We start from the raw sequence: 72,089 nt of genomic DNA on the forward strand, positions 1-72,089 counted from the left end.
CTATTCAAGAAGCCCTAACTCAAGACAGTCCATTGATGAGGCGTCCGATGATTTCACAAGACTTAACGAAAATAGGATCAAATTCCTGTCTCTTCTGCCTTCCTCGCGTACGTTTGGATTGATCGAGGAGTATGGCTGGAGGCCTTGTCCACGTGGATTCATACATTTGTGGTCTCATCACCTTACAAGGATGTGTGTATCATACAGATGGACAATGCCAACTCCTGAAAGTAAGCTGCGTTGACCTTGGTGTTGGAAAACACTTCGCCGAGTGGCAGCGTTCACTGCCTACATCCCACTGCCACCAGAAATCTCTTGGGGAAAGCTCTTTCTTGCACTGCAGTTCTTATGTTTTGTTTGACGGTAGAAAATTGATGGAACTTTGTTGATCTCAGCTAGGTAGAGTCACCCCTCGTCCAGAGCACACATCCATTTCCACTTGTCCCCTACGAAGTATGTTTCATACGGTTTCAGGAGTTTGTGAACCTCCCTTGGATGTGGCACTCTGTGCCTTTTGAGATATATGAAATGACTGAATTCTTTCTGCTCCATATAACAAAACGTACTAATATTTTAAGCAGATACGATACTTGTAGTGTTTTAGTCTTCTTTCGAGAGTTAATTTATATTATATGCAACACAAATAGTGAACATCAGAAGTGAAGTTGGTTTGTGAGGTGAGTTACGAAACTGGACAGACGAATGTTTGTGCAGCTTTACAAATCTGCTACAGTGACTTATGGCAACACGAAGTTTCTAAAGAGCAAGAAGTGGAAGAAAACCCTCGTGTACGGTGAGGCCTTGAACTTGGAAATCGGATGAGTACGTGGTTCACGTAGTCGACTGACGCTGAGAATGGTCAATAGTTTGTTAAATCTGAACCAGTTTGTTTGTAACCATATGGTTAAGCTCATCGAATATTTATAAATAAAATTTTTAAATTTTAAGTGAACCTCGTATAAAAGCGCTCTCAAGAATATTCTCTCAGTTAACAGACGAATGTGCATATATATGTGTGCGTCCCGTCTGCGACGGAGATCGTAGTGTTCCTCTCGTCTCTCCAAATAAGGAGCTAAAATTCAGCACAGGAAGCAAATGTCGTCTCTAAAAATTCCTGCCTACGGGGTGTCATAGCTATTTTTAACTTTGACATGACCAGACTGCATTGTGAGTCGATCTACTGCGTAGCAACGCGAAGAGACGGGAGAAAAATTAAGTTAGTCTGACAAGTGTTCTGGGTGCAACAACAGCGAGTGATCATGGAAGCTGTGTTGGTGCGACTAAAAACATAACATTTAGTTGAACACAGCACATTAATACGTTAAAAGCACATCCATCATACAAAAATGTAGTCTAAAGACGAAAGCTCGAAATCTCAAATCATTTTTACATGATTGTTAACTTTAAAATCGTTTGGATAATGAGAAGCAACGGAGCAGTGAAAAGCAACCTGCCCATCGCAAAGAAGACGAAAAGGATGGAGAGAGAATGCAACACGTAACCTTTAGGACATTCCCCCTGGAATCACCAAAATGATTTTCCTTCAGCACCGAAGTGAGTGAACAGTGACAGTGAAATTGTGGAAACCAACAATGTAACGAAATACAACAGGTAACCCGCGACAACCGCGTCTTCCGCGCTTACAATAATAATAATTGGGCCGTGTTAAATTTTATTATTGTATGTAGTTATCCAAATCAAAGTGCCTAAAAGTAATGTAATATATGTTCGTGAAGTTTTAGTGTTGTTAATTAGAGTGAAAAGTGAAATCTTGAGTATCCTTTACAAAATAATTATCATGACATAAATTTACATTTGTTAGTTTTAAGAAATGATCTAACTTATTTTTCTTTTCAGCACATATGACCAGCGCCTATCCAACGTAATAATTTCTACATTATTAAATTGCATCAGCGCTGAGAATATAATTAGAGTTAGCTTTGTGTCGGTTCTCCAGAACGTTCTGACCGAACTCTGAATCGTGTTGTCCAGTGGCTATATGGTCGGCTTTGATGGATGATCCAAATTGTCATTAAAATCTAAAGGAGACGTATAAATCGCAGAGGATCGAATCCCGGACCATTGTAAATGTCCAAGCCCACCTAGGGATCTGTAGTGCACGAACCACATATTGTTATGATAAGGTTTATCGCGATCAGAGGCATACAAGGTTCGAACCTAAGACTGTTATAAAATAGCGCCCGACAGCACAGGAACGGACGAGAATCGAACCCTATCGGGTTATAAAAATGGCTTTCCCGAACAGGGACAAGCAAGCACTCAACTCGGTACTGTCACAAGAAAGGCTTCCCGAACAGAAACGGACTAGGATCCAACCCAGGCGGGTTACATATTGTGCCATCAAATTTTAACACAGGATTTCGTCATAAAGAAAAAAAAAAGTGCACGCCAAATGGTTCTCAAGAATCTCACGTCTCGCAGAAGACTATCGCACATCTTCGGCACAGTTTTGAGACGGAGCCAGAATTCTTCAGTTGCGTATCACAAGTGATGAATCAAATTTTCGAATACTACATCTAGAGAAAAAGCCAAAGCCAGTGACACTAGAAACTTTTCCTGTCCCAAAAGAAAAAGCAGAAGGAACTAATCAAAAATAAAATTGATGCTTTTTTGTTTGTTACAGTAAGATCGTCTACAAGGATTTGTGCCTTCAGAATAAAGCTCTTGCATTTTTTTATCGCGAAGTTGTTGAAAGGTTCAATAAAAGGATGGGACGTGTGAGAACATTCATCGCTTGCACTTGGAAAGCCTCGTATCACTGAAGCAATCTTCATCAATAAAATATAGTCCCCCTCCCCCCCAAAAAAAAGGCATTCATATGGGTTCTCCAACTCTCTATTCCCCGAATTAAAAGGACTTGAAAGGTTACCATTTTGGTACTTTGGATTATATTCATAAAACTATAACTAACGAAGTATTTTCGTACTACGCACATTGAAAATAGCTCAACTGCCCAAGGATACTACTTTGAAAGGGATATACAGTAGGACGTCGATAATCCGAACGCCGTTTGTCATACATATTTTTATTTTCCCTTAGGCCTATACAAGTTAAGTTTTAAGTGCGAGTTACAAGAACAGTGTAATTTAGTGTACGAGCAAGTTCTTCAGAAACACTAAATGTAAGTAGCCTAACGTACGGTATTGTCACTACTGTTTGTATTGTATAACCACTGTACCGATAAAAGAGCATACCGTACAGTATATTTAGGCCTAAATGACATTTTCTTGGTCATTTTCGACAATCCGAACTAGCTGCGGTCCCAATTAGTTCGGATTTTCGACTTCCTACTGTGTATATATATATATATGGGTGATTCCACGAAAAAGGGAAGTTTTCACTTGGAAAATTTTTGTTCCGTTGATGGTCGCCTATTTCGATAAAAATATCACATGCACTTACTACTACTAAGTACATGTTAATTAGGTGTTCAGCAGAGCTGAATCGTTATTGGTGTAGTAAATAAAAAATAATAAACTTTTCAGCATCCACGGAGTTGAGACCATAGGTCACGGAGTTGAGATTAGTTAACACGGAGTTGAAAATTGCTGTGGAGTTGAGAAACGTGATACATCTGGGTGATAAGTTTTGGTTTATAAGTGATTAAGCTTATAATTTACATAAAAATTGAAATAATTTTCCAATAGTTTTTGTAAGTTAGAATTATTCTCCTTATGTTGAATAAAATTCTAACAAACTAGATGACACGTAATTTGTTATACAAAAATACTCCAGAAAATACTGCAAACATATGAAAATATATCTAATGAAGGTTCCAAAATTGAGTATATATATATTGTGTGTGTGTGTGTGTGACGTAAATAAGAAAAAAAGAAATACACATACACTTATCGAATATTGAAAAATTATTGCGCTTTCAATATGTTGACTATCATATGGAGAGGACAAATTTTTCACATAAGCTTACGAAACAGACGAAGTAGTCACTAAACCTGTCTATTGTCTACTTCATTTGTTTTCTGAGCTTATGTAAACCGTCTGTCTTCTCTGTGATCAAGTCAACACGTCGAAAGTGCAATACTTTTTCAACATTTGGTAAGTGTATTTGTATATTTGGTATATATACAAGGTGTTTCAAAACAATACACACATCGTTTGGGAGCTGATTCCTGACACCAAGATAAGACGAACAGTATAGACAACTGGGTGCACAAATGCTTCCTTTCGGAGTTATAGGCTGCCGAAAACATGAAAAAAATGAACTTTAAAGGTCCATAGCTCCAAAACTGAGACCTGCCGTAGTCGGATCACGACTTCACTTAGGAACTAATATGTGCACTATCCAAAAATATGTTTCAGAATCCTGAGGTACTCACGAAGCAATTTTTAAAGAGGGAGTTTGGCTACGGGCGTATAATCTGAAGTACACACCAACTACTTCTATAAAACTTGTGGAAGTACCGCAAGATTCTGAAACATGGCTATTTGGATAGCGCACATACTAATTCCTAAGTGAAGTCTGACCCGACTACGGTAGGTCCCATAGTTTTATGCTATGGACCTTTAAAGTTCAGTTTTTCATGTTTTCGGCAGCCTATAACTCCGAAAGGAAGCATTTGTGCACCCAGATTGGTCTATACTTTTTATCTTATCTTGGTGTTAGGAATCACCTCCCAAACGTTGTCGGTATTGTTTTCAAAGCCCTGTATAATGCACACTAAATGACAGTGTAAGTCACTCATCATTTCTGTTTTCTTTGGATAATTCGATGTTCTGTTAAGTAGCCCTCATTTTCCACTCCAATGAAGGAAATGTCTTGAGGAAACAGGGAAGGACTGTTCTAGTCTACACAGAATGACAACTGCCAACGCTTTTTAAACGTCAGGTTTAGTAGGCCAGGAGAAATTCCTCCCGATCCGCGTCATAAAATTGACTGTCCGTATATTGCCCTCAGACTCTTCGACAATCCCTGAAAAGAAAACAATTAGTTGATCATAAGATTGAGACGTCAATAGGTTAAAAACAGATACCATCCATCTTGACTTGACTGAAGTTTCACCTCCGGCTACCTGACAGCCCCAAATCTGAACTTCCGCGAAACACTCCTTAAATGGGCTAGGACACGTTGAGTGTGAAGCGTGTCGGCTCCTACGACCATTGCGATGGTCTGCGCGATCAGGTTTCAGTACATCTCTACTCAAACGAGTTTTTCAATTGTCTCACTGTGCGAAGTAAACACCATCGATTTTTGAGCTTCCACCGGGAAACAAACCCAGAACCATACACGAAAGGCGAGCATACTAGTCACTAGACCATAAACGAGCTTTATTTCTATCAATATATTGACAGAACAAATATTTGGAAGAGCATGAGCATAACAAACACTATAGGATTATCAACTCCGTGAACTTGTCTCAACACCGTGGATTCCTTAGTTTTCAGATGGACATGGAGTTGAGAAAATCGAATATAATTTATCTTTACCGGCCCATTTTTAAACCAGTACATGTGAGTAATTGTGTACGAATTTTCTACGTTAAGGCGTAGGTTCCTCAAGGGAAAGAAGGTATATACCATACAAATACATTCAGTAATAAATAACATGGTATTGAGTATCAATTAATATACGCACCTGCTTTCCACACACAAAAATATTTTTCCTATAGCTTTTAACATGCACACAACTTTTTCTGTTCTTCAGTCAAACATGTCTGCCTTGTCTTCTTGTGGGTGTTGCCAATGTGGACGACCATGCTATCTGTTGAGAGCAATGATAATTTTTTCTATTGCCATGGAGTTGACACGAAATAGAGGTGACAGAAACGAAGCATACTCAAGCTTTCAAAAATAATCGTTATAAAGGTTTACTTACCACAAAACCGAAACATTGAAGTGTTCTCTTCCATTTAATTACCATTAAATGATGTTTGATTTGCGACTTCAGTTGTAATTTATTGATTAAAATCAGTCAACTGTAGTCTGTGACAGCCCACGGTGTTGAGAAATTGGGTAATAATTTTTTACGTATGTTTCGTGTTATATTTGCAAACTGTTACACATGGCATACCTACTTTGTGACGGTTACTACGAAACAAAATAAAAATGAGGTGATTCTTTCTAGTAGTAGTTTGAAGAAATGCCCGTGACAGAAAATTTCCCTTTTTCGTGGAATCACCCATATATATATATATATATTCTAAAATATCTTCTTATTTCTCCTAAACCTCATATGTTCCAGAAGAGGACAACCCGCCAAACATATCTTTGCAGTTATTAATGCTCGAAGATTTCTTGTCTGTAAATGAGACACAGGTGAACCTGCCAAGATAATCTTTGTAAATAATCACACCCGCTTCATTGAGAAATGAACATTTTTATTGAAATATTGATTATAGACTGTATTAATACTAATAACCCATGCGTTGAGTTCCTGTCTTTCTCTTTCACACCGTCTTATACTGTAAGCAGATCAGAACATGAACTTTTTGGAAATAATAATAATATAATGTAGAACTAGCGTGTAGAAGAGCATATTGAAAACTGCAGAAGTCAACACTCACATAGAGTAAGTCAATATAAAACGTCCCACAAAGGGGATTACACTGTTTGAACTTTAATAACTGAAACCAAAGTAAGCGATTTTTTTCCCTACAAAATGTTTAAAACAATACTGCTGATTTTCTAATGTGAAATATGTTCAAAATGTCCTCCACTGGTAGCAATATATCATCAGAAACGCTGTGAAACAGACTGATAAACATGTGATATGTGGAATGAATTCTCAGACAATCTCAATCGCTTCTCTCATGACATCCATCGTACGTGGATTTGTGGCGTAGACAGTATTCTTCAGAGTTCCCCACATAAAGAAGTCTTAACGGCGTTAGGTCAGGAGATCTGCATGGATACTCGACACTTCCTCGTCAACTTATTCACCTCTCCACAAATGTTTCATTCTCGCATTTCTCGGTGGTAGTGTGGCGGTGCGCCGTCTTGTTGAAAAATATCTTCATCTGGGTACACTTGATGAACAGCATGGACAATTTTTTCTTACATGTTAAGGTACTCCATATCTGTCACTGTTTCTTCACAAAAGAATGTACCTACAAGTCCTCTGACAGACATAACACACTACATTGATAACTCAGGATTTGATAGCTCGTTTTTCCATAAAATGGGGATTATCTTTTGCCCAGTACACACAGTTGTGGCGATTGATGGTTCCATTCAATTTTAAAAGTCACCTCATCAGACCAAACAATATCAATCAACCGTTCGCTGTCGTAAATGCATTCACAAAATTGGAGGTACCTATCAGGATTGTCTTCATTGATTGCGTGAAGCAACCTGGGGATGCAGGGCTTCCACTTTGCTTACACATGACTCATGCGAAGCTTGCCGTATGGAGTTTTGATGGGATCTTGTGGAAGTCTGTAACACTGTTTCCACCCTTCTTTAGTCCACTACTGATTTCTTCCTGCCACATTATCCCTTCTTCAGGTCTCACACAGTCCCTTCCCTTTCAACTTTGTCGCGTAAAATTTCGTAATTGTTGCACGTGACAGTTTCTCAGTACCAAATTCTGCCCGCTATTGTCTCGCCATTTTTTCTTGTTCTCACATTTCCAAAAATACTTTAAAATCCACTTTCGTTGCTGCAAGTGAAAGTTCCCAGACATCTTGTCAATTACTTGTCGTTGCTGGTAACTGAATTTAAAAAAATACATATGAGTGGGAAAGAAAAGAAAGACAAATCAATGGCTACACACACACACACACACACACACACACTAGTCATAAGAACGCCAAATAATGGTAGTCTTTAATACATTCTCTGTTATTAATATCCAAACAGTGTAAACCCCTTTGTGGGACACACTGTATTTAAAGATTGTTTGGTTTATATTTTTATACCTTTCTTTTTCTGTATTATGGGAAAGAGCTCATATGTGATGCGAAGGAGTCCTGGTTCTACCCCAGGCAATGTGAAACAATGAGATCTTTTAATTTAATGTCCCTTAGTTATCCATTTACGCTTAATGAAATGGGTGATTACTGAAAATGAATTACTATGACAGTATGTGGAAAGAAACGGAATAATAATTTTAAAAAATCCGATACTATGTTGTCCATCACAAACTCACATGGCCAGGGATGGAACCAAGAACCTTTTACCAGAGGTGAACCGCTGTTTCGGTTTTCTACACCTGATTACTTTCAACTTAATGAGCTCGGGGAAACATCCGGAAAATTCGACCCAATCCAGAACATATTTCGAAACAAGGATCAAAACAGAAATAATAACCAAGGAGGACTTTATTCATACTTTTTTAATACAGCTTCTTTGATTCTTCTTTGAAACAAACATACGAAGTACGGTAAATACTTCTACGAACAAAGAAAGACATGAAATGAAAGTTCTATGGAATATAGTACCTCTTATTATTAAAGTGAATTTTGTGACAAAATACAAGAAAGAAAAAAGAAAGTAAAATATATATGGTATTTTACACAACCATATCCAATGTTTCGCGCTAAAGTTTCTTTTTGGTTGAAGAAATATTTATATTTTTTATTATACATAAGCTGCTCGTTATTCCGTTTACATTATACGACAAAGCAGCTCTCCAGTGAATATTATATACATCTATCGTTAAAACAACTCACAACATATTCAATTTAGTACATAGTTTACATACGGAAATATTGATCACTTTTCTCTCTCTCTCAAAGTTGAAAATTACAGAACTGGCAAAACTTCAAACAAAATTTAACTGATTTTTTGTGTTTATCTATTATTTATTAATACTTTCCCAGAAATTAAAGACGTGAAAATTTGGTATTTATACAACAATGACGTTGTATTAAATATACAGTATTAATAGTGGTAATAAAAACTACTAAAATTATAACTTCTCCGTAAAATGGTCTTTACACAATGGTTGAGCATTACACCTCTCATTCTGGTTAAGAGTTTGCAAAAATTAAAACTTTAGTCAAACAAAATATTGAATGCCTTCAAAATAAGGTTTATTTTGTTGTCAGCATCTTAATATACGATGCTGGAGTAACACCCTATGTATAACATGTGTTTTAAGTACAAATATAAAAGTTAAACTAGACTATGTATATTTCATTGTTAGGAAAATATACTGTGATTTACTGATTAAGGATTTTTAATGGATAGTATTACGATCATGTAATGTATGTTTCTTCAGCTGAACTTTCTCAACAACTGAACTTGAGTTAACGTACATATGCAAAAGATCAATGAAGAAAACAAAACAAACAAACAAACAAACAAAAAATTACAATTGGGCACTTACCATTGTCAAAACAACCGAAGATGAATAAAAAGGGTCCCTCAGAAAGACATGTATATTGTATACCTTCCTGAAAACATGCGTAAATTAACATTAGGGAGGGGGTGTTCGATAACTTTTTTTTTTTTTTTTTCGTAATATAAACTTGACTTACCCACTTAACTGATTCTAGCTATAGGATAAATATTGAATAACTTCAAGATGCAATACCTAACTCTGTATTTGAAGAACAAACATTCTCAATTGTTTCAATCCTCTCTGACACCTTTATCGATTATTCCAACTGTGCTGCTAAACTAGTAACACGTGAGTAGGTTCCCAATCTTTTTGTGGAAACCTCTTCTTTTTAGTGAAATACGCAAATTAAATTCTCACTTCACAAAACTGTTTTTAAACATGAGCTCTTTGTGTGTTTTCTAAATTAATTTGTGCAAGTTTCCGCAGAAGGCACACAATATACATTCATTTCAGTGGCTCGTATGTTATTCAACAAACTTCCAGCTTTTTTGATAATACTAACCCGCATATAATGATTTAAACTTTTTTTTCTGCGTATTTACGTTTAACTGATATTTGAAGAACTTTACAAATATACATTTAATTATGTATTACATAATAATGAAAACTTTTAGGGAGCCCTCTTGATCAGCAAATCATGTTTTCTAATCACTGAAATATGCTAAATATTGACATGAATTAAACTAAATGTGACTTTATACGAAGCTGTAAAAAGGGGAAAATAAGACTCGACTTCGTAAATTTTATTTCGTTAAAGAAACTGAAATATCAGATATATTTAAAGTCATCTTTGGTAAAGAATAACAATCTCACGTTGAGAAAGAAAATAAACAAACAAAAAAAAGGTAAGTTTTATCTTCATTTTGCTATTTATTTTTCATGTTTATCTTTCCCTACAATCTACTGCTCCACAGTATCTTTCCTCATATTTGCTATTCCTTTTACGTTGTGATATAAACGACTACAAGAACATGCTTCGAGTTTTCTTCAGTTGTCTTGTCATATCTTCATTTTTCTTTCTTTAATGTTGCACTAAGAACGGTCAGTATCTAATCATATTGTTGAGTCTCACTGACATATATATATATATATATATGTGTGTGTGTGTGTGTGTGTGTGTCAGATTTGAACTAACTGATGATGGACTGGAATTACACATAATAAACTTCGCAGTATAATATAACTAATAAAATATTATAACTCGTACCTATGTACATATTTTAACACTGATCTTCTGTTAGTGCTCTTACGATGCTATTTATTAAAGTAAGAAACTTGTTTCTTACTTTAATAAACAGCACCACATCACATTCCCAGTAAGGACCTTTCATAGATATCCCATTTGTTCCAAACAATACTTAGCAACTTTAGCTTTGGCTTCTTTCTTGTTTTTGTACGTTTTTGGAGTGATGTAGTCTTTACCTCGTACTGTAACCTGTTGAATAAAATCGAAAAGTCACTTTATTAACATTTTAAAGCTCAATAATTAACCAATAAGTTTAAAATCCAAAATAAACGATGCATTATAAAGGTGTCATATATCTTGCAATATTTCCACGACTCAAACAGCAGACGCGCGTATACGCCATGATCGACCGTAAGTATAAGAGTCCAAGATGTAGTGTGGCAAGCGTCTTATTTAACACGGACGCCGCCACTCCGTCAATTTTTAATGGGAGTAGCGATGAGTGCTCACGTCTAATATGTGAACTGTTACTGTAAGAACTTGAACTGGGGCAAAACGCTGCGGTACCAACCCAAAACGTTTGTCTTGCGAAAGGGAAGATGCAAGGAAACAGCACAGCACTCGTTCGTTAGTTCCAAAAATTTTGTTCAGGTTATACAAAAATGTCGAAGATCTGCAAAGGCTCGGTCACCCTAGGATAAATTTTGAGGTCATACGACACGCCATTCAGGAAAATCATCCCCAGTGCAGATGATTTCAAAACAGCTCGGCAGAGCCACTTCCAGAACCAGTTCTCAAACATGGCCGTTTCGAGCATGAAGTCATGCTCTGAGTGCGGAGGAACTATGACGAGGTAATTCACTTTGACTTTGTTCCTAACGGCCGTACCATCAATGTCGATCTTTGTTCCGAACAGTTGGAGCGGATATAGGCTGCACTATGCCAAAAATATCCTGCACTGGTCAGCCGAAGGCGCGCCCTGTTGCAACAGGATAACGCAAAACCACATGGCTTGAAAATCGCAACAATTCAAAAACCTGATAGCATCGAACTGATGATACAATCGGCATATAGTCCTGACTTTGCCTCTTCTAAGTACTCCCTATTTTGGTCCATAGCGTACTTTCTGAAATCACGATGCTTCACCAGGAGGTGGAAACAGCAGCGACTGACTTCTTTGCCTCTAAGGACAAGAAGTGGTATTGAGGAACTGGCAGAAAAGTAGCTCCAGACAGTCCAACCGTTGTGTTTATACTTTGAATGTTAACCTGATTTCATTGTACCATAATAAATATATATAATGTCGTGTACCAGAATATTGCAGGACTCATAACTAACCCGTTTCAGCAAACAATAACTAAAGCAACATACATTATGCTTTGTTGTTTTGACAATTATGCAAATATTCTTTGCAAATTACGCTTTATTTTAAGTTTGATTTTAACGTACAGAATGAAGCGCAAATACATTTTCTGTTTATTTACTAATATGTTATACATACGTCTCTTTCAGATCAATGCACTAAAATCAAATGTTGTTTATCAATATTATAAATTGAAATATTTTGTGACAATGAAGTAAGTTTGACAACTAGTATAGTTATATAAGTAAACGCTATAATAACAAAGCAAAATGACTTGTCATAGCCTCGCTTTCATGGGAAGAGTATAAATTCCATAGTGTAACTTAGCACCATGTATGAAATGCTAGAAATTTGAACAAGCAAAAAATAAATAAATAAATAAATAAATAAAATAAAATTAAATTAAATTAAAAGAAAAAAAACCTTGGTTTTTAGAAATAGCTAAATGAGGGCAGTCAGACAACCATATTCGAAATGTTGAGTGGAAATCTCTATTTGTACGATTAGTTCCATAACTTAAAGAGTAAAACAAAATCAAACGATAAGGAGCTTTTACAGTTAAAGAATGAAATAGCAAGTTACAAAAAGTTTTTATTAATAAAAAGTAAAATTTATAGGGAAAGCTGAGAGGCTGCGTTCGCGACTCGCTGCCAGACAACGCCGTTTCGGCTTCATTTATTATATTAGTAAGCTTATATCTTTTGTCCCTCACTTAGTCTAGACCCGCCTTTAGCCGAAGTTCTCCTACAACAAATTCTTGGTAGCACCATTCATTGATATATCATGATACTGAAAACGACCGGAGTATCGTTAGCTACTTCATATTATGCGTTCAGTTTCTGGCGCTGCCTAACAGTACTCTTTACTTTCACTAAATTTAATTAAATAATACTAAACTATACCTAGTTTATTTCATAAATACTGTCAAAGATTTTGACCGTTGTTTGACCTTACTGAGTATGACTGAGTTATGCCATTTGGGTATCGTGGGCGAAGTGGGTTCCTGAGCTATTTATTCCACGGTAAGACGTGTGGCAGTGGCAACATGTAACGATGGAGTGGGGCGACTACGACAATTGTGTTGCAGTCATAGTGATATACAAGGTGAGCAAGAAACCACCACGTCTTCACCACCTTGAAACGGTTGTAAATCAGTGAACGATATGTCTACAGCATCATCGTGTTGTAATAAAATGGAACGTATCAATGACCGGTAACGAAGTGTCAGACCGCGCACAGTGAGGAAACCACAGGCAGTTAAAGCCTTAGCTGCAAGCATTCAGCGAAATCCCGTCAGGACTCAATCAGTGATGTCCCGAGAGATGTTTATTTCCAGATCAACTACGTCACAAGTGCTCAATGCCTAAACGGACTCAGAGCCTAAACACAACGTACGGTAATGACTGATGCGTTACGCTGGCAGAAAGAAAGCCAAACTTTTCCTCAAGCGTTAGCAGGAAATAGTCACAGGACAATTCCCTTTTCCGACGAGTTGTTCACAGTTGAGCAGTTCTTTAATGTCAAAGCGACCGTGTATACGCATCATCATCAGTGTGAACTGCTGAACGTGTTTCCAGAGTACAAAAGTCCCGTCACCTAGCATCAGTCATGATGTGGTGGAGAGTACGCTTCAACGACACAACACGGCTCCATTTTTCTGAAGAAGGAGGTGAAGACATGGGCCACAGTGTACCAAACCACAGTGCTGGAGCCCGCTGTGAAACCACTGAGCACCACCATGTTCTCCAACAAACAGTGTATCTTGTAACAGGATTCTGCTCCTGTGCACAAGGCACAGTCAACACAGGAGTGGCTACGTTCCAGACTTCATCTCCAAATCGGACTGACCCTCTAGTAGTGCGGATTTGAATCTCTTTGACTACAAACTGTGGTCAGTGCTTTGATCAATGGCTTGGAAGAAGAGATACTCTACTGTGGACTTCCTGAAGCGCGCCCTTGTCAAGAGAGACCACCACTTCTCTATCGACACTATTTGTAATTCCATTGACAAGTGGTCTGGCAAACTCCAGCCTGCATCCAGGCTCAAAGTAGAGACTGAAAACTAATTGGTGCTTTTCATGTTCCACACTTCCATGTATCATCTTGCAAACGGATATCAATGTATCATCAACACTGTCTGTGTTTCATTTTCAGAACTCTTGACAGTATTTATGAAATAAATAGGTATAGAAAATAAATGTTTTTATATACTTTGAGTTAATTGGTGCTTTTATTTCCTTATATTTCACTTCCCACATGGCAGAAGCATTTTCCGTTCTAGATGTAGTGTTAATGAAGAATCACTATTTCTCTTCAGTGTTACTACATTTTTCGTATAAAGGATTGGAAATACATTTTTATAATTGTGTATAGAAAGTGCTTAAGAATTCTGCAATGAATATTGAAAAGCGGTACCCACTAAATACACGGAATAAGATAAAGAAGGCAAACATGTAATTACAACTCGATTTATCTCAAGGGCTAACTTCTCTGAAGATGCTTCTAGCATATAAGAAGTGAAATATACTTACAAATGATATATTTTCTAATAATTGTGTAAACAAGGTAACAACCATAACATTTTAAATTTAAAAAAAAAAAAAAGAAAGAAAGAAAGAAAGATATTAACACCATCTAACCATAAATGTTAATTTCCTTACTTGTGTTCTCGTCTCTTTTCAATTACGATTTCTCCCCCACTCTGTACAGAATTTTCAAGAGTGGAGACACTCTGCTGGTAGAGTCAGTAACTCCGAGTTGCATAACCTTGTGATTACCTAAGGAACCGGCAATATCTATGAACTACATAAAGAAATACGTATTATTTTGTACTAACCTTCATCTGAAATTTTTTATCATGCGGTGGTCCCTCTTCTCTCACTAACTTAAATATTGGATGTTCCCATTTCATTTTTGCACATAACTCATTTAACGCCATGATTGGATGTTTTCCTTTTATATTTAGGGCGGCATTATAAATTTGACCTGAAAAATAATTCTATATTACATATCTACCAAAATAACTACTATTTCATGTTTTATAATACTTCTTGTGATGCATTCCCCACATAAATATACATAATTTTGAATGCATGAGTTTATAAAGGGTTACTCGTATATTAAAAATCTTTAACTTATAATACTTTCAAGAATGTGGACTCAATAAAACATAAGAAAAGAAGAGAAAAAAAAGGATAGTCAAAGGATATCATCACTTTTTTCTTTTAATATTTTCTACTTCAAGAGACTGAAGTAAAAGGTAACATTATCTCATACGAATTTTTTCTAACAAGGAACATTATCATAGTGATCCAAGTTATTTTGATAAAATTTGATAGGTAGATACTAGACATGAAATAAGCAAAAACATGTTTATTTTAACAAAAGAAACAAACACTGACCAAAGCTTAAAACCCACTGTATTTTAAATTATAATAAGTAACGGTTTCGGATATCTAACATATTTTTCTTCAGATACTATCAAACATAAATGAAAATACAGACATATATGTAGTAGTCTTGCTATGTTTATTTTCAGCGGAAAAACGATTCTTGGGAGCAAAAGCAGCCCCAGCTTAAAGATCGACACCAAGAGAGCAGGAAGAAGAGGCCGAAGTGAATGAAATTGCGCACAGATATAGTAGACATACAACAAGAGAATACATGTTTTCTATTTTTCTTGAGAAAACGGTTAGATGAAGCAGACAGTTCTCCATACTTACGACTACGAAACGTCAAAATTGGTAATGAAAGTACCTTACAAGACCTGAGTACATAAAGGAATATAACGGAACTGCGTATAGAGAGGTTACAAACAAAATAAGTGTTATTTTTTTATTTTCTGCGAAAGAAAGCTATTCTTGGGGAACAAAGGTCTTGAATAAAAATGTGTAAATTGATGCGTAAAGAGCATAGGAAGAAGTAGACTGAAATGAATGTTCAGCTATAGTAAACGTAAGATAAAGGACTACGTGTTTCGTATTTTTCTTGACAAAACTGTTATTGGGGAAACGAATCTTTGTCGGACAATTGTAGCAGAGAGCGCGGGCACGAACCATTGCCGGAGAATTCAGATAGCGAGCGCCAATAACGAGAAGAGAAGGAACCGAATAAATGTTCATAGAGAGATGAAAATGAAAAGAAGCAAAGATATGGCTTAGAGTGCATCATACACATCCCGAGAGAGAATTACCTGTCATTACTCAATCTCCTCCATTCCTCTACGTACTTTGGAGCACCGGCAGTCCTAGGGCTTACAAGCAAATTTAATTTAAACTTCTTCCGGTAAGCTGGGCGAACGTTTGCCCCAGTCTAGCTATGCCTCGTCAAGGAAAGTACGACACTCATATTCTTTTATTTTACGTCTATTGTTATCAGTGCACAAAATCATTCGCTTCAATCTACTTCTTGTGCTCGCGGTGCAAATTTTCAAACTTCTGGGCGGAACTTTTGCCCCTCAAAAAGTTTTTCCGCTGAAAATAACTATTATGTATGAGGGTAGTCAAAAAGTAAAGGGACTTCCGCAGAAAATAACTATTATGAATGAGGGCAGTCAAAAAGTAAAGGGACTTTGGCAATTTCTCGCACTAGGATTTGGTAATACTGCTAGTACCCAGGGCTGAATTAGTTTCGTCTGCAACACTTCTATGCAACGTGTCACTCTTATTCCCGCGTTAGTCGCTGGAGTGTAGCAGACCGTTAAACATGGCAGCTCCATTGTCGATCTGCACCAAGGAGGAAATGAGGGCAGTGATTCGTTTTGTTTGCGGTCGCGCGAAGCAAGATCTACGAATGGATGAGGAAAGATCAGGCAGGCCATCTACGTCAACGACTGATGATAATTTGAAATTCGTTGCGGGTATGGTGATAGATAACAGACGACTCAGTGGACGAAATCGCCAACACTTTACATATCAGTCATGGTTCAACGTATTCCATCTTACTTGACAGGAAAGAAGATTTGCAACCGATGCAGGTCATTGATGAGGTGCAAAATTGTTTACAGGTGCAACTGATTTTTTTTTTTTTTTTTTTTTTTTTTTTTTTTTTTTGACGAAATCACAAAACTTGTGAAACGTTGGGAAAAGTGCGTTGAAGTGCAGGAAGATTATGTAGAAAAATAATGTATGTTCCAGTTTTCTATCATTAGAATAAATGTACCTTTTCTCAAAAGCCCCTTTACTTTTTGACTTCATCTCGTATTCGCTTATTTTACACATACTGTATCTGTACGCAGTTTCATAACAATCCTGTGTGTATTTTTAGGTACTTCTGAACTACTTTCATTATCAATTTTGACAGTTCGTGGTCATAAATTTGGAGGAGTCTCTGTCCCACCTAACTGCTGTCAAGAAAAATACAAAACACGTACTCCCTTATTTTACGTCTACTATATCTGTGCACAATTTCATTCGCTTCGGTCTCCTTCTTCCTGCGTTCTTGGTGTAGAATTTCAAATTTGTAGACGAGGGCTTTTGTCCCTAAGAACCGTTTTTCCTCAGAAAATAGAAAAATACGTATTCGTTAATTTCATGTCTAATATCTACTACCTAAATTTGATTGAAATTGGCTTGGATCACTAAGATGATGTTTCCTGTACGTGAAATATAAAATTGAAGTTATAAACATACGTATATGCATAACCTTAAGAAAAACACGCATAACCAAAAATCAACTTTAAAAAATCATGCCACTGATAATCATAGATGCGAATAATTATTTTCTGGAATTTATTGTCAATGTTGTGGCACATAACTAGAACATTATACTGAATTTAAATGCAATCTTTCTTAAAAATACACAAAACAGATTTTGAGTATGATCAGGAAAGATAGGAGCATAGAGCTTAGTTACAGAAAATGCATATGGACATTTTACAAAATTTATTTTTTAATCTGGAAGTCTTGTAGCGGTACGTAGGAGGAATTAGTACTTCTTTTTGTACAGATTTGATAGTTTTGAGGGATTTCTCACATAACTGGAATCTTACTTTACTTACGCGTTAAGAAGAGTGATCCACATCAGACCTATCTCAATGTTAACAGTTTTCCGCTCATTTCTTTGACAGCAAAATTTTGAAAAGAACTAGACAAATGGACGAAGGTCTTAGATTATTATTATTATTATTATTATTTTCATTTTAATGCCCCTTATCAACACCAAGGCCAATACCAAATTAGCTCACTTTAAGGCAAAATAAACAAATAATCATAATAAATATGTTTTTGAGTTTCTTTCAAATCTAAGTTCAATTTCACCCTTATATGGCGAGTTACACCCTTTACTATATAAAGTGTATACATTCAGTACTTTGGAAAAGATTCTGTTTCTTTGAACGTACGTAGACTTATATTGCTTTCCACGAAACATAAAACTGATAGTGAAAAAAAGTCTCGTGACTTTTTTTCCTGTCATAATAGTAGTGTCAGCATCAGCAGGGAACTGAATGTAACAGCCGCCAACGATTCAACATTTCTGGCCAGTATCATCACAAAGGATGACTTATGGGTTTACGGGTATAGCCCCCCCCCCCCCCAAAAAAAAAAGAGTAATAATGTCCCACTGGAAGTAACCTTGACTCCTCGAAACCAAAAAGGCATGACAAGTCCACCCACAGGTAAAAGTGCTATTGACTGTAAAAACTACTGCCGACAGAGTAATAATGTGGGAAAAACATTTACAAGGAAAAAGCAACTCTACAACAAAAGGACTGGGATGGATATGTTCCACTATTAACGTGGCAGTCCAGCAGGGTTGTTGGAATTTTCCCCAGCGTTTTTTTTTCAGGGGGGGTAAAACCCATACTAAAATCCAAAAAGCCCACATCAAAAAAATATACTTCAAAACACGGATCATAATAGTAACGTTAATGTGATCATAATTACCGTCGTTAATTAACTTATTAGTATGTACCTAGTATCAAAACTGGCTTAACATGTGTGTTTGTCACCGGAACAGAGTATCACTGAAAAGTTTCGGAACCATGCATATTGAATTTTGTTTGCACTCGATCAAATTGACTGTTACAGTGTTCAACTGTAATCTACTATATAAAAATGAAAAGAATCTTGTGCTCATATCACGGGGAAACGGTTCAATTATTTGGAATGAATTTTCGGATGTGATTATCACGTATCTCGAACTGGATTTTTCATGTTCTACGAGGGAGCGGGAGTTCATAATCTATGTGAAGAACTTCATATCTCATAATCTTTACAAGTTAGGAAGATAAAACTTTTATATAAACTCCTCATGAAAAATAAGTGGACCCGTTTCCCAACATTGCTGAGAATTTCCATTTAAAGTGGGAAAAGGGAAGTACTTTCTATAATTTGAAAGCGATGTTGCATGTTGTTTCTGATCATATCACGGGGAAATGGTTAAGCAATTTGAAATTAACTTTTGAACATTCAGTAGTTAGTACCTACCCAGATCTGGGTTTTTATAACATTAGTTTGATACAGGGGCGCATCCTAGGGGAAGAGGTTAGAGGAGTTTAAGAATCATGTAGAAAATACAGTATGTTATGAGCCCGCCAAAGCAGGAAGATAAAACTCGGTATATAAACTCCTCATTAAAAATAAAGGGGTATCTCATTTCCTGGTTTTGAAGGAAAGAAAGAAAGCGTTTTCTATATTTTCTTTCTTCATATTTAAAATGACGATGCCTGTTTGTGATCGCGTCACGGGGAAATGACTGAACAGTTTGAAATGAGTTTCTCAACATAGTATCTCAAGCTGGTATTTTATCATGTAACTTTCCTTAAAGAGCGTATCCTAAGAAAGAAAGGGGTTCAAAATTTATGCCAAAAATAGAATATCCTATGGAGTTTTTATTACAACACTTTCATTGATATGCGTACCGTAAGAGAGAGAGAGGAGGGTAACATATTTTCCATGAACCTCATTTTTCCCGTGCAAAAAATGGTCATTTCAGCTAGTATGGAAGTAATGTGACTACATTTCCTTTGTTTTTGTAGTACACGCTTGTGCATTAATATAAACAGATAATGAACTGTCTCCGTGTGTCAATTAATTACAAATCATGAACGTTTCAGTTCAAAAAGGAAATTACTAAAGATGTACCTCTATCTTCTCAACACTAACGGCAACCAGATCGTGAAACTACTAATTCTTCTTACTTATCTGGTGGAGCATGTGAAGCACAGTGTACCTAGTAATTATTGTGTCACAAAAGCCTCTCAATCGTAAAATCTATTGTAAGAAAGCAAATTGGCAACTGAAAATTAGAAAAAAAAAATCCATTTCCAACATTTCAGTTCTTCCAACAACAACAACAACAACAAAAAAAAAACACCTTTTTTTTTATTTCTTTTAGAAAAACAACATCCATTTAATAGAGCCATTTTATCTCTGGCTCCCAGTACTTGAGGTAATATCCCAGTATTTGCCTAGCGTGCTTTCAGGGCAACTAAAAGAATCTTCAGTCAAGACGGCTGGCTCAAGGATTTGAATCCTGAGTGTAAGAGGGATTTTTTTTCCCAATTCTGTAGTACATAAAATTATCCACCACTTTGTTACTCTAGAAAATTGTGATTTCATTCTTTCTAGAAATCGAAATATAGGTGAGTTAATTTCTGGGCTTTTGGCATCTATGGCCATGTTAGCCCGTCACGTATGAGGATGACGTCCCTAGCTGATCCGAGGAAAGGGTAGGAACAAAGGATTGGGGACGTGTTAGGTACAAACCCGGCATTTGCCTGGTGTGAATGACGAAAACCCAGGAAAATCTCACTCAGTATGACTGGCCTGAGAAAGCTTTTACACTTCCAAACGAGTATTCCCACCGGGAAATACAAGCGAGTGCCAGTGGTGCAAACTGTGTCCCACGAAACGCAGTGAGGGCTTCGCGGAAATCCGGGTATTTTTCTTAAGTTTAGAAAGAGTATAGACCAACCTGGCTGCACAAATGCTTCCTTTCGTAGTTATAGGAAACACGAAAACGGAACTTTGAACTTTAAAGATTCATAGCTTCAATACTGTGGGACCTACCCTAGTCGGGTCAAAACTTTACTTAAGAACTAGTATGTGCTCTATCCAAATATTCATGTTTCAGAATTCTGCGATACTTCTGCAACAGTTTTTACAGAGGCAGCTGGTGAGTACTTCAAATTATATGCCTTTGCCAAGCTCCCTCTATAAAAATTGTTGCGTGAGTACCGCAGGATTCTGAAACATGTATTTTTGGATAGGGCATATATTAGTTCCTAAGTGAAATCTAGACCCGAATATGGTAGGTCCCATAGTTTTTGAGCTATTGACCATTGAAGTTCATTTTTTCATGTTTTCGGCAGCCTATAACTCCGAAAGGAAGCATTTGTGCATCCAGGTTGGTCTATACTTTTTGTCCTATCTTGGTGTCAGGAATCAGCTCCCAAACGTTATCGGTGTTGTTTTGAAACACCATATATATATATATATATATATATATATATATATATATATAATTGTGTGTGTGCATTTCATCGCAGTTCGTAAAATTCTTTGTTTAATGCAGTTGCTTTGTAGTTTTTATTGGATCCTGCAACCACTTGTGATGTCTGAAATTATTTCAGTTCACTGCCCATTCATCCAACTCGATAGTTTCTGAGGCCAAGGAAGAAAATCAGTGATGTTTGTACAGTATTCTAATGCAATGGTTCCCAATTGAACGCTCACGACATCGAAACATACAGCAAATTATAGCAGTGTAATGCTATAACTTTCTATGAAGCAGAGGCGTCACTTGGGGCTCCAGGAGAACAAGCATCCACTGAGTTTGAGATTTATATACATTTTAATAATAGGATAATAATATACCAATGAAAAAATTGAAAAATCTACTTACATCGGAGGTCTTACCCCCAAGCAAAATCTGAAGTGACGCTGCTGCTATAAAGTAGTGAATATATAGTATCGATCATTGTTGCTGCAGCTAGAGACGTTACTTGAACAGTCTCTCTCACAAATGATTTTCACTAATTACTAAATGTTTCATGACTTTGAATTCTAAATTTCGCAACACACTCTGTGGACGGAGTGGCACACCGGTGTTTTGCCTCCACCATTACAAATACTCTGTCGTTACTGAAAGGTCACTTTCTGTAAACAGAGAAGCTTCCATGCACAACATTCTCAGCTAACCTCCTTAATATACCGATTATTATGTTTTTTAATACCGTTCTTTTTCTTTTGCGTAGTGTCAGTACTCCACACAAAACATTTTATGAGGTTTTTATTTAAAACACTCACACAACAGACTTTTACGCCGCACTTTATATATTCACTAGTAATACTATCTAACCACCGAAAACCAATCACCTATTCTAATTTTTTCCCCGTACATTTAATACCAACCACTTCGTCCCAATGTCTTGCTAAACGTTTATTTTCATCCTACATTTTTCGCAAATCTTCCTCGTGTCTTCCATCTCCTTTTCTTCCCAGTTTTCGCCCTATCATCTGTAAAACGCATACATCTAACCTTTGTATCTCGTACTGAAATATTGTTTTTCTTATGTAGGCTCTTTACAATCTCTTCAAGATAAATATTATTTTGAGAGGTAACATGTTACCATTGGCTCAGAAACTGAACCTTGAAGAGTATGAGAAAAACAGGACTATTAGCTTCATATCGCTTACAGAAACATTATGTTTTGCACACCGAACAGAAAATTGTACGGAAGGTTAAATGAAGAACATAATGTTCTTACCTTGTATCTCCAGTTAGGTGATTTAATGTCATTTTATTATTTCAATAATTCCAGTGTTCTCTATCACTTTCTTCAGTAAGTTCTTACAATGTCAAACCAAATTTTTCACGGATTTATGTTTCATTAATTCTTCTGGATAGTTCAATATAAGGGAAGATCCTTACAATGGGTTCAGATTAACATTTTAATAAATTACTGAAAAAAGTGGCAGAACACTGAATTTATTTAAATAATAAATAAATCACATAACTGGAGATGATAGGTAGGAACACGTATCCTATAGCATCCACGAATAAAGCACAAATGAAGAAGCAGAGGAGATGTAAAGGCATAACACATGTTATTGGTTTCTAAGAATAAGCGATGAAAAGTTTACAGAAAAACACACGAAACTGTACATAGTGTTTATAGTGATCTAAAAACCTTTTGACCAAATAGCTTGGGAAATGTTATGAATGCTGAAGAAAATGGGGTAGAACGGGAAAAAAAAAAAAAAAAAGGGAGAAACAATAATGTATACCTGAATTAAAAAGTGTTATAGTAAGAAATTAAATATTACATTTTAACGTCCCACTTACACCCTTTAGGCTAAGGTAGACGATTAAAGCAAGTGAATAATGATGAAGAACTGATGGAATGAGAAAGTGGAAGGAAACGGGAGTACACCGAGAAAACTAATAGACACGATATTGTCCACCATAAACTTATTTGGCCAGGGATCGAACCAAGGACCCCACGCACCAGAGATCAGCGTTCTCCACTGAGCTACCATGCCCCCAAATGTTATAGTATAAAAATGAAATGAAATCTTTGAGTTTTACGTCCCACGGTTATGCCGGTTAGGCTAAAGGAGACGGTGATAATGAGAGATGAGTGAAATGGTGGAATGAAGAAAGTGGGAGGAAACGGGAGAACCCCGAGAAAACCTACGAGCACGGTGTTTGTCCACCACAAAGTTCACTTGGCGGGGGCTGGGATCGAACCCGGGACCCCAAGCACCAGAGGTGAACGCTCTACCACTGAGCCACCGCGCCCCCACATGTTATAGTATGAGAATGACTGAAGAAAAGTATGAGGAGGGATATTTCGACACGGAGTTATTCCTCACAATATTATTTAATGTCTAGTTAGAAAGAAAAAAAAAAAGTCGTCTACAAAGGGAAGATGGTATTTCGGTATGAGATACGATTAGGTAAATACGACTTGCTGATATAGCTCTTCGCTAACAGGATATTTAAAAGAAACTTCGCGAAGAATATGAAAAAAAAAATAATAAATAAAAAATAAACATTAAAAGGACAAAAGTAATGTGGTCGCAACAAAACCATCACTCTCAATTACGATAGCAGTCAATAAGTAGAAAGGAAGTAGAAAGAAAATATTAGTTTTCGGTAAGTGATAAGTATTATTAGTAAATCTGTGATGTGTGAATGTGGAAGAATAAAAAGCATTTAGTGAAAGGAAAGGGTACTTGAATAAAGGTAAGCAGTATTGTACTCTACAGAACAAAATAAGAAATTTATACAAAGCAGGGTTGGCAAATACCATGGTTTTTATTGAAACCCCCCCCCAAAAAAAATTTTTTTTTTTGGTTTAAACCCTTTTTTGGGGGGGGGTAAATAATTTGTTCCAAGTATTTATATCAGATATGGACAGGAACAAGTTTGTTTCGCCCTGGTGTTATTATTAAACAATCGGGTTATGCTGGAAGGCTTCACATAAGCCTAAAGCGGAATCCAAACTGCTTCTCGGCTTACATCCGAGAGAAATTGTCCTCCATTTGAACTCGAAGCCAGGACTAATTGGCTACAAATGCGACACGTCTGCCGACTCACTCACGAAGGACTCCTGATAAAAATACATTGTACTAATCTTTACATACTTGCTAATATAATTGTCAAGAGTCATTTCAGAAGGACAAAAAGATAAACAGTTGCAAAAATGAAAGCATTATACAGAATTACTATAGACAATTTCAAAATACTGCAGAGTACGGAAGAACTAATTTAGTCCAAGTTAGTTCACTACGAATTTTGTTAGTCTAAGTTAAAGAAATACAACGACTTAATTTGCATATCAGTAAGAAAAGTGAATAAAGATACGAATTATTTGAGTCCATTTTGGCTCTGACCAATTTATACATAAATAGATACCAAAGATACTTCTGATTTCAATAAATGCCTCTCGTGGGGTTTATATGACCCCCCCTTCAAAAAAAAAAAAAAAAGTACGGCAATTCGATTTTATTAATAGTAAACGTTATTGAAAAAGGAAACAATATTTAGAATTTTCCTTTGATTGCAATTGTATAACAATAATAAACTATAAAAAACACAAAAGAAACATTCATTAACTTATAAAAAAAGTTGTTTTTGTAGTATAATTTCTTTGGATAATGAATAGCGAATTTAGGTCTGAATATAATACGAATAATATACGGGAGTGAAACTGATAACCCATAAATGTGTGTTCATCAAGATTTTACAAACACTTACACTTTTACTAACATTTTTCGTTTTTTAATTTAAACTAGTTTTTTTTTAAAAAAAAACAGCTGGTTTAAACCAGCCAACCCTGATACAAAGCAATGAAAAACTACTATAAAAGGCTTTCGAAATACAGAAGAACGGAGAAAATTAGCTGAATCGAGTAGAAAAGCCAGGTCCTCACCTTGTGTCCAAAAAATAACTGTAGTTATAGATTTCGATTCTCGCTAGAACCTTTATAAGTAACCTTTCTTCTAGTTGCCCTTGTTTCCCTACATATCTAGAAGAGGTTGTCTCTGGAAGATTTAAAGAACACAGGAACACTATTACAGTCGTGGTATCACTTGTTTCTCCCCGCACATACTCACTTATAACACAGGTGGCCAACCTATCGACCGCCACCGCGAGTTAAGAGGTAGTCCGCGATGCTCTGTGGCATTCTGTTCTCATCGATTATTGTTATCAGAGTAAATGAGAGTTATATGTATCGCATAGAAACTATTTTGGAGTATTTGGAAATTGTTTAGGGTGTCTGGATAATCGTCTGTTTCAGCGCTCTTCGTTAAGTCATTCCATTCTCGATTGGAGAATGGATTATTGTTACTCGTTCGATTTCTATTTATTCTGTCATTGTTTTATGATTTCTTCTAGTGGACTAGTGAACAGACGACTCCATCTACAACTGACTTCTAGAGGACTAACTGGCAGTTACCCGCAATCAGCTAATTTACAAATACTCTGGAATGCTTTAGAATAACAACACTGTCGCGTCTCAAAGTTCGCGATCGTGAGATTCTAGATTCGCTGTCACTATATATGCTGGTGGAAAGTGATATGTAGATTAGATTGCCACAAGCAGTCAAACTGACTTCGCGGAGACGCGCCAGGAAAGCATGTCATTAGACTAATGTAAACTACTTATCTTAATATAGCGTACCTATGAAGATAAGTAGACTGCCAGTGATATCTGAAATGAAAAGCAGAACTTATACCTACATAGGTTGGCCAACCTGACTTATGAAATTGTCTATAAATATCGAAATTTCAAATTATGAATATCACTGATTATGTTTAAAAGACTTTTTCTTTATATAGATGGAAGAAAAAAATCTGATCTTCCATCTCAACGTCATATCGCGAATTTTATATATGTTTACTAGCAGCGTTCACCCCGCTTCGCTGCGGTCACCCCGGAACGCAATAAACTTTGTTACTTAGATAATTTTTACTTTTTCGCTTTCAAGTGATATGATAAAAACCATAGAAGATTGCATTAAATGTTAACATTATATCGCCTGTCATTTATGTTAACCCGCCCCGCTTCGCTGCGGTCACCCCGGAAGTTTTCGCTTTCAAGTGATATGATAAAAACCATAGTAGATTGCAGTAAATGTTAACATTATATCGCCTGTCATTTATGTTAACCCGCCGAGTGACACGGTCATGCGGGTTGCATATAAATACGTTTATTTTTACCTATGATGAATAACTAACAAAGGATTTGTACGTTATGGACACTTGAATGGTCAATTATCTCAAGACACTGGTAATTAAAAATTAAAGTGATATGATAAAAACCATCTAGGGTCCAAATCCTAATAACCCCCCAAAAATAAAAGAAATTGGTTCAGCCGTATTAGCGTGATGAGGGAACAAAGGATTTTGTGCGTTCTCTTTTATATATATAAGATAAAGAGTAACTCTTCTTCACATAACTTGTCAACTTAACATTCTTCAACACCTCAAATGTTACCATTGGATATTTCCCTAAGCGAGTGCAGAACTTTATTTGTTTATTGCTGAAACGGTGACGAAGTACCACAACACCAGTCTAAATTTAACCGCATCACGTGTTACATTAGCGACCGACCGAGCTGGAAATATCTGTATGTATTCCAAAGATCACACACACGATTCAGTACTGTGAGGAACTACCGTGCCCAAATTTCGCACGAAAAAAATCAATCTCGTTTACTAATTGCTGTGAGTGACTAATAGCAGGTAAGTAGAACACACACACACAAATAATAATAATAAGAAGAAGAAGAAGAAAGAAAGAAAGAAAAAAGAAAGAAAAAGAAAAAGAAAGAGAAAAAGAAAAAGAAAGAGAAAAAGAAAAAGGAAGAAAAAAGAAAGAAAGAAAGGAAAAAGAAAGAAAAAAAGAAAGAAAGAATAGGAAACAGCTAACTGCTATGCCAACACAAGGAAGTCACAGAAAACGACACAAAATGAAAGCTTCTCAATTTATGGCAACTGATATTCCACTTATACATATTATGATGTGCTCCAAATAGCTAAATAAATATATTCAAGTACGTAGAATTGATCATGCTTAGAAGGTCAACTTTCTTAATTTTTACCACAACGATGTGTTTCAACCACCCATACCAGAAACCACTTTGTCGCAGAAAAAGAAAAAAAAAATACCTGTTTCCTGTAATTCATATCCGATGCTTAGATGCTATAACTGTAAACACAACTGTACTTACAATACAGCAAGAAGATTCCAAGGCGTGGCAGTCCAGATAAAACAATAGCTATCGATTTCGATGTTCAAATACTCAATGTATGTGACTTAGAATTGCGCTTAAATACAAGCAAAACAATACATTAAGTTTAGCGCTATCAATTTCACATCACACTTCATAAAATAATACAAAACACAAAAAAACCTCTAGTAGAATTGGAAACAGGCAAACACAAATTTCATTCTGGAAAAGAGAACTTATAAATATCACTCTGTATAACCTGCAGTAAAAACTCTTTTCTTTCTATATGTATAAAAAGAAAAAAAAGAAATACATCATTAGAAATATCTCAAATTTTGTACACCCATTGCGACAACTTATTGTCGAAAACATGCTTAAAGATAGGTCTAGTGCGTACTGTCTAAAAATTACATTTGCTAAATACAAGAGAAACACATGACGACTATAATTACAGTAGAGTCGTCAATCGTAGATAAATATGAGTACGTGGTGAGGAGTAAAGACTTTGAACACTTATAATGGTGTACATTCTTGTATTCCATGTACTACACGACTGCTTTCGTGAAAATTCGTTTTTTTTTTTTTTTTTTTTTTAAAAAGTATTTTCATTATGTTTGCCTAAGACTACCAGCGTTCTGCAACGATTAAAAAAAAAAAAGCAAGAAAAATATATTATTATTATTATTATTATTATTATCGGGGACGGAAACGCGACATAACTTAAGAACTGAGCAGCCACTTCAAAATCAGTCAAACAACTACGAACACTATCAATTCCACAACTGACTTTAATTTTCGTGCTCTGATATTATTGCCACTAAAATTTATTTGTTGGAAACACTATTTTCCACTGAATACATTTGAACATTGCGCAATTTTTTTGTTATAGAATTCTACATACACTTAACTTGAACAAGTAACACTTTCATAAAATGGGGAGTGGACTGTTAAATTTACAGCGGCAATTAATAGGTGTTATTGAATAACCGAAATTAAACTATGGAATACTCTGTGTAAAATAGTATTTTATGGGAAAAATAAAACCACAAAAAGGAGACCTAAAGGACATGACCTGATAATGCAGTAAAAAACTGGTACTGCAATAATATCCAATTTAAAGAACAAAGTAGGGCGCTGGCGTAGGAGATACAGGTTCAATTCCCGGCGGGAGCTCATGTGGTTCGGATTCCACGTTAATCAGTAGGTCCCGTCTCATATAGCCTCGCTGCCGAAAGGAACGTTAAACTCAAAATCAACTGAACTCAAATTGAGGCACAAGGTACGTCACGTTACTTAAATAAGACTTTAAGTGTTGAAGGTTTTTTTTTCTTAGTAAGAATATAATGAGTCTTGAAGTAAAGTTGAAGATTGATATATTCTTACTTCTCTATCTCTGTCTTGTTCCGTTCCAGCATCCCGCCAGCTCTGGGTATTCTCGAGATTCCTCCATTTTCTATCGTTCCATCACCTCTCATCCTCCACTTGCTGTCACTTCAAATATCTTACTTGTATATCTTTTCCAACTTGGTTCTTCCACATTGTTCTTAATCTTCCTCTTAGTCGTTTCTCTGTCCTTCCTCTTGGTCGTTTGTCTGTCATTTCTAATTCTTCCGTAATAATTCCTATTCAGGTCTGGATTACCCTATTATTTCTCTTACGCTTTCCTCCCCATATTCTTAACATGTTACTTCATTTCTTATCCTAGTCCTCCTTGTCTTTCCTAAAATTGTTTTTAAGAATTTCATCTCCAACGCCTGGAGCCTGCTCCATGTCTTTTTAGTGCATTACCCATGTCTCCACTGGGGATTTTACTATCGGTACAAAACACGTTTTGTGTAGTAGTAATTTTATCTTCCTTGGTATAATAATCACTTCTTATCCCATCATAGTTTTTTCACATGTTGGTAAAATATTCCTCCTTTCCTCAACCTGTTCATAATTTCCTCCTGTTACATTCCACTGAAAAGCTTACTTTTGTCCCAAAATACATTTTAACTGTCTACTCACACCACAATATATCTTCTTATTTCCAAATTTTACAGATTATGTTCACGATTATTTTATTTTCTTCTACGTACTTCTTCAAGCTTCAATAAGTTTCTAATATCAAGAAATACTGTGATTAAAAAGGGAATACGGTATCTGTGAAAGATTGATTTTTGAGAAATGTTGGAAAGATTCCAATTAATGTAGTGCTAATACTTGTCTTACATCAAATACGTTATTAGTGAAGTGAAATAAAGCAGGTGAAACAAGTAAAACTGAAAAGCAGGTTTTTTTTTTTTTTTAATTTTTTTTTTATTTAATGTAACTACATAAGATACCGGTTAGTGGTCATGAAGAATATTTAGGCATAAGGAAATTCTATGGCACCAGTGGAAATACGAAAAGTACTGCTATTAGAAAGAAGAAATCAATATGAGGTAGTTCTACAGACAATGTTAGTTTTCTTACGACATGTGTGCTCAAAATGGCAATAACTTTTTTGCTGAAATGTTGACATTAGATAGTTTTGCGTGCTTTCGGGGGCTAAGCCTTTTCGAAATGAATAAAAATTGGCGTTACATTAATGAAAGGGGGAAACAACCGAATCTTTTTACACACTAGATGCTCTGTACTGCGAATTCAATAACACAAAAGAGAGAGATAGTGAATGACTGGATCGAGTCCTGGTCCAGTCATTTACTTTTTCACTCTCTGTGTGTTAAACATTGGTATTTAGAACATGGCATATTTAGGAATATTTTTGAAACAGCATTATTTTTTCGAATTCGTATTCTACGTAGACGCTGGTTGATAAAATTCTTGTGATTAACTAACTAATATGTTCACTTTACTTGACTTGAAAACCAGCACAAATATCGTGCCAAATTTTTTAAACTTACTTTTTACCAGTATTTCTTTCTATTTTTATTTTATTTTATTATTTTTTTAACTCAACAACTGTGTTCTAGTTGGCAAGTTAGTTACTCACAGTAATTTAATTAATCAAATCAGCATCTACTTAGTATACAACTTCGAAAATAATAAAAAGGAATAAATTAACACTATTCGAAAAATACTGGGAATCTGGGTATACTAGACATAGACATACACTTCTTTAAACTCCGTGACTTTTTGGCAAAATCATGGACTTAGACTTGAATAGCAAGATGGTACTTTTCTACTTACCATAATCGATGTTTGATAACCAAAAATTTCAGTTTAACATACGAATACAACAAACAAGTAGCTGGAACCGAAGAGCCATTCTGTCCACAACCTCCATATTTGTTCTAAGGAGTAATACATTTTCTTTAATTTTTTGAAGTTGTTTCATTCTTTCTCCAGAATGCAATGCTTTTATTATTATTATTATTATTATGGCAATAAAAAAGAAATAGAACAAGTGAGCTGATTCCTGTATCTACAATAGTGCTATGAAGTTTAATGTTCAAAATAATTTCAGGCAGTAAGCAGACCTCTGACAGTTCAACACTGAAGTTCAAAGCAGCATTACAGACACATGAAAAGATTAGAACACGAACCAGGTTAGTATACATTTAACAAACATGTGCCATATTTTACAGGCAATTGTTTCCTTATTTAAAATTCAAATTTGAAAGAAGTATCGAATCTGCCTTTTAAAAAATGTTTAAAAGGCCCAAGAAAATACGCAAAGATAAAATAAAATAAAGTACTTCAAGTTCCAATATCTCGAATCTTACAATGGGAACTATTTGTGAGGAAAAATCACACTATTGAGGCACATTACCACACCATATTACTTACCGAACTCGTATCAAACCCTTGTACTTCCCATATGTACAGATAATAATAATAATAATAATAATAATAATAATAATAATAATAATAATAAACTCGATTTATACCTATAATATCTAAGACTCATTACAGAAGAAGTGATTATCCTAATATTTTTCACAGTAGAAATAAAACGGAAATGCCGAAAAAGGACCTACAATTTGTCACTGGACCTTTCACAAGAAAAGATTTCTGCTACTATCTCCCCTATCGGGATTTCGTAAGTGCCCGAAATATGCATCTTACTTATTCTAAGAAATATGTTTCGCTAAATTGTGGAAAATTATTAACAGTTATCTGGAATTTCGTTATAAGATTACTTACAGAAAAAAGAAACATCCAAGACTCTAAAGTGGTAACAACAGTAACCGTACAAGTATTTTCAAAAGGAACTGAAACACATCTTACTGAAATTTCTGAGGAGTGTCCACAGGAATGGATGAATATTAAAAATGTGTTCAGTTTCGCAATTTTTAGAAGTCACTGAAGAAAGCATTAGAGTTTACTGAAACCGTGTGAGTTTATAATAAAAATTCGAAGTGATTAGCAAGACTGTTGTTATTTGAAATATGTATTATATGCATTATCAGCAAATATACAGCGGCCGTTTCGCGTATATGTGACCATCTTGTTAGAAATCAGGCATTGGATTTCTGGGCTTTCAGCATCTAAGGCCATGTTAGCCCGTCACGTATGAGAAATGACGTCCTTCGGTGATCACATTATCCGAGGAAAGGAAAGGAATCGACCTGGGCCCTGTATATTAGGTACTATCCCGGCATTTGTCTGATGTGGATGAGGAAAACCCAGGAAAACCTCACTTAAGATGGCTGGCCTGAAAAAGCTTTTACACTTTGTCGACCGAGTTCCCCCACCGGGAACCGAAGCCGGGACCGCTTGCAAAAAGGGCGAAAACGTTAGCGACTACCTGTGACTAATTTGTATTTACCAAACAAATATGAAAATCTATAGCTCTAGATGCAGCAGTTCTCAATATTTCCACTGGTGAGTAACAATGGCCCTACAAAGTAATTTTTACTGTAGAAGGCCTTGTTGGAGAATTACGAGAGGGATTTTGTTCCATTTCACAGCTTTCCCGAGTCCATTCACAGTTGTGCCCATTTCAAAAATTCACAAAAGTTCATTGGATTTGCTGAAGACTTTACATATATCATGTTGAAAAGGTATGGCCTTTACTCCAGTAGCCTTCTTCGTATCATGGTAGAATGCGAGACACGATCTTGAGGTGTGTGGTGAAGCTTCATCTTGATGTATGCAGATCATGTTGAGCTCGTTGTCGTACATTTCTGGTAGCTCCTGCTCGTAGATCGGCCTCAGGATCTCCTCCTGGTAATAATGCGAGTTGATTTTGCAGTTCTTTTTACCGCGCGAATCTCTTAGTTTGCCTCAGTGACAGCAGCTGGCAACATGCATGAGCCTTTTGGGTAAATCTTTCATGCTCGGAACCATGCTGTATGTGATAATTCTTGGTTGTAAGGTTGTAAGCCTCACTCAATGTAGCAATCTAACGCCACCATTGGTTTGCCAGATGCCACTCGTACAGCTTCCGAGCGTTACATTCGCATTTCCGAGTTCTCAAAGGTACATTTGGACGACTCGTTAACTTTCGGTCGGAGGACTCTGTTGCATCACTATTCTGCGAAGATTCACCTCCATGGTGGTGGTGGTGGCTTGTGTATGGCTGTGTTCTTGTCTCCTTTGTTGAAGAACCGAACGCTGGCACCACGAAATTCTTTATTTGCCGATCACACTCTTGATTTAGGTCAAGTTAACGTCGCAAACCTTGCTCTTACACTGCTTCCGGACCACTGAAATACTAAAATTTGCGTCATAAAGTGTTACAACATAACCCAACCAAAAGCGATTCTGTTCTGGAAACATTTTCGGACAGTGAGAAAAAAAGAACACTTGGAAAAGTTAAACAACGTACTCTTTCTGAAAGCGGTTCGGTTTGGGCGAGGTTTTCGACATAGCGAGAAAACACGAACACTCGCACAACTCATACACTACACAGACAGACACAGCTGACTAAGGTCGAGCGAGTTCCTTCTATGCGCAACAGAAGGAAACGTATGTGGTCAAACATACGCAGAACATCCTTCCTGTAGTGATGTTTGTTGGTTGATTTTAGCATCTCTTTTCAGATCGAGGCTATATAAGACAGGGACCTACAGTTTTAAGGTGGAATCCGAACCATCGGTAATGGGTTCAAATTTTTAATGCTCTCTCATTGGGAATCAAACCTGGGATCACGTGCCTCAAAGGCGCACGCACTAGCGACTAGACCAGCGGGAAGGGCAGAAATGAGTTATGTTCTTCCTAACTACTAATGGCTTCGGTACAGTGTGGCTAAAATGGTAAAAGGCCACGGTCACTCAAGATGAAGGGGTCCGATTGTGACGCAGTACATTTTATATTTATTTATTTATTTTTAAAGAACGCGTTTTTAACATATTAAATTACATGGTATAAACATGGAATTCATATCTGTAATTATTGTAATGCATGTCATTTTAAAATCTTTAGTTATTACTGTAACGAACGCGGAAGATTTCATTCTTAGGTAAAAGTAATAATAAAATAATAGTAACTCCATAATAATTATATTGGCGGTGTGGTGCAATGGAACTTAGTCTATTAAAGTTTGCGGCTGTGTAATACCATTGTTTTTGATTATGCAACTTGGTGGTAACCACGAGCAGAGAATGAAATAGTGACTGAAATACAAAATGGATATTTCTTCTCTTTAACAGTGGATACCACATTAAGATATAGATCTAAGACAGATCAGCTAATTGAAATATTTCGATAGTGGAGATTAAAAAAAGGATAAGAACGAAATACCAAAAGTACTGAAAACTGAATAATCGTTTCTTTGTTTCCATGTAGTGGAGGACCAGCCTGCATCACACTTAATTAACGAGAACATTAAAGTAACAGAGTGTTTTCTCTGGATAAATGTTCTGCAGATAAAAGACACGAATCCGACGGAACCAGCAACATGAGTGATGTTACAATTATATTCAGAAGAGAATACGAAATACTGAGCCCCATGCAATTTATGTCTTGGGTCGCCCATAATTTATGTCTTACAACGGATGACGTAGTTCGAGAAACTGGAGTAATGACATACTTTTGTGACATCATTCAACGCCCATACATGTTTGTTGGTCAGTATATCAAGCGATGGAATATACTCAGTAATCTTTTCGTCGAGCACAGATTATCAAAACTCTGGAAAAAGTTAATCCAACTAGATTGGCCGGAAGCTATGACGTGGTTTTTGATCCTCTACATGAAGGTGATGACTTCGCAGCAGAAACATACAGTAAAGATATTCTTCTTCAGCATTTTCGCTAGGTTATGTTTACTATAGGTCGGCATTTAGACCGAAATCTCAAAGTGACGACAACAAGTGAACTAGCTTCTCACGTTATGGTGAAATGTGACTTCCTTTCATCCAGTTTTCCTGACGTCTGTACGGTTTTGTTATAGTTTCTTAACACAACTGCGACGATGGAGCGTTCAGTATTGGAATGTTTTAAAAGAGCGTTCCTTTCACTGATAATTTCTATTAAAAAGCAAACTATAGTTTGTACGTCTAATAGATTCTACATGTAACTTTCAGTTCTAAGTAATAACTAAAATCAAACAACTTCACTGTGCGCTGACACCTGTGTCAATGACTTGTAAATCTTGCTAAACTGGACATGTGTGGGAACCTTACTGCCTTTATGTGGAATCTTTTTTTCTTTTTTTTTTTTTAAAAAAAAAACTCACTTCAGAAAATTTTCACTTGCAGGGTTCTAGGCTTCTTAGAAAACATACGATGAATAATTTATGGGCCTATCCAGGCGCGGATCCAAGGGTGGCCATAGCCCCCCCCCCCCTTGACGCTCAGGTATACACTGGATAAAATGGGCTTCAATCCTGCTTTAAACTGGATAAAGCTGCAAACTATGGTTTAACCCCTCCCTGGATCATATCCTGGATCCGCGCCTGGGCCTATTCCTGGTATTAATTAGCTGTCATTCATGGAGTAATATTGGGATGAAATTCGTGGTAACTGTAATTCAAAATAGTTCACGAACTTCATCCCAATCTTACTCTAGGAAAGAGAACTGATTAATATCATTGATAGGAGGTAGGGTTCTAGAACACTGGCCCGCATTTATTGAGTTAGGCTACCGTAAAGGAAGTAATCAACCCGTTACTAACCTGCCTTTACTCGCTATTGCTCACTCGGTATTACTATGTGAACCGAGTACATTTTCTAAAATTCCTAATTCGTTACAGTTTTGAGAAGGGGATCATTCCACTTCTATTAAAAAAACAAATCTACAGGAAGACAGGAAACTTTATACATATGCCCAGATTAGGATTGACATATTCTGAAATTTCACAGCGAAGACACTTGCATTTGTCTAGCTCGCTGTACAAACTTTAATTTTCGACACAAGAATGATAAGTTTTGTATTTTACTATTAACTTTGCTTTTAAAACATTATTAAAAATATAATGATACGTTGAAAAATTATTAAACAAGAATAGGCAAATTTTTACTTTGACTCAAACAGTGACTTCAACCGATTCATCTGATCCGGTTCCCGGAGCAGTTTAGGAATCATTCCTAAACTGCTCCCGGAACCGGATCAGATGAATCGATTACAATTACTAACACAGTGAAAGTAATGTACGATGTTAAGAATTATACTATAAGTACAAGAGCCACAATGTTACTAAACATCAATTCAGGTGAAGCGGTGACTATGAATTTTGAGATCTAAATGGGGGGCTACCGCCCCCCAAACTCCCCGCTCAATTACCATGGAAACATCCAAAATAATAATAAATAATCACACCACTACTATAAAGCTAAGATAAGAAGGGAAAAATAAAAAAACACTCGTCTCTAATCATAAATCAGTGCATGACAAAGAAAAAAAAATTACATCTCAACAAGACAATAGGACAACCAGCAGCAAACCAAATACTTTGCCTAATACTCAAATGCAAAACAAATCAAGAATAAAAATAATATGAATTAAAAAAAGAAAACACTAACCATTTCGCCATAGGAGAACACTCATGAATAATGAACTCATAACTGCTGATTCCACACACGAAAAAATAAGATACCAAGAACACATGCGCAATACTCAACATTACTGAAAAATGTTCCTTTCCGCACACACGTCGTTTTATTAAACCGAGCACACTTGCTATTATTACAAACAAGAAAAACCAATAAACGTCCACTTTTACCATACGTCGAAATTATCTTCAGCTTTAGACCACAACCATGATAGGTTTTCTCTAACTCAATTCAACCAATTCAATTACGCGCTTCCCGCATGCCACAAACAGCAGCACACACATATATGCACACAGAACATGTGACATCACACTAACAAACTACCATATGACTACACAGACACCTAGTGGGAAAAATATGAACTAAGACGTCACACCAAAGGCACGAACAGTTCCAACAAGTGACTCACGCACAAACACTTCCAAGAAGTGACTGAACCTATAAGAACCGATTAAAGTCACAGTTGGAGTCAAAGTAAAGACTTGTCCAAGAATATTCACATAGCATACTGTTGATTTTGCTTATTCATATTTTCAGTACGTCTAATCTTTATTTAGCATCTCCTCCTTTGAATATAAATAGCCAAACGTGAAACGTCTGAAATTGAACTGACAATACATTTGCTCTTAGAAAATACGGACAAATCAGGGCATTCCTGAAAGGACGGAAATTTTTACTGTCAAAATGGGCGAGTATGTCCACAGAAATACTTACGTATGGTAGCCCTAGTCCAGTTTGTCAACGCATACTGAAACTGTTTGATTAAAGTACCATTACTTCGAAATAAAAGGTAAAACTATAGCTATATTTTGAGTTTCATCATGTATCCTATAGCATCTATCAACAAATTATTGTGAACAATGCATTTCATCTGTAAATCGTAGCAAACTCACCACACGAAGTTATTCGTACTCTGTTTGTCTGATAAATTTACACTTATACCTTAGTACAAGGTGATGAAATTCAACCAAGAAACGCTGAAAAATCTTACAAACTAGAACATTCTAGTTCCGAGAAACTTTATAAATATACAGAAAATGACGGTTTACTTTGGAGACACACTACAGTTCGTCTTCATGCGTATTGAAAAGTAAGACTGGTTTAGATACCTTAGGGTGGGAAAGAGCAGAGTAAAGTATGGAAGGGTTAGATTAGAGCAAGTCTGGACTCTAGTGGAAATTAATCTGACAGAGCCACTTCTCGTAGGCACCTACGTAAGGATTACAACTGGAGAGAGGGTTGTAAAAATCACCAGAAAAAGACATTACAATTAATTTTCATTACACGATTGTTTAGGTTTCTTTATTTGTTTATGAAGTTTAGCGTCCCTTTTCAGCATTAAAGCTGTATGAGACATGGACCTACAGTTTAAGGTGGAATCCGAAATATTGTAATACATTCAAGTTCTAATACTCCCTCCCCCCAGGAATCGAACAAAAAACCACGTAAAACAAAGGCGGTTGCGTTAACACCTAAACGAGTGAGGAGGGCAACGGTAATATAGGGTTAATATCAAGCGTATTGCGAAAATCTGTATGATGCCTCCGTCTAAAGCAGGCGTAACAAAATAAAGTTAAACAAATAATGTCCACGTGTTCTTACCTTTGGTGGGTCCTTCCTGATACTCATCGTATTCCTCCTGATCATAGTAATCTTCAACTACTTCATCGTACCTGTAGATTACCTTCGAGTTTGATTCTCCAGAGTCCCGTCGCCGTCTTGATCGTGAAGACGACGACGACGATGATGATGATGATGACGACGACGACGATACACTTCTGCTTCTGTGGTTCTTATGACCGTCATAATGTCTTCGATGTTTATTGCGTGACGAAGACTTGCTTCTACTGTGTCGCCCATCGCTACTTACTGAGGAAGACCTGCTTCTATGCCGGAGCTTTTTCTTCCTACTTCGACTACGCCTATGTTGACTCTCGGACGAGGAACTTCTACGATGTTTTTTCTTCTTCCGTCGTTTCGACTTTCGTCGGTCGCCACTACTTGACGAAACACTTCGATGTTTTCTCTTCTTTTTATTTTCAATAAGGACCATTTCTGTACGCCGTTTTCTACTTCTATGACCTTTTTTTCTCTTACTTCTATCAACATCGGATTCAACCTCATCAAGACTAGGACTATCGAAAACAGTTTCTTCCATATTCACGCTAGACATATTGGGCTGATATACTTGCACCTGGTTGTTTATTTCCACATTTGTACTTGATACTTCACCTTCTTCAGGTTCTATGTCAGCCCTGATCTGCTGACCATCTTGAATAATGGTATCTTTATGTAAAAGTACCCAAGAACCAAATCTTTCATTGAATGTTTTAAAAATTACACATTTATTAGGCTGTAGCAACAGCGATAACTCGGAAGTTTTTCTCACTATCTGATAGAAGCGTTCTCTGATGTCACTCAATTTATTATCGTCTCCGAAGTTAATAACTACATTGCGCCCACAGAATGTAATGAGAGCCTCTTTACTCCGATCTTCATCGTAAATTACTTCACCTTCTTCAAAATTAGAATCATACTCAATATCTAGATTATTCAGAATAGCATCTACTTCGTCACTAATACCATCGATTCTACTAACATCAATATTTATATTACCATCTGAATTGAAGTTTTCCTGCTCAGACATGGTGCTTTAAGCCAGTATAAAAAATATCTTTCAAATGAATGTATTTGGAATGTTCAATGAAAATAATAATAATAGAACCCAGTTTCCCCCAATAAACACTGAAATGCAGAACCACTAACAGTTTATACAATAACACTATAAGGAAGAAAGCACTAAACCCACATCACTTCTCCAAATTTTTCGCCATATTTCAACTGTCAATGTATCCAACTACATAACATTAAAAAAAAAAATTAAATTTTACTTTATGACTGTAGCTTTCAAGCTACGTCGACCATATCACTGAAAAATAATGTATGAAGAAATTGATTAGAAAATGATAACTGATCTAAAATATGTAGTAAAACTGCGAAGGTAAGAAAAATGGATGGCACGGATGACCTAAAATTGTATGATTCCGAATAGTTTATCAATTATAAAATATTGATTAAATACGGAGGGGAGCCGGCACAAAAATGAAATGTTATAAACTCAAGAAATACCGCGTAGTAAGGTATGAGCAGTTTTCTAATATATCTTTTGAATAATTGTCTGAAGTGTATCTAAACGTATGACGGTATCCATAACCTTAGAAATTGTCTGGCCGATTTTGCTTAAACGTTTATTGATTTCAAAAGTATATCTCAAAGAATGTATATGTGGATTGTGATAAGTTAATGACAATTTCTGAATTCTAATTTATTGGCAACTATCAAATTCTTCCACGTGCTATGTAGGCATTATTATTAATCTTTCATATGTAATTCATTTGATCTCGAAATCTCGGAGAAAATCTAATACCTCACATGGGCATCCAGGGCCGGAGTGGCTAGTAATTGGAACCAGTGGCTCACATAGTGTGTTGGCCCGACACCTCCCAGCCAACATCACAACTACCACAATGAAAGCACAAAACAGAATTATAAATTCAGCATTCTAGACAGTACGGTGGAACAAGCCGCAATATTATCCATTACCTTGTCATAATCGAAATGAAAATCTCTTTCTACGTGAAACAAAACGGAAAACATTTTTATATAAATACAAATATGTAATCAGCTAAATTAATATGTGAATTTGTATTCTGTTATGTAATCGTATGCAAAACTGTCCAGTTTATCAAACCAGACATCTTATATATAAGTAAATTAGTAATCAATAGCATACTTTTACCATCTCCGCTTTGGATGGCTGAAATTTATAATTTGTTGATATAGAATTGCGTACAAATGTATTTAAAGTCAGCACTGGCGATTTCAGTATTCATGAACAAGGAATACGATAACTTACAAAACAGCACCCGTTGCACGTGGCCCAAAATATTTTTGGGGGAGATATACCCTCCGGAACAAGCACAATAAAATCTTTTCGTAAGAACATGAATATCAGTAAGACTTGTGGTCCATGAACTATGTCAAGTACCCAGATTGGGTGGATTTATGCAAATCGTGTTCATATACGGGCTTACAGGGTGGTCGTAATGAAATTACCTACTATGGTTGCAACATGATACAAGATCAAGAAACAATTATCAATGGTAAATCGTAATATTGCTACCAGAAAGTAGTGTAGTGAATTTTCGTTTCGATTTACGTAATTTTATTCCAGATTTATGTGTATATCCAGTTCTTACTACAGGGGTGCCCACAAGGGGGGGTTATGACGCACACTGCGTCATTGAAATATTTGGGGGGGTTAAAATCTATATAAATATGTTTGATCAGGGGGGTAAAATTAATCGAAAAGAAGATTTTTTCATGGAAGAACACCTACGGATAGACAATTGGGGGGTGCGTCATGGACATAAGGGGGAGGGGGCACCACTGCTTACTATAATAGCAATTGTAGTTTATGAATGAAGTCTATACAACGAGAACCGTGAAGCCTAATTCAACAACAACCAGATTTATTTAAAAAAAAAAAAAAAAAAAAACCTACGTACAAACAATTTAATAATTTTCCCTTACCAATGCTGTAGATTCAAGAAGTCCGAATTTATAATTCACTCGTTACAATGGCACTAACCTCCGTTCCCACGGTAATTTTCGAAATGGCACTCATAAGCATCGGCGCAAATCTGTCTTCAACATTGGGGGGGACGGGTAAGTACGTTCCCATATTTTATATATATATATATATATATATATATATATATATATATATATATATATATATATATATGTAAGCGATGTTCGAAATATGTATGAAGTTGAAAATCATGCTGTGAAGAATCAGGGGACAGAATTGTCTAGAGTGGCGTATTTAGGAGGCTGTCGAACTCAAGCTCCCCCTGAAATAAATTTGTTAGTTTTTCGCATGCCACGTACAACAATAACCTTTCTAACCATTTCTAAGAATGTCATTGACTTTCCATTTTATTATGCTATTTGTTCAGAAATAATACTGTATTTGCCAAATTTCATTCCATGTAAGAACTGCGTCCTTTTGTTCTTTCTTTCGTCCTTTCTACTTTTCTGCTTCTTTCTCTTGACGTTACTTTCTTTCATTTCGTCTATCATACTTTATCGACCATTGTTAGTTCTGATTCAAGTCGGCCGTCATCAGTAACACCAAAACTAAGAGGAGTTGATAAGCGAAACTGGTGTTCCACACCAACTTGCGCGGATATCAACATGACAGGACTTTAGTTATTATAACAAACGAAAAATTATATTGTTTAGTTATTTTTAAAGGAAGGAAATGTTTGAAATTAAAAAAAAATTAAAACGGGGGAATAATTAGCCCGGGAAATTAGGAAGGCCAAGAGGATGCTTCCTTTTTCTTGTATGAATAGAATAAAGGGTTAGATTCACTCCTAAATTTTTGTATCATATCACATAGGATTTACCGGTCTGCAATTCTTGCCATTATAACCTCAATTTATGCATAAATTAAAATATATTTAATTCTAAAACTCAGATGAGCAATCGCCCACTTCCTTCCTTGTGTTGGGCATAGCCCCTCGAAACAAAATCCTAAATACGCCATTGGTTGTCTTCAACATTGGGAGGTGGGCACATTTGAGGCTTATTCTAGAGAAGGGAGATGAAACTCATATTTAGTGATGTGAGGTGAAAAATTTTCCGCGGAAAATTTTCCATTTCGGAAAATTTTCCGCTATATTTTTCCGGAAATTTTTCCGCTCTAAAAAAAATATCAGTAAAAAAGTAACAATTCCTCAGCAATAATGAAATTGATTGAATTCATGTATAGAAATGTTAAAAAGTGAAAGATCGTTTAAAGAACCTCAAAATTTTCATGGCTCAGACAATTTTCAATACTATGTATGAACAAGTTAAACAATTTTTCCTGAATCCAAATATTTTCTGCCTTATATGGGAAAATTGAAGAACTTTTTATGAGTCGGAAAGTTTTCATCAATTTAAAGCAAAAGTAAAACAACTTCTTTGTGAATCGGAAAGTTTTATTGCTCTGTAGAAACAAGTGAAAGGAATTTTCATAGATCGGATAATTTTTCATCACGGTGTAGAAACAAGTGGAAAACACTTTTCATAGGCCGGACAATTTTGGATATTATGTATAGCGACGTTAGGTAGAAAATTTTCCACTATATTTAACTGCACATAGAGCTGGAAAATTTAATTTCAGTAGAGGAAAGTTAGCAACAAATTATAAAACTTCCAAAGCTTTCGGGAACCGGAAAATTTTCTATTTCAAGTTGGGAAATAAAATTTTACAGTGTTTCTCTCTCTCTCTCTCTCTTGCTCTGCGAGCTATTTCGTTGCTAAGCGGTTAGCATACGGGCCTTTGGCATGGAAAACCTGGCTTCAATTCCCAGCGGGAGCTCATGTAGTTCGGATTCCAATTTAATCAGTTGGTACCGTTTTATATAGTCTCGCTGCTGAAAGGGACGTTAAACTCAATTTTATGAATCCTGACGAATTGTTATTTCATGACTGATATTTGTTAAGAATGGAAAATTTTCCGGAAATATATAGAAGAAAATTTTCCACCTCACATCTCAACTAAACAACGATGTAGGAAGAAGTGGAGTATGTTTTTTATGAATCGGAAAATTTTTCATTGTACAGGACAGACATTTTTTCGATTCATGAAAAATTATTCCACTAGTTTCTACATCGTACTGAAAATTGTTTGAGCCATGAAAATTTTCAGATTCTTTAAACGATCTTTCACTTTTTAACGTTTCTATATATGAATTCAATCAATTTTATGAATACTGACGAAGTTTTACTTCATCACTGATATTTGTTAAGAACGGAAAATTTTCCGGAAAAATATAGAAGAAAATTTTCCACCTCACATCTCGACTAAACAACGATGTAGGAATAAGTAGAATATGTTTTTATGAATCGGAAAAATATAGAAGAAAATTTTCCACCTCAAATCTCGAGTAAACAACGATGTAGGAATAAGTGGAGTATGTTTTTATGAATCGGAAAATTTTCATCACTGCTCATATTACGGTAGATGAATCTGATCAGCTGTTGTAGAGTATATTATACATTAGACGATGTAGATGAAGTAGTAGTACATATCAGTACTACAAATCACTGCCGTGAACACATTCTGAAATCTGAATACATGCATATTTATAATTGGTATGTTTCTAATTAGACATCCACAAAGATCCACGTTAAAATTGTTTTATAATAATATAAATAATGACTTCCCCAAAACTATGAAGAAAAATATTAATTATGTATGGCGCAACGATACTCTTTGAGCAAAATGATGATAATCTCAATCAAGGACGCCGATTTCTCTGTATTTTTTTGGAGGGGGGGGGGGCCTCATAAGAAATGCATAAAACAATACATATAACAAGAGAAAATACATATTAAAATGCATATTCATAAAAATACAGGGAATCCACGCGAGCTTTTTGGGGGGGGGGGCTCCGACTTCCCAGGATCGTCCCCCTTGATCTCAATAACATTAAAGGAATCGTCACAGGAATCTAACGCATGTCATATACTCTTTAGTTAATAGATGTAACCTTAAGATTCTGAAGAAAAATATTCCAGTAATTGAATTCTTTTCTTGCTTATGAAGCATCCTCTCTCAAAAGAAAAATTGGGACACTCGGAAATACGTAGCAATAACCATGGTTCGAACGAACAGAAAAGAGAAAATAAGCAAAATTACGTTGGCTACAAAATCCAAATGAAATAATCACATAAAATTTCGTAGACATCAGGCGGAAAACTTCCAAAACTTTTAGAACAAAGAAACGGAATTTTTTGAAAGCTAAAATTTAAGAACTTGAAGATAATAGTAAAAATAAAAACATTCTGGACATGTATAAAGGGATCAACGAATTTAAGAAAGGCTATCAACCTCGTGCTTATATTAAAGAAAGCTGATGGAACAGTTCTCACTGATACAAATAGCATTTTAAAAAGATGGAAAGATTTCTTTAACGATTTGCTTAACACGCAGCAAAAACTAATGTGGGTGGAGAAAGGGAGATACACACCGCAGAAACGTATATTCCAGAACCCAACCGAATAGAAGTAGAAATCGCTATAAAGAAATTAAAGAAACACAAATATTCGTGTGTAAACGAAATTCCGGCTGAGTTAATTTTAGCTGGAGGCGAAAAAATGTGGAACAAGATACACAAACTCATTCTCCTTATCTAATACAAGAAAGAATTGCCACAAGAGTGGAAAGAATCAATCATTGTTCCAATCCGCAAGAAAGGCGACAAAACTGACTAATAATTATCGAGGCATCTCTCTTCTGTCAACATCCTATAAAATCCTTTCAAACATTCTATTAGCAAGATTGACCCCATACGCAGATGAAATGATTGGAGATTATCAGTGTGGATTTAGACGAAATCGATCAATATCGACCAAATATTTACCATTCGCCAAAAACTCGAAAAGAAGTGGGAATACAATACCCCGGTACATCAACTATTTATTGATTTTAGAAAGGCTTACGACTCGGTTAGGAGAGAAACATTGTACAACGTTCTTACAGAATTTAAAATACCGTAAAAGCTAGGTCTAATTAGATCTATTAAGGCATGTTTAAATGAATCCCAAAGTAAAGCCCGGGTAGGAAAATTTTTGGCCACGAGCTTTCACGTCGAGAATAACAAGGAGATGCGTTGTCGCCATTATTATTTAATTTTGTGCTGGAATACGCTATAAGGAAAATCAAAGATAGCAACCAGGGCCTAGAATTGAACGGTATTCACCAAGTTATGGCATATGCTGAAGTAAATTTAATAGGGGATGACAGGAGAATAATAGAAAGAAATGTACAGATCTTATTAAACGCTTGCAGGGACATGGGTTTAGAAGCAAATGCAGAGAAAACTAAATACATGGAAGTGGGTCGGGATCGTAATACGATAAATTATGGATGCGTTAAAATATTAAATAATTCTTTTGATAAAGTGGATACTTTCAAATATCTAGGATCAATATTAACAGACGAAAATCATATTCACGAAGAAATTAAATGTCGACTAAAAGCAGGGAATTCGTGTTACTATTTGGTTCAAATCTCATGCCGTTGCAAATTCTGTCGAGGAATTTGAAGCCTAAAATATATAAAACGATAATCATACCTGTTGTTCTGTATGGTTGCGAAACATGGTCGCTTACTCTAAAGGAAGAACATAGACTGAAAGTATTTGAGAACAAGATCTTGAGACGAATATTCGGACCCAAGAGGAACGGGAATGGGGAATGGCGGAACTTTATAACGAGGAAGTACATAATTTATACGGTTTACCAAAAATTGTTAGGGTCATCAAGTCTAGGAGGCTTAGGTGGGCAGGTCATGTAGCAGGATGGAAGAAAGTAGGATCGCTTTCAAAGTGTTAGCGGTAAGACTAATCGGAAAACGACCATTAGCAAGACCTAGGCGTAGATGCGAAGACAATATTAAGATGGATCTCACAAAAATAGGAATACAAAGAAACTGGATCCAGTTGGCTAAGGATAGAAGTCAGTGAAGAGCTTTTGTGAACGCGGCATTGAACCTCCGGGTTCCATAGGCTATAGAGTTAGCTTACGAAGCATGAGTAGATGCCTAGGCTGATACTACAAATAGATTGAATTCCCATTTACTGAAAAGATGGGTTCTACTGACATTGGATAGTCTGTATATTCTTCGTGTGCTAGGGCCTAGGGGAGAAAAGGAGAGAAGATTTCATATCAGGTTACGTTACGCACAGTCGCAAGCCTTCATTTTTATTAAAAATGAAAAAGTCGACACACGCCTAAAGATGGCGTCAGGCTCGAAGTCGATGCAAAGTGGTGCTCTTATTGTTTACCTGTTTTTCGTGGTTGTGTGTAGTGTTTATGTGCGTGCTCTACTGTCTTCATGTAGTGTTGGTGCTGTTACTTTCCCAAGTGAAGCATTGCCAATGAAACATGGACTGAAGTGTAGTGGAAGATCATTTCATTTTATTGCTGCTGCCTTCATACCAAGAGGACCGCCATGTGCTCTCTCTGGTACTGCTAACAGTGACGGAGGAACTACAAGTGATTTTGTGCCAAGGTATGAGTCGAAAGCAAAAAAACAGTGCCTCATTCTCGTTTGTTTTCTCCTCCTTTGTGGTGATATTCACGTAAACCCTGGCCCACCCTGTCCATATTACACCAGTGCTTTCAATATATATTATCAAAATGTTCGTAGCATTAAAAACAAATTACTTGAGTGCTCATTGAACCTAGGTGAGATAAGGGAACTGGATTGTTTCGCAGTGACCGAATCGTGGCTGAATGAATCAGTGAACGACAGTGAAATTAGCTTTTCTAATAATTTCACCATTTATCGTAAAGACCGCATAACTCGTGGAGGTGGAGTGATGATTTGTGTAAATAATAAGTGGAAGAGCAAGAGAAGACTGGATCTCGAACGGGATTGTGAACTTATTTGGGTGGAAGTATTTATTCCAAAGCGTCGTTCTGTGTTTATTGGATGCTTCTATAGGCCGCACAAGAACACCCCCAAGCATATCTTAGAAGCTTGCCATGACTCACTGTTACATGCGTTGTCACACGGTGACGTCATCCTATTGGGTGATTTCAACCTTTCCATCACGTGGCAGGACAGCAAGCATGGCGTCGCTAAAGATGGAAACGACAGTTATTTCATGGACAATTTTATTCATGGACTTGGTCTAGGTCAACATAATATGCATAATACCCGCAATAATAGCAATCTTGACTATATTCTCTCTAACTTAGAACCTCGTTGTGTTGTCCCATGCAGAAATCTTTTTCCCTCGGATCATGATTCCTTGGATGTTTCTTTCGATTTCCTCCCCTCCACTACTACAAACCAGCCCCTCAAAAGTAGGTCACAACTTGTTTGGAAGAAAGCCCCCTGGGGTGACATCTGCCGGGCTATTGAACTGTTTCCTTGGTGTTTGTTAGAGGTAGGAACTGTTGACGACGCTGTGGACTTATTTACATATGTTGTCCACTCAGCCATAAAGGACTTTGTGCCGGTGAAAGCATCAAAATCGAACAGGTTTCCGGTCTGGTACGACAATGAACTTCGTGAACTTCTTAAAAACAAAAAGCTTGCCTGGACTCTATGGAAATCACATCCGAGTGACTGCACATACAAAAACTTTGCTAGAATTAGAAGTCTTGCCAAGAAGGTACAGCGGCGTAAATATTTTGAATACATGGAATCAATTGGTGATTTTACTGTAAGTAACCCTAAAGTCTTTTGGTCTGTAATTAAATCTAGAACAAAATCTCCGGGCATACCGGCAACAGTTCAAGATGAAAATACTGAAGCGAGTGATGATCAAAGACCAGACCTCTTCAATAACTACTTCTGCAAAACATTTACTTCCCTTCCCTCTACGACCCATCTCCCCCCTCTCCAACCCATCTGTTCGGACACCTTATCCATTCTCTCTACCACCCCGGGCGAAGTTCTGGCTGTCTTGTTATCGTTATCTCCACATAGATCACTTGGACCTGATAAAATTAGTCCTCTCTTTCTCAACAAAACTGCTTCAGTTATTGCGGTTCCTCTATCTATCTTATTCAATAGATGCTTCAAGGAAGGGTATTATCCCACCAGCTGGAAACTAGCTCACGTGACCCCAATATATAAATCAGGACCTAAAGATCATGTATCCTCCTATAGGCCAATATCTCTTCTTTCTGTAATATCAATTATCTGCGAAAAAATAATCAAAGACAGGCTACTTAAATTCACCTCACCTTACATCCATAGTTCTCAGCACGGCTTTCTACTGAAAAGCTCAAGTCTCTCAAACTTAAGTACTCTTCTTTCCTGTGCAGTCAAATGTATGAATAACAATACTCAATTAGATGTTATCTACTTTGATCTCTCGAAGGCCTTTGATTCTGTCAGTCACATTCATCTTCTTCATAAACTCTCCAATAGATTTAATGTACATGGCAAATTTCTCTCTCTAATCACAAGCTACTTGAAGGACCGTAAACAGAGAGTTGTTCTTTCAGGGGCGACTTCTAACCCCCAACCCGTGATCTCAGGGGTGCCTCAGGGGAGTGTAGTTGGGCCTCTGCTGTTTGTCCTGTATATGGATGATCTCTACACGCACTTATCAGCTCAACCTAGTGGCCTTCTTCTCTTTGCTGACGATTGTAAGTTATACAGAGAAATATCGTGTCTCCATGACACAATTGCTCTACAGGAAGACATAAATTACCTTACAGGCTGGTGTGAAATGTGGCACTTGAAACTCAACAATAAGAAATGTGACAGTATTACTATTACTTTGAAAAAGTCTCCTGTTCCCTCCACATACCATATCAACGATTCCCCTATCACACATTCTGCTAGTCATAACGATCTTGGTGTCATCTTTGATTCAAAACTCACCTTCTCTGACCACATCTCCTCAATACTAAAGAATTCAATGCACATGTTGGGACTTCTTTATCGATTCACCGAACTACGCAATGTTTCTTCATTAGCAACTTTTTATAAGACTTTGATAGCGCCCAAGATCGAATACTGCTCTTCCATATGGGCCATGGCAGCACCTACACATCTCTCCAGACTTGATTCTCTTCTCAATTTCTTCATCGCTATAGTTCGTTTTCGTGTTCCTGCACTTCGAATATTATCTAAGAAGGAGCTCTTGCGACATCTTAATATTCAGACTCCTGAAGTACGCAGAATTATCTCTGACCTGAAATATCTACAGAAAATAGTTAATGGAAGCTTAAGATCGGAAATATTACTTCAGGAACTATCCTTACGTGTCCCTTCCCGCATCACCCGGAATACCCACCTATTCCATCTTTCCCGTCCTAGGTTGGCTGTTATACAGAGGTCTCTTTTTTATAGAATACCAAACTGTTATAATCAAGTAACAACTGATGTGGACATTTTTTCGAGCTACCCAGTGTTTGAAAGAGCAATTAAACGAGCTTTGACGGAATAGTTTTACTTTTACACTCTTTTTTTCTATGTTTTTGTTATTGTTGTCTTGTTTTTTTTTTCTTTCTTTTGTTAGCATGTCCCTGTGTAAAATGGCAAAGTTATGCTGTATCTGGGAATTTGTTCAATAAATAAATAAATAAAAAAGCCAAGAGAAACAAATTTCATCTCACTTTTCTTTGTGGCAATCGGACACAAATCATCACACTTTTCTACAAAAAGCACTTTTCAAATCGGATTATTGGGAGAGCCTCCAGTTCCAATGTTGGGGGGGACATGTATCCCCATTTCCCCGGAATTTGTGCCCGTACCTACAGCTGCCTGAGACAACTTTTCAGCATGAGGAGGGGGTATAACCTCCTCTGGCATCACAGGCATGCGCAACGTGGTGCCATGGGTGCCTTGGCACCCCCATTAGACAAACTTTTCTTTATGTAGAATTATTTCAACTGAGAAGAGATTGCGTGTTAATTATCTCCCGTCTGCATGTGTGCCGTGCTTCGCCGACGCAGCGTTGGATGCAATGATGCTATCTTTTCTTGGGGGAAAGAGGGGAAGAAGACATTCCATATGGTGGTACTTTAGATCTGGCACCAACATTCCCAATGTCCTGCGCACGCTAGTGTCTGGCATTTATTGCAAATTGTGCCCAAGTAGTGGAAGTGGAATTAATACATATTGATGAGACTACTAAACACACTACAGCACGAAGTTCAGTTTGAAATACTACAGATTACGATTCTTTTTTTAAAAAAATGGAAAAGCCAAGAGAAATCAATTTCATCTTACATTCCTTTGTGGCAGTCGGACACAAATCATCAAGCTATCCCAAAAAACACTTTTTAAGTCAAATTATTGGGGGGACTGTCCCCCCAGGTCCAACATTGGGTAGGGAGATGTCCCCCTCGTCCCCCCGGGATTTGCGCCAGTGCTCATAAGGACACACAATACCTCACAGTAACAGCTTTTGAATAACTAACCGCGGCTCGACTTCTGAGCTGATAAAATTGGCAACTACTGAATGATGAAACAAACACTCATAAGTAACTCAACAATGCCAAAACCACGGGATCTTGTAACAGAGGCGACGGCGCGACGCAATGATATTATAAATCACTAGAGTAATCTCAGTTCTCTTTCTGTTGGATTTCAAATTGTTATTTTTCCTGAGCCATGAATCTAAACGCTCAATAATTCAATTATCAGGCCACTATACTTTCAGCTCCTTTTATTCAATGACAGAAGCGTGTGGGATTTCATTATTGTTTTTGCTTACACCGACATGACCAGTGACGACACCAAAGGGGGCAAGAGGGCAAGCGTCCTGGCCCCCTGACTACCTACTCCTACAATCTTAAAACATTCTAAATATGGTATTTTATATGTCAGTATCATAGCCAATCTCATTGTCAGATTGTATTATCTATGCATTTACTATTATGCGGATCACTGTTCAAGCTTTCTTCTCTGAGCGTCTGGGTATGCACGTATATTTCTGTTTTCTAATTTTGCGTTTTCTCCAGTAAATTTTAGTTATAGTTCTTTCTTATGAATTTTAATCTCCAATAGTGAGAGTAAGTAACATTGTTGATCCGATTCAACTGAAAACATAGTTTTCATTGTGTCTATATAGTTGATAAATAACTCGTGTGTATTTATCCAGATTTGAAGTTTTCAGCTATACATTTTGCTTTATTTGAAGGTTCTGTATTTTTTTACTGAAACATTATGCTCGACATTCAATATTCATAGGATGGGTTTATAACAGCTTAATTTGTGAGCACCAGAATTTAATTTTTGGTGGAGCTTAAAAGTGTGCTTTCCCTTACTGCAAATAATAATAATAATAATAATAATAATAATAATAATAATAATAATAATAATAATAATAATAATAATAATAATAATAATAATAATAATAATAATAATAATAATAAATGCATGGAATTAAACTCATTAGTTCCTAATAAAATGTGTTGTCAGAGTGCTGATCTTTCGTTAGTAGTTGGTATGTAGTAGTGCTCCCATTTACTTCAAAGCACTAACGTGACGTCTACCATATTGAGAACAAATGTAGGGGGAGCTGATGAAAAGTTCGTAGCCCAACCTAGGAGTGCACGTGGAATGATGAAATATTACTTATTTTACATTCTCCCTCCGAAGTTCAGTGCTTCCTTGCACGATACTCCAATTTTTGAAGACCAGTTAGAACATCTGGAGACTAATCCTCGCATCGTGTTTGTAGACTTATCAGATCTAAAATTGCGTCCTTTGAAGCGTTATTTGTGATTGTGCAATAAGTAATAGACAAAACAAAATCTTGTGAATAAGGAGGATGATCTAGACATAGAAACCCTAGATCATGCAATATCAGTTGTGTTTCTATTGCTTGATATATAGACTCATTTTTCAGAAGAAACATTTTTTATTGTTGTAGTTTTTCGTTGCATTTACACTTTCAATTTGTCTTCAGTTTTGTGAGTAATACAGAGATTCTGCATTCAATGTCTGATCCTTTGGTAGATAGTCTCTTAGTATGACTCCGCCCTTACTCCAGAAAAATGTTGCGAACACTTTCCCAGACTACTTCTGTCTTTTGAACTTCTTGGGACAATAGGGGAAATGAGTGTTGCTACTTCATTGACAGTTGTTTCGGTTCAGGATAGTAGTGGTACAACATGCTTTGTCCATGGTTACTATTCGTGACAGAAATTGATCGGCTTTGCAGTAAAAATATGAGAAGACTTCCCTTGATGCCGTCACTCTTCCTGAGAGATTTTTGGGAACCCATATGCCGAGAGCTTGCGCATACCCAAGTCATTATGAATAATGTTACCGACGTTTTCCAGAGAAATGCCCACAATCTCTGAAACACGTTTCTGCAAATTTCAAGAATAATGTCATGAATTTCATTTCGAGGACATTCAAGCTGATCAAAATGGACTCACATCATCTTTTGAGAAAGCATCACTTTCAATTGTGTTACTCAGTTCTTCACTACTGCACATGACGGAGGAGAGTCTCTCAGTGTTTTACAGATTTCCTCATGAATTTTCTTCGGTGATTTTCCTTGATGGAACAAAAATTTGGTGACAGCTGTGATTTTGATATCCGTGAAATTCGGTGGTTGGTCACATATGATTACTTCAGAGATTTGAAAAACACAATAAGAATTTCGTTATTAATGTGAAAATTCATATTTTTACATAAAGAGATATGTTCTTCAAAACTGTACAATTCATCATTCTACCTACATTCCTTTTGGGTTGGGCTACGAAATTTTCAGCTGTCCCTCGTAATAAGCATATACATATATATATATATATATATATATATATATATATATATATATATATATATATATATATATATATATATATATATATATATAAGCAGCAGCGATATACGCATGGGATGAGCCCTGGGGGTTCGGACTCCCCGAAATCCGGACTATTTTGTAAATTGAGTCTAATTTTAGGGGCAATTTTACAATTTTTAATATAATTTAGCCTGGAATTGTGTTTGGACTCCTCCCGAAATAAATTCCTGCGTACGTCCCTGACAAGAAGTAACAGTGTAAATCAAGAAATTACAGTACAGAAATTCAATGTTCTGGCAGCTTCAGACAATACTTCGAGCCACTGAAAGACATCTACCAAATCATAGGGTTTCACGGTCTATATCTCAAGAAATCGGATTACTAACGGAAATAAACAAAAACTTTCATTATCTTTAAAACAAAACAGAATAATTTTTGATCCTGTATGTATTGGTTTCTGTTGACATTGAAATCGTCTGTTCACTTTTCTTCCAGTTAATCGGTAAGAAAATCTATACATCGATAATTCCTACACCAATATTCATGAACATTCTCTTTAGAGTAAAATGAAAAGAATTGAATTTCGGAAAAATATTTTAATGCATGTAAGCTGTATTTAAGTGTAATCATTCTATGGGGGGAGATCATCTCCAATATGGCTGAATCTGAACTATGTGATGCTTATCTTATTTCCTCTTGCAGGATTTTTACTTATGGTACTCTAACTAGTACCTTCTGTCCATCCAAAGCTCCCTCTGCTCCGATCACCACTTTCTGCTCTCTTTCCTTCAGTTGCCTCCTTCGCTGGGAAATGTATACTGATTCTTTGGAAGTGATCATTTGCTCTTCATATCCAAGCTCCTTCTCACTCCCCCTTTGCTCCTGTCTTTGGTTTCTGTAAGTTAATCTTTTCTCGCCTTTCCACCTACTTAGACTTGATTCAATATAGCTCTATCCTCCATCATTTGACAATCTCATCACTCTCCCAATCCTCCCATGACCAAGCAATTCATTTCATGATAAAATAGCACTACGAACCCGTTAACCTCGCTTGACCTACCCTGCTTCCTCTCCTACTTCCCCCAGTCGACGCTCTGTTCCTCCACGGTGGACCTCTGAGTGTCAAAAAATTAATAGAACGACGCTATCATACCCAGCAAACCTATCTCCGTACCCGCTCTTCTACTAACTTCCTCCTTTATCAACGAGCACAAGCCCTTGCAGAACGGGCATATCAGCCTCTCCCATCGTTTAGCTTGGGTACGCTTTTCTTCTATCCTCACTCGCGGCATGAAATCGTTTAAACTTTGGGTCTTTTATCGCTTCCTTAATTGTCCGATTCATTCTCTTAATTTTGAGATATATTTTTCCTACCTATTGGTTTTCCAATTTAATGATCAACTAGCCGCAGTACGACTATATTACCTTTTATTTGGTTTCCTCCTTTTTTTCAAGATTCTACTCTCACTGTAGTGGACTCTCTATTTTCTCTAAGTGAATTACCCGTAACTATCTTTAAACTCAAATCTACATCTCGCGGTAAAGCCTAAGTTTCCTATAGCCATCTCCAATCCTTACTACCTCCTCTTTTACCGGATATTCTTCACCTTTACAAAACTGTCTTGACTACTGAGTATATTCCTTCTCTTCTCTTTGCCTCTCAATTCTTTGGAAGGAATTTGTTGCTCTTCTTGTCCTGAAACCTAATAGAACTCAAGGGGTAGCACTCATTACCAATATATTGCTCTTTCTTTCTGCTTTTTATAAGTATTTGAGTTATTTTAGCAAAAGAGACACTGACCAAAGCTTAAAACCCACTTTATTTTAAATTATAATTTGTAACTGTTTCGGATATCTAGCATATCCTTCTTCAGAAGTATTTGAGCATTCACGAAAACTCGTTTTCAACATTATGCAGAACATTATAATGTTCTTTTCCAATATCAGTTTGGTTTTCGTATGGAGAAGCATACTTATGATTGTCTAAGTACCCTGGATTCTGATATTGGGCTGGCCTTCTCTTAACGCAAATTTCTGTTAAGATAGTAGTCTTTGGATTTTGAACAAGAATATGACACTATTTCTTTTTATTACTTTTTACACGAACTTTGGCAACTTTACAACATCCCAAATGTATCCGTATAATCAATAACTTACTTATAAATCGTCCCATCTACATTCGTATCGATCATCACTATACTTCCTTAGTACTCACTTCGCAAGGCCTTCCTCACGTTTCCGTTTTAGCCCTCCTTTTGTTTAATTTATACATGGCTCCTCAAATCCTGCTTGATACAGCAGTACGTGTTTTAAGCTTTGCTGACGATTTTGTTGTCCATACAGTTGCCTCTACCTCTTTCGTGGCTTCCAATCTTCTTACTGCTTCTTTCATTTCCTTTGGACTATGGTGTGATCAGTATGATTTTAAAGTTAACTGGGTTAAAACTCGTGTTGCCGAATACACTCGAAAGTTATTCTTCCCCTTCTGCTTAGTTATCCATGATACCTAAATTTTATCTGTTAAATATCTAAGGATATATATTTTATTCTTTACATTGAGCGTCTGATTCTCGCTTCCTTCGAACAAAAACTGAAAGCTATCTGAGTCTTTTCCGTAAAATCAGTAACACTCGTTGGAGTATAGACATTCGTCATCTACTTACTTTGTTTCGTGAAGTTGATCTACCCCTGCTTACCTATGGTCTTTTTCTCCTTTCCCCGAAATCCGTAAAAAGTATCACTACGTCAGTGGCGTATTTACGATTTTGTTTGGGAAGGGAAGGGGCTTCGCTAACTTTAGTCCTAGAATTGTGAAAATTCTGCAAGATATTTCATTTACTTTAATATGGTAACTAAAATTTTAGGGGCTTAAGCCCGAAATCCCCCCTTAAATACGCCACTGCTACCCTTCAATCTCTTTAATATCGCATCGTTTGTCTTATATTACTCATTGCTATCAGTACTACCTCCACAGCACTTTTTACGGAAGCGCGAGTTCCTCCGATTCTTATTTTTGATTAATTTCTTAATGATAACTTCTGTCTTTATCTATTTTCAAATAAGTCAACTCTTTTCCTTCGCAAACTCCATTTGCTGTCGTCCCTACATACTTCACTTTGTTCTCGTTCTTATGCTGCTTCCCTTCCCTTCCTTTACCATAGTTACACGCATGGGCGGCGATTAGGGGGGGCAAAGGGGGGCAGTTGCCCCCGCACTTTTTTTAAGTAACCAATTGATGTACTTGTATATAGTTTCATTTGGAAATGTAACGATTTTGTATGTGTTACTGATTAATAGGAAAAAATGCTGCCATATAATATTTGCTGTTGCGTGAATACGTATTGGCAGGGTTGAATTCAGGGGGTAGCCCGGGGGGAATCTCCCCCCCGAAGAAAATTCATTCCCCCCCGGAGAAACTCAAAAAATTTCAGTCACAAAATGTACAAATTACTTCATTCAGTTATTTGCTTTCTTTCCGTGCACGTGCAGACGAAATCCGATCTCTCAATATACATATAAATGACGCAGACCCATTCTAAATAAATATTAAACATGTAACATCTAAGATAAAATACTAAATAGTCAATAAAACGTGTATTTCTTAACGCTATGACCGAGTTTGGCAGAACATGAAATTGTTAACTATTGAAGAAAGGCTGTATTTTAGTAGGTACTATACTCTCGCCCTATATTATATGTTAGTGGGTAGCACTAGCACAGATTGAAATAGGAAAGATAGGGAATATCTTTCGATCATTCCATATGATTTCTGATGTCAGCAGACTTCAGTTCTTGAAAATGTACAGTTCTTGCATTATTTGAAATAGAGCGCCTAAATCCTATTTCTCGCATCGGAAGTAACAGACGTAAATGTGTTTTACGATTGTTAAAGTAAACACACCTTTCTTTAATTAAAAATAATTCAGTTAAAAGGTGAGATTCAGAGGGCGTCATTTAGAGGGATCAGGGAGGAACAGTTATCCCTCCTGGGTTAGAGATTTATATAGAATTTATCAATATGATAGTAGTATATAAGTGAAAGATTGTTCTTGAAGGTGATGAAGATCCCGCTCAGTGCCGTGCCATGAGGGAGGGGCAAGCGAGGCGACGGCCCCGGGAGCCGAAGTAAGAGGCGCAAAATTCGGGAGGGAAAAAGAAAAGAAAAGAAAAGAAGGAAAGAAAAACAGAGGAATGAAACACATGTATAAAATGAAAGGAAAAAAGTAATGAAAAGTGCTCAAAATCAAGGAAAAGCAGAGTTTACATTTTAAAATGTTCTCACCTTTCGCGGCTGGTCTGTCGACCTCACTCATATATACGGGGGTGCCGTCGTATACTCTCGCGCCAAGCGCTGAATTTCCACGACACGGCACTAATCTACTGAAGATTACGTAAACTAAACTATTGATGTGTATGCAGTGAAGAAACCAAGGCTAATATGCTTGATTTAGAATCAGAAGTGTGAGAAAGAATGATAACTTTTTGTTAAGATATCCCTATGTATGTTTGTTTTAGGACAAAAAATATTTGAGTTAATTTAAATCTTGTTAAAAACTTCTACATTAGTAACAAACAGTAACTACTGAATATAGGAAATAATAACAAAAATAGCTACTGTAAATAGCAGTTAAAATTTAGTATAAAATATTTTTGCCAGTCTTTATTTAATGTTTTAGATAAAATTAAACATTTTTTTTTTTTGAATTATAATCTCTCATTGAATATTTATCAGCAAGTAGGCTCAATATTAGGTAAGATGTGGATGTGAATGGAATTGTTAAATATGCTGTTTTCTTGCAAAAATACAGAAAAACCACCCTCCCCCCCGAGGAGTTGACATTCCCCCCCGGGTGAAAATGTCTGAATTCAACACTGCGTATTGGTTGTCTTCCCGTGGAGTAAAGAAAGCTACAGTAATTGCGTTTTAATCGCCACAGAAAATAACCCCAAAAAATAACCTATTGGAGCACAATTTCAGCATACTTTCATTTCTTCTTACAAGGGCTCGATATGTTAGTGAGCCGCTTTGAAGCTAATCGAAAGAACATTATGCAAAAAAGTAGGGCCTATTTCACAAGTTATTCTTTAATTGCACAAAAATTGACAGTTCCTAAAATGTCTTTTCTTCTTTCTAAAGTAAGAAATATCGATTAAAAAGAGCGTGATAAGAAACAACTTCTACCTTTTCCATTGTTTTGTAGTGTAATATACGAGTGAAGTGTTGTGTTTAAGGATGTACGAGTGTATATACAATAAAATTTAGTAAATTGAACATAATTCTAGGTTTTAAGTTTATTTTGTATAACTGAAGTGTGGATTGTAAGTATTGTTGTGTTTTGATGCGTTCCAAGAAAGTGAAAACTGCACCTAATGGCAACGAACATATTTCAAGAAGTTGCAAAAGCAAATATTTCTTTAAATGTCGTAGCATATGCTTGTAGTATTTACTGTCTTTCATTTTCTAAGAGTAATAACATACATTTAATAGCATGTGTGGAATTAAATATTAAGTTTTTCATTAATCCTCAGTTTCAATATAACTTTTGCGAAACAAGCATCATTATTCATTACTATGATTAATATTATCCTTTCTATTTATTTGTTTTGCAAATTTATTAAATAATCTAATCACACAATTTTCCAGACAGAATTTTAAGATGTTCATGAGCAAGGAATCAAATCTCTTCTTACAGTTTCGTTGTTTAAGAGTACAGAGGGCTAGTATCTACTTGCGTTGTTCTTCCCAATTTACTTAATAAACTATTATATACGATATACGGTATTTTAACTGAAAATATAGTATCCTATTAGTTATACAACTTTTCGTCAAACAAAATGTTAGAAACAACCAGGAAAACTAACATTTATATACAAATATTCAGATCATGTCTTGCCCCCTCACTTTTAACGTCCAACCGCCGCCACTGGTTACACGCAGTGCCAGATTTACGTATAAGCTAAGCAAGCTATAGCTTAGGGCCCCCACTCTCTTGGGGGCCCACAAAAATTAAAGGGAACAACTGAATATACACTTCCAAAATATAAGAAAAATAATAAACTGCAAGAGTGCTTCGTGTTCTGTAGATTACTGTGATATAAGTAATGAGGCCCCTTGTGCTAGCCTGCTTCCAAAAATATCACTAGTTTCTTCATATCTGTACATAGTGTACCTACATTCATAGGCGCCGACTTGAAGAAAATATTGGGGGGGCCAAAACAATGAATAAATATATAATCATATCCAGCCGTTTTCTACCAACTGCTGGATAAAGGCCCCCTTCCCTCCAGATCTCGGTCTGCTGCATCCGCTCCGCTGCTAAGTTCATGACCTAAGTCAAATTTGTGTGAACGCATTAAAACAAATTCAAGTTCAAATTCTGGGAACTTCACTTCACCACATTGATCTTCACTTCTCATATCAGTGTTACCATAGTTTTGCTTGAAGCTTCAGTGCTCTATTAACCCTTTTAGGATTTTTGGTAACTTTTGTTACCATGGCGTACTATGGTCTTTGACCTCTTATTTAGGTTCTTAGTCAAGTCAAGGATGGACCAAAAAACACCCCAGATGTGTTTTGGAACCAGATGGTCAACTTGGCTGCGTCAAGTGGGTGCGAAAGGGCGTGACTTTTTACTTTTTCTTAAGGCAAGTTTCAAAAATTTTTCACGCTTGTAGTTTTCACGATATCAGATTGGAATTGTATGTACCTTTGGATATTTCTCAAATTTTTCTAAGATCTCCACGTGAAGCCGAGTCCGGGCACGAGGGCCGCAAATGTTCCGCGGGGATGATTTTTTTTTAAAGAAAAAAATTCAGTTTTCCCGATTTTTCCGGTTCAGGAATACGATACGTACATGTGTCTGGCGCCGTTGGAAAGGGCTTGTTATACTAAAGAAAATAACGTTTAAGCCATGACTCTAGCCTAAATAGTAATGACACAGTAAATTTTTATAATAAATATATACGTATGTGTGTGTATAAAGAGAGCCTAAATTCAGACTTTCAACAATTTTTCTGCCATTTGTTTTTAAGATACAAGATTGGAATTTTGCACACGTATTATGTACATAACAATGTATTTTAAGAAAAAAAATCAGATCACTACGTCAAGCTAGGCCTAGGCCAGAGGGGCAAAATGTTTTGGTTGGATTTGCAAAAATACTTCCGAGTTTTCCCCTAATTATCTGGTTTAGGTGTATGATATGGACATGTGAGTGATACCGTTAGAAAAAGCTTATTATACTGAAGAAAATGGCGTTTGAACCATCTAGGCTAAATAGGAATGACGCAGTACATTTTTTTAAATATTTTATACGTACATATATATAGAGGAAGTTCGGGTATTATGGAATACCATTTTTGTTTCGCTTGTAACTCAGTTAATAATTGCACATTGAAACAAAAAGGAAAACAAGTATACGCCTTACATATTTGGCTTTAATTATGTTTATCTTGATAAAGAAGTTTCGTTACAGGGGTGGGTAAAATGTATAATTTGTAAACAACTTTGGAGAGTAATATGAAATAGTCGGGTAATATGGAATACAAATGCTATATAGAAAAGAAAAAAGTTTTCTGTTGAACATACAATGAATATAGTGACAATATATGAAAATTCTGAATGCCAAGCCATAACTGAATGTGATTACTTGCAAAAGTCATAAATATAATACTCTGCTTCAGGATCGGCACAGTCATTGTGTGCTCACATTAAACATGATGAACGCTGGACCCAGGCTCACCCCTTATATCATCAGACAATTTGCCGTAATAAAAAATACACTTAACATTGTTGTTATCATAAATGTATGTTTAATTGCCCAATACCGATAGATATTTTTGTAATCGGAATACCATACGGAATACCATGCTTTTCTTGCGGGTATTCCATATTGCCCTTCACGCCAGCTTGGAAACGAAAGAGCTGTTAAACGGATTCGAAGGCGTATAGGATAAGGGCGCTTATCAAACTACCACTCTGTATATACAACGTCATAGTAAATAAAGAATTGTTGTTCTAACAGTTATTACATTTCAATAGGAAAATACAGGTTATAAACCACTTACTTGTAAAAGTATTCCTGAATAAGAAATCAGATTTTCACGTCTACCAACACAACGAATGTCACAATCACATGGAGACTGACTGTAGGGCATCATGGGGACGTGAGGTAGTAGCTTCTTTCCGCTCCGCTTGGAAGCAACACATCACAGGCGAGCTAATGAGGTATTCCATATTATACGATTATTCCATAATACCCGAACTTCCTCTATTTATATACATATATGAAAAGATGGGTCACCTTCAGACTTCCGAAAATTTCTCCCAACCCCAGTTTTCAAGATACAAGAACGAAATTTTGCGCACGTATTATGTATATAACAAGATTTTTTTTAAAAGATTCAAATCCCTACGTGAACCCAGGCCCGGGCCAGAGGGGCATAAAAATTTCGATTTAAAAAAAAATCTCGTTTTTTTTTTCAATTTTCTTATTTCTGGTGTATAATACGGACAGGAGAGTGGTACCGTTGGAAACTATGATATATCCTGAGAAAAACGAGGCATGAACCACGATCCTACGATAAATAGTTAGGAAGCAGTAGGTGTTTGAGTGAAACTCTAAAATTTACCTCAAAAAGTGGAAATCCTAAAAAGGTTAAACGCCGATTTGAAAACGGTGCTTTTTATCGAATAAGAAGGCTGTTCCTAATATTGAATTAAAGGCACGACTTAATTTACGACAGAAATTCTTGCTCCTCTTTGGTAATTCTTCCTCAACTGGATTATATTGGGGGGGCGAGGACCCCACCTTTAAATATTGGGGGGGCCAAAAGTGCCCTGCCCCCCCAAAGTCGGCGCCTATGCCTACATTCATTTGAAACTTAAAGGGACCCCATTACCTTCAGTAGCTTAGGGCCCCAAGCTGACCAATACAATAGCAATAGTTCGCGTGTTTGTTCGAAGTAGCATAATATGCACTCATTGTTGAAGATGTATTTGGATTTTTTTTTAAATAGTGAAGGAAAATTTAGAAACAATAGAAGCAGGAAGCAAATGAATAAAACAAACATGATATTGGTATCATTGGCGGCGACTGGACGTTAAAAGTGGGGGGCAAGACATGATCTAAATATTTGTATATCAATGTAAATTTTTCTGGTTATTTCTAACACTTTCTTTGACGAAAGGTTATAGGATACTATTTTTCGGTGAAAATACCTTATATCGTATTTCATATTTTATCCCTAAATTGACAAGAGCAAAGCAAGTAGGTATTAGCCCTTTGTACTCTTAAACAACGAAGGTGTAAGAAGAGATTTGATTCCTTGCTCATGAACATCTTAAAATTCTGTCTGGAAACTTGTGTGATCAGATTATTTAATAATAAATTTGCAAAACAAATAAGCAGAAAGGATAATATTAATGACAGTAATGAATAATGAGACTTGTTTTGCAAAAGATATATTGAAACTGGGGATTAATGAACAGCTTATATTTTTAATTTCACACATGACATTAAACGCATGTTTATTACTCTTAGAAAATGAAAGACAGTAAACACTACAAGCATATGCTACGACTAGGGATGGCCACAAAGTTCCGGTTCCGGCGGAACCGGTTCCGCGAGGAACCGGTTCTTGGAGATCCGGTTTTCAGAACCGGTTCTGGAACCGGTTCCGGACCTGGATCCGAAAACCCGGTTCCAGAACCGGATCTTAGGAACCGGTTCCAGAACCGGATCTTAGGAACCGGTTCCAGACCTGGATCCGAAAACCCGGTTCCAGAACCGGATCTTAAGAACCGGTTCCAGATCTGGATCTGAAAACCCGGTTCCAGAACCGGATCTTAGGAACCGGTTCCAGATCTGGATCTGAAAACTCGGTTCCAGAACCGGATCTTAGGAACCGGTTCCAGACCTGGATCTGAAAGCCCCCAAAGACCCGTAAAGGAAGCACAAAGTTCACCTTCAAAAATAATGTAAGAGGACCATGCACTTGTGCCTTCCCCGCCCAGACCCGCTTGTGCCCCCCAAAAAAATTTTGGTCCACCAGTGGATGTTTAGCCAAATGAGTTGGCCAGTTTGCCTGTTTAGCCAATGAGTTTGCCAGTTACCCACTTTATTTAGCCAAATGAGACAAGCTGCCGCCGCCTGGGCGCCTGCCTGTCGCTTCCACCATTTCATCTAGCACACTGTTCACAGCTTGCCAGCAGCTTGCGTTTAGCGTAGGGATGGTAACAAAGTTTCGGTTCCAGCGGAACCGGTTCCGCGAGGAACCGGTTCTGTTTCAGAACCGGTTCCAGACCTGGATCCGAAGAACCGGTTCTAGACCTGGATCCGAAGAACCGGTTCTTGACCTGGATCCGAAGAACCGGTTCTAGACCTGGATCCGAAGAACCGGTTCTAGACCTGGATCCGAAAAACCGGTTCCAGACCTGGATTCGAAAAACCGGTTCCGGAACCGGATCTTCAAGAACCGGATCTGTTCAGACCCGAAAACCGGTTCCACCAGGAACCGGTTCTGGCCATCTCTAGCTACGACATTTAAAGAAATACTTACTGTTGCAGCTTTCCGAAACATGTTCGTTGCCATAAGATGCAGTTTTCACTTTCTTGGAACACATCAAAGCACAACAATACTGAGAATCGCTCCACACTCCAATTATACAAAATAATCCTAAAGCCTAGACTTGCGTTGAAATCACTAAATTTAATTGTATATACACTCGAACACCCCTAAACACATCACTTCGTTCGTATACTACACTATTGAATAGTCACATTCTCGAGCTATTTTAGAAACCTTGACATAGATTTCCGAAAAGTCTTCAGCATTATATTTTCGGTATGAAAAGTAATAAAAATGTTTTACACTTAAAAAAGAGCAAAATGTCTCGACTTTCGCTGAGCAAAAAGATCTACAGTTTTCTCCAAGTCAACAATCGGTTTCTCAATTGCCAAAATTGAAAGGGAGGAAAAGCGATCTTGTCCACACGTATTTCTTAAATAATTTTTAATTCTTCTCATTACACTAAATGAGCGTTGATATAGGCACTGTTAAATACAGGCGTAATAACTTAAACAGACAAGAAAAACTAGTAGAAAGGGAATTGTCTTTAAATTTTAACATAAAAGTATTTATAAACTTGCCATCTTCATCCACAGCCATAAAATTCATATTTGCAAAAACATGAACTTCGGCAGATAAGTCGTCATGTTTTATCCCAAAAGATTTCTCTACAAGCAAATATGCATAATCAAATTCCTTATGACAAGTACTCCCATTATTTTGGCAACACATTCTCAACAGTAATTCTATTGAACGTAAAAGTTCTAAATCATTTTTGGCGAAACGATTTTTAATATGTTCAGTAATACTGTCAAGGAAAGGATAATAAACAGACTGCAGAAAATATTTTTTAACTGAGGAGAAATTCGCGTTGATAGAACCTCCACCAAGTTTGATCGGTACCTTTCTCTTTCGGGGCATTTCAGGTCCCTGGAAGTTATTTTCTTCACAGAAACGAATAGCTTCCGCCCAGTGCTTTTTAAATACTTCCTCATTACTGATTTTTCTAGGCTCTTTAAGTCTCCATCAACAAGATGGATGACGTTCAGAACTCAAATAGTTGCGGACTGAAGATATTTGGATAAAATATTTGTCATCTGAAACACTTCCAGCATTATATTTAAAACAAAAATAAAGTCAAACTTTGAAATAGATGTTCCAAGTCCATGTGCTTCCCCACCAACATTATTGTCATTTTCATCTATTTCTTCAAGTGCTTCTACGATTTCCACGAAATGTGGTGTGACAGCACGAAGACTTTCACACCTGCAACTGAATTTCGTGTCACTAAGATGCTTGAAAGAGCAGCAATGCTCGTGTTGAAGCAGATGACGTCCTGAGTGGAAAAACAGGACCGACCTCAATAAAATCGATTAATACTCAGCAATACCATAATGACAGCATGTCATATGCTCAGAGAATATATATTTATGTATATACCTGGTAGTTGTTTGTTTTAATGTGTTATATGTGAGAAAGTGATTAATTCACTTAGAAACAATAAAACTTTGGTGGCTACACCAGTTTACAAATGCCTCTCATGCAGGGGAGATACCTATGAGGAACTCCGACAGGTGGCAGCATTGCGGAAAATGTGCAAAACTCAACCCCGAAGTGTATAGTGAATGTTCATGGTTAATTAGTGTGTTTACTTGTGAGAATAATAATGTGTATTGCATATCGTCTGAAAGCCTGAACATTGTAGAATACTGTACAAGTGCTAAAATTTACATATCGATTGCCAATTTTGAACAATTAAGAAGGAAAGCAGGTAAGGTGTGGTAATCGGGTCAGGAAGGACAATGACCTATGGTGACAACCACCTCTCACCGAAATATCCCCGCCATAAGAATTTTGGGTAGGTAAGAAGCGAGCCCAAACTTCTGGAAGAACAGGTGGGTCGTTAAAAGCAAATAGCATGGAAGAGACTGGATGATTCGTTGCTTGTTCGTGGAGAAGGAGGATCGCTCTTTGCGCTGTTGAAGTAACTTTTATCGTTTTAACACAGTTTTAGAAACTATTACAATCCGTTAAGATTTTGTCACAGGTGCAACATACTAAAACAGTTAATAACAAAACTGCGATTTACCGTTTAACCAAGTAATGCGGGCTAACATAAAGTCAGTGTCATCTTCCCTTTGTTATTAGGGTGATGAAACTTTCATCATGAAAGTTAGTTAAACGCACATTAGCCACTTAACAGGCTGGATCGCGTTAGGTAGGCGAAACAAGCTGTTGACTACACCAGAAATCAAATTATGTGCACCGCGAAAAATGGGAAAAGTCAAATCGTTCCATATTGCATATTCTTACTGCAAGAAGGACTTGTCACAGTAGTAAGTAAGCTACAGTCCTTTTTGAGAAGATCGACGGGAGAAGCTCCAGAGTTCCAGAAGGTCTCGCTTTAATGGGAAGAGAAGCGAGGCCAGCGTTGGAGATACCTCTCATTAAATGGGAAGATAATGAGACCACCGCGGGAACCAAGGATAGGAATCCAGCAGGAGCATCCAGGAATTAGCATCCATATTCGTAAAATAACATGCACGAACTCTCAATATGGTAGAAAAGGCCTCAAAATTTAATATATCAATTTTCGGCGAAACTATCAAAATTTTAATTATAAGTAAAATATTTTTTTCTTTTTGTTCGTGTAAAGAATTGTGTATATATTAGGGATGGCCAAAATTTTCCGGAATCCGGATTCCGGAAATTTTGTGTTCCGGAATCGGAAAATTTACTTTCCGAAATTCGGAAAAATTCCGGATTTCGGAAAAATTCCGAAATTCCGAAAAATTCCGGATTTCGGAAAAATTCCGGATTTCGGAAAAAATCCGGAATTCGGAAAAATTCCGGAATTCAGAAAAAATCCGGTTTTCGAAAAAATTCCGGAATTCAGAAAAAATCTGGAATTCGGAAAAATTCCGGAATTCAGAAAAAATCCGGAATTCAGAAAAAATCCGGAATTCGGAAAAATTCCGACATTCGGAAAAAATCCGGAATTTAGAAAAAAATTCGGAATTTTTCCGATTTTACTTTTCGGATTCCGGAAAGTAAAAATTCTGGAATTGGCCATCCCTAGCTAGTAGCTGTTAAAAAAGAAACACAATAATGAATATATATACTGTATTAGTTTCTTGTAGTTGGTATGATATGTCTTTATCATTTACGTAGACAATTGCTACTGCAGTTATTTACTGCTTTATGAGGAAGGTCTTATTTTCACACACAAAAAAGTCGCCGGTATGTCTCAAACATTATCGCGTTCCCACCTGCAGTTGCTCCAAAGCACTGCAAACTACTTTTTAACCAGGCGAAAGGCAGTGAAGGAAAAGAAATCTCAACAAATATTCTAATAACATTCGCTTATTGTCAACATACCTACAGTGAGCGCAGAAAGTGTTCGTACACCGTGCATACTTTATATTGAAAACAGCTAGCATGAGAACGGGAGGTGGAAAATATATATATAACCAGAATTAAGACTACACATTCATACATTTTATTTCTGTATACAAGAGAAAGGCCAAACAAACACAATCACTGTTTTGTTCAGAAGAAAAGAGAGAATTCCTTTTTTTGTAAACGCAAAAAGTCACCGTACACTTATGCTTGAATTAATGCTTATAAAGTATATTACGTTATTTAATATTTTGTGGGATTACCCTGTGCGTTAATGATTGTCTGTAGTCTTCGTGGCATTGATTTCACCTGTAGTAGTTGGTAGTTCTGTAGCTTCGGGACTGATTATCTCCCATTCTTCTTGAATAGCTTTTCTTAGGCCTTCTTTAGTAGAGACAGGACCGGCGCGAGGGGGGGGGGTCGAGTCGTGCCACCGCCCAGAGCGGCAAGTCTAATGGGCGGCAAAATTTGAAAAAGAAAAGAATACTATCAAAATATAATGCTTCGTAATAGGCCTACATGGAGAAATAAAATTGTGTTTGCCTGAGAACGTAATTGAACTTACTTCACTCACATTCAAGAAAATACTCTCTCATGAAATTCAGAGTATCCTCCACATTTTCAATTATCAAACTACTGGCGACAGGTATCTCGTTCAATATTTCCCTTGCAGCGGTGTAGATAGGATTTTGAGCTAGAGTGCATAAGATTATCACGGTGTCTTTTTATATTTTTTTCTATTCAATAATGTTCTAACGCTCCGCTCCAAGTATGCAAAAGGTACACTCCCACTTGAGACAGGCCGTTCTAGCCTGTAGCATCTAGAGACATTTAGGTTCTAACAGCGAGTTTTTGCCCAACTTACAAATTGTTCATTCCGAATATAGTAAATCGTACAGCGTATTATTTCTTGAGAAATGTTTCATTTTTTGTATAGCTAAAAAAGGTTTATGACTTTTTTTTTCCTGCGTCAGTTCAGCGTTAGGCCATACTAAAGGAACATATTAGTAGTCTCACTTTAAAATCATTATCCACCACAAGGTGGGAGAGCCGAATTGATGCTCTGACTCAGTTATCAAATATAGGAAGTTTATGATGCCTTACTTCAAATAAGTAATGACAATAGAACCGATAGAATGGTCGCCCACGATGCTCTGTGTATAGCAAACCAGCTGACGAGGAAGGTCCATAAACCGTGAGAGTTGAATTTTGATGAAAATTTGTGACAAGCTTCAGTTCGAGTTGCTAAGTAATGTAGTAATAGTCACTCGGTGCGCAAATGCTTCGTTGAGCTGCTACACCGACGCCATCTTGAAATCCAGTAGGCAATGTCCAAGAATACCCTTTTGACACAAAAATGAAAAAAGCTTTTGATAGATCTGACTTCCGTATTGTAAACCAAGGTAGAGCATCTATATGTGGGAGTACTTCCAGTGCATGATCGCCATTTTGAAAGGCGCCATATTGAATCACGGTCAAATATGATAAATGGTAAGGGGGTCATGTGGGGTATCAAATAGCACTGGAATTTACTCCTGAATCCATTTCCGTAACCAAAGTTTATATATCTGTTTTCACTTCAGAGTTAAGAGCTCTCTCGCTCACAGGAATATATAAAAACTGTGCAATTAAAATGTGTGTTATGAAATGCAGTCGTGCGAGCACTTGCAGGGTTTTAACTAATGCAGTAGTTAATGCAGTACAATAGCCACTATACCAATCAGATTTTGAGACTAGTAAGAAAAATCGTTAATTAAGTTGAAATGCCTGTAGTGAAAAATGGAATAGCAGCATGCTACAAGTTATACCTATTTCAAAGTGCGATGGAATAGACTGCTTGTCGATGAAACACATGCCTAATAGTACTGACGAGCAGAGAATACCAAAGAGATTGTTCGGATATATATTAGAAAAATGATATAAACTGGTGAATATTAGTTGAACGACCAAAATGGTTCGGATTCCATTATAATCAATAGGTCCACGACTCCTTTAGCGTAGCAGGCATAACCCACCCAACACAAGTACATACTGATCATGTGTAAAGAATGTTCCTCGAGGTACATTGGAATGTACATGATAGGTACGTGAATAGAGCAATCATGTGAAATACACATGTAAGGAATAAGGTTACTTCCGCCCAAAAGTACGTGCATGACACATACCGAGGAATGTATCTATTATGTGTATATCACGTACCGTGTATGTACTTGACACATTTACTTGGCATTGGCATGTGCCAGGAATGTACTAGGCATGTCAGTAATGTTCCTTACGGCAGTGCTATGCAACTGGGGGTGCGAGTACTTAAATACTAAAACCTTAACGCTTCATTTTTACGTTCGAATTTAGAAGCTTGTACTTTTAAAAAAAGCCAAGCAACTAACTCTGAAAATATATGCCCTCCTCCGGCATCTGTGTGGCAATTTAACTATCTAGTAAAATACTACAGTAACATTTACGAGCGACCGAGCTCTAACCTATAATCTTAGCATTCAAACCTTTGATTTACGGTTATTTGTGATTTCACGTTTATAACAAAGACAAATATTTTTAAAAGAGTGTAGTTTAAATAAATTACTGAAATAAATATTTGTCACAAAGTTTATCCTTTTAAATTATTGTTCAAAGGCCTTTGCCTTTAGTAAGCCTTCTCCGAAATACATGCAAATGAATTGTGCTGCCATCTTTGGAGCTCTTTTAAAATACACATATATGTTTCTCGACAATGAGATCTCAGAAACTACAGGCTCTAGAAAGATGACGTTTTCACTGATCGATTGCAAATTTCATGTAGATTGTCCAGTTCTAATTGAATATTTAAAAAACATGGGCACTATTTCTTTAGTACATTTTTACGGGTTCATTGGAAGTGTTGAACTTTCAAAAAAATAAAATAAAACATCACATCCTAATCATTACACATTCCAACACCACACTGTTGTATATAGCGGTTGTATATGTCTCCGGCATTTGTTTCATAGCCAAATAATAATGGAAAAGGAAGGATAACCATTTCCTGAAGGATGTCTATATTATCAGGCTGAATTTCTTTAAGGAGTTAGTTTATACTTACACTTACGTCTTCCCGAAAATTTTATTTAACGTCTAGTTTTAACGTACAGGTTTTGAACTAATTCTCTGCTGTGTAACGTCACAATATAACCATCAATGCTAATTTTATAAGGACAATTCTGCCAGTGGGGTTTAGAATGTTACAACCTAGAGAACGCATCAAACGTCAGAAAATTGCAAAATGACACACACAATATATTACAATGTGGCTAAACTCAGAAAGTGGCTATAGAAGTGAAAAGCATATGGCTAAAAAGCCACTATTGGCTCTTTGGAAATTATGTGACTAACGATGTTCTCAAAATGGCCAGATCTCGTCACAAAGTGGCTAAATTGGCAACCCTAGTCGCAATACGAAACTTACGCACAACCATGCCATGGTACATGGGGTATGTGCCATTCACATTCCTCACATTCCAGTGAAGCATGTAAAAGTACCTTTCAAGTGTCAGAAATTCCTCGAAAGGCACGTACCTAGCGACACGTGCTATGCATATGAAATGTACATTTTTCAAGTACCAGGTACGTAAACGGTACATATGGAACTTAAATGGCACGTTCCTAGAATGTACCTGGTTGGGTGGGAAGTGTAGGACGTTGGACTGAATCAAACCAAAAATCTATTTTAGGCAATTTTACGTGGTCCGTTGTAATCTGTTAAGTTTTCTTCTCCAATCTTGAAATCTTAAGCAAAGACCATCATTGTTGGAGAATATTGCGTTCTTTTCGAATACTCATACTTGACAATCTATAATTTACCGTGCATATTACGAAATTAAAATACTTTAATGTATTTATTGCCAGTTTGTCTAAACACAATCGATTTATTGCTGACCCATTGAACAATTAAGGGGATTTAAATTATCAGTTCACAGCCAATTCTTAGAAGATACACCTGGAAACTTAGAATTCAGTTCTCTTGTGTCTGTTCTGCTATCAGTGATAGGGGAATGCATACACACCTGCTAAAAATAGATGGCAATAAAGATTATTACAAGATTCAATACCAAGTTGCAATCCATAAAAGAAGCCTCTTTCTTGCTTTTTCTTCCATATTAAATAATTAAATATCTGCAACTTTCCACCTTTAACGATAAAACACTTGTTTATAATAGGGGCGAGACTAGTTTTCATATCAAAACTGTGATAACTAATTATACCAGGTGTTCACTTGTTCGGTATACAAGTTATATGGCAGAATTTTCATAATGAAAATTCATTCTGTTGTGTATCATCAATTTTGTGCGCCAGTCCTAAAGGACATGCTTGCATATGCATGGCAGAAATGTGGGTACGTCACAGGAGCAAATAGTTGGTTCATTTACAAATGTTCTGCAGCAGTGTCGGATTTACGTATAAGCTAAACAAGCTATAGCTTAGGGCCCCATATTCATGGTGGCCCAAAAAATTCAAGGAAAAAATTGAATGTACATTTTCAAAATATAAGAAAAACAATAAATGAAGTACGAGGGCTATCCAGAAAGTAGATTACGTTTTGGAATAAAAAATCAACAAAGTATAGGAAACAAATTTTATTATATACAGATGAAAGCCACACACAAATACTACTTTTCGACATAGTCACCATTCAAATTAAGGCATTTATCGTAGCGATGTACGAGCTTGGAAATTCCTTCGTCGAAAAATTCGGCCGCCTGCGACTTCAACCACTTCGTTACCTCTTCTTGCAGCTGTTCGTCGTCATCAAAACGCTGCATAGCCAGCCACTTCTTCATTGCTGGGAATAGGTGGAAGTCGCTCGGTGCCAGGTCGGGACTGTACGGCGGATGAGGAAACAACTCCCACTGAAAAGATTCAAGAACTTCACGCGTGACATTTGCCGTGTGGGGCCGGGCGTTGTCGTGAATCAACAAGATCTTAGAGCTCAACATTCCTCTGCGCTTGTTTTGAATTGCTCTTCTGAGGTTTTGCAGAGTTTGGCAATACCTTTGAGCGTTTATTGTAGTGCCTCTTTCCAGGAAGTCCACCAAAATCACACCTTTTCTGTCCCAAAAAACAGTCGCCATCATCTTCCTTGCCGACATTGTTTGCATGCATTTCTTGGGTTTTTGGGGAGAACCTGTGTGCCCCCACTGCATTGATTGCAATTTCGTTTCACAGTTCACGTGTTTCACCCATGTTTCGTCACCAGTAACGATGCGATCGAGTAAAGAGTCACCATCCTTATTGTAGGCGTCCAAAAAGTGCAACGCTGCAGCC

At 36.7% G+C, this 72,089-nt stretch overlaps 1 protein-coding gene across 1 annotated transcript; it reads right to left on the minus strand.

Annotated features, from left to right (window-relative positions):
• Positions 1-8,296: 8,296 nt before the first annotated feature.
• Positions 8,297-39,319, minus strand: LOC145664670 (uncharacterized). Its single transcript, XM_081731517.1, has 3 exons — positions 38,080-39,319; positions 14,708-14,856; positions 8,297-10,757 (listed from the first exon to the last, which is right to left on the minus strand). Exons 1-3 carry the CDS (start codon positions 39,122-39,124, stop codon positions 10,650-10,652), a joined length of 1,302 nt encoding a protein of 433 aa, XP_081587643.1. The 5' UTR covers positions 39,125-39,319; the 3' UTR covers positions 8,297-10,649.
• Between the last annotated feature and the right edge of the window lie 32,770 nt (positions 39,320-72,089).

Source organism: Thermobia domestica, chromosome 11 (genome assembly GCF_964235325.1).
Source record: "Thermobia domestica chromosome 11, izTheDome1.hap1.1, whole genome shotgun sequence".
Taxonomy (NCBI): Eukaryota; Metazoa; Arthropoda; class Insecta; order Zygentoma; family Lepismatidae; genus Thermobia; species Thermobia domestica.

What these genes read in the sequence shown, in the direction of transcription:
- LOC145664670 (XM_081731517.1), bottom strand. Translation starts at nt 39,124, where the DNA reads ATGTCTGAGCAGGAAAACTTCAATTCAGATGGTAATATAAATATTGAT. An exon ending in TCAGGAAGGACCCACCAAAG is followed by an intron (nt 14,857 to 38,079) that starts GTAAGAACACGT and finishes ATTATTTTTCAG; the next exon opens with GTCAAATTTATAATGCCGCC. An exon ending in ATAAAAAATTTCAGATGAAG is followed by an intron (nt 10,758 to 14,707) that starts GTTAGTACAAAA and finishes TTTATTCAACAG; the next exon opens with GTTACAGTACGAGGTAAAGA.